We start from the raw sequence: 71,424 nt of genomic DNA on the forward strand, positions 1-71,424 counted from the left end.
ACCAAAGCACTGGCCACAATTAAAACCGTCAACTGGCTCTACCATGTAGCTTATCCAGCATCTGCTCTGAATTGCCATTCTATCTAATAAGCCGATAGCTTACTAACTAAATATTTACAAATGTGCTATCAAAAAATGCCTCCAATAGCTACACTTTTACTTGCCAAAGTGCAGGCAATAGCTTTGGGAATTGCCATTAGAGAAAAGTTAAACCATTACAGACATGTGCTGTTTACAAAACCTGTAAACTTTACTTCCTCATTCCCTTATTGAGCTATTTCTAAACCTATGGCTTATTTTGAATATATTTTCTTATTACATATCTGGGGGGAGGGGGGACGAGGGAGTGGGGAGTTGAACCTGAGTCTTCTAGGTTCAACATATATGCAGCTACCACTAGGCTATGCCCACCACTGCTTATTTTAAATATTTGTTAATGAAGCTGAGTTTGCACGATAAGAGTGATAAATGAGATGGAGAGTTGAAATTTAAGTCATCTTGAGAAGAAGAAGCAGCAGATATGGAAATTTAATGAAAGCATATCTTGTCAAAATATGCTATATGCTAAAGGAAAAGGCAGAAATAGCCAAAATCAGGTAGTTAAAAGTATGATTAAAGCTTTGTTGCTTATTTAAGTTATTTACAGAAACTCCAAAATTCTCAAGAAAGGGCACAGTATAAGCATCATTTGAACAAATGTATGGGCCATTGTCTACTGCAATGGTAAAATATTTGAATTAATTGAAGGGCTATACTACTGCAATGTAGCAATCGTAAAAGACTTGAATTTCTAGTTAAAAAAAAAATTGCAGATTCATGCTTTAAGAGCTGCAACTTCGTGCTAAAATGTGCAAAGGAAAGGGTCTGTTTCTAGAGTTCCATTTCCAATACTCTACTTCATTAAAATAACAACCAGATATAGAGCTCTGTTCTTTGGACGAAATTCAACATGCCACAAAGAAACATGACCGGAGCACATTCAAACAGCTGACATACAAAATTCTATATTAAATTTGAGAAAATTGCAAATCTAAACTAGTTCTTGGTGAAATAAAAGATTGAAGAAAAATTGTCCATAGTCTGCAGAGGTTAAATTGCAATCCAGTGCTTATTAATACATACAAGTATTAATTTCAATCACATTATCTCACAGTTATAAAATGATTTCTATCTGCTTTAGGAGGAGTCGACTGTCATGCTCGCCAGAATTTTTCCATATCATTAATATATTTTGCTAAATTGTCACTTCTAGCAGATAATAATGTGTTGCACAGAAGAAAAATGAATGCATAAGAAAATGAAGCCGTTTACTTGACCTAGCCCTATTATTTTCTGAGTAGTGAAAAAAGGACTCAAAATCATTGATACAATTGATACAACCCGGACAGTTGCAAGGACATCTAAAATAACAAACAATATCCACGTATGTTAAAAACCCATATACTTGACAGTTACAAGGCTAAAGAAAAAAGGGAAAGAAACTTCTCCAAAAACACACTAACCTTAAAGATGCCCATGAAAATCTTGAAGAAGGAAAGAGATCCAAAATCCCTCCAAGGCATTGGTATCAGCCAATGCAAACCACACAAAAATGTAAAGGGGAGACTCAGTTTTTAGTGGCATTTTTTTTCTAGTGGCACTCAATCATATCGCAGAAAGTGTCAAAAAAATGGCACAGGAAGCTTCCTATGAGTACGGTTCAAACAATGCAAATACAAACAAAGCCTTATCCATACCCAGAGGGAAAAGAATAGAATGAAAAGTAGTAATTTTTTCCAGAGAAAAAGCCAAAAAGAAAAATATACAAAGTAATTAAGATGTAGATGGAAAAAAGAGTTTATTACCTGGGACAGTGTGGATTTGACGATGAAGAAGAATGGCGTGCTTAGGAGTCCATACAGTATTAGAGGATTAGCTTCTGCCTTTCTGGCATTCGTATACTGTTTAGCGTAGTCTTCATTGAGTGTAAAAGCGCCGACACCTGGTTTCGACCCGCAAAACTCGGATAAATTTTGCCCGCAGTTTCATTTATTTGGTTGAATTCTATGGTAATTTTGGAATCTATGAATTCATTTGAAACTAATTTTATTATTTAGTATAATATACATGGAGAATTTCATTAAATTTTATATAATTATTATTTATTATAATTTTAAAATTAAATTTTATTTGTATTCATTTTTTTAAACTATTCTCAAAAGTAAAATTAAAAAATTATAATTTTCTATAAAAATAAAAAAAATTCTCATACGTAGTAAATTTATAATAATAATTAAATAATATACAAATTAACTAATAATATAATAACAAATATAAAATGAATTCACATATCTCAAGAGATTTATACAATAACATAAATATTATCATTATTAAATGAATAATAAGTTTAAGTATTAAAATTTTATGACAAATATAAAATATTTTATATAGTTATCCACACGTATTAATAATAAATATATAAAAAGTTAATTTATTATTTTTATTTTTTTAATATTTTTCTTAATTCAACTTAAGCTTATCTTATATTAATTATAATACACCGTCTGAAATAAACATGGCATGTATTTTGCATCTTTGTGTGACATATATAGGCATATTAATTAATATTAAATATAATTAATATATGGCCAAACAAAAAATGAATTACTGGGAGAAATTTTTTTAATAAGTGTATTTTAATTCATAAAATATTATTATTTAAAATTTATGAAATCCATTTTAAATTTTATCAAATTTGATAGAAATTAGTTTTAGTTATAACTAATTACTAAAATTAAATTTCATTTTTTTAAATTAAACACATAAAATAAAAAGTTTAATTGAATGCCACAAAATTTAGTATTTTAAAATTAAACAAAACAGTATATGTTAATTATTACTAAAATTTATTTCAATAAAATCACTTATTAATTTAATCAATTAAATCATAAATTAATAAAATTTTTGATAAAGCTGTTACGTGACATATTTTACTTGACTTTAAACTTTTTTTTTTTTTACTAATAGTTACTTAAATTATAATACAATAAAATTTCTAATAAAATTGACATGTAACATATCATATACGGCTTTAAATTATAAATAAAAAAATCATATCTTTTTTATTTATTTTTTTATTTTTTAAATTAAAAATAAGGATCAGTAAATATTACAAGTAGTATGAATATAAAATTTATTTTTTTAGTTTTTTTTCTAATTTGGTAAGAGATAAATTTTTAATGATTTAAAGCTATACATGACAAATTATATAAAAATTTCATCATAAATTTTATTGGATTTTAATTTAAGTAATTATTAATAAAAAAGTAATTTATTAAAATAAATTAAAATATAATACTGAATATTATAAGTATTATATAATTAGTCTTAAAAAAATTATATTAATTAAATTTATGATAAATTTTATTTAAAATTATATAAATCTTATATATATATATTTATTGAAATTTTTATTAAGTCAATATATAAACCCTTCAACATAAATAAAAAATTCTCAATCTTGTACTCCCACAACTTTTTTTTTTTTTCCCTTTAACTTCAAAACCTCATCACTGAGGACAAAAGTTTAAGTTTTATATTTAGATTTGTTGTAACTTTGGTTGAACCTCTGAATTTTTTAAATGTCTATTTAATTTGATTGGATGAATTTGGATTATTAAATAGTGTCATTCTTTTTATTAAGAAGGAAATTATGTCATTCTTAAAAGTTAGGAGTAAAGTCAAAACTTATTAAGTTTGACTTTGAGTTCAACTTGACCAATCCCTTAAAACTTATTAAGTTAATATTTAACATAAATTTACTTTCATCCTAAAAAAAAAATAGTTTAATCAATATTTAAATATATATTTTATAATTTAGCATTGCTTTTAGGGAATAGCTTAGGGTAAATATATTAAACTTTTTAATATTTTATATTATAAGATATATATGACTTTTAGTTTAATAATATTGAAATTATTTTTAAAATTGAAAATTTTTAAATAAATTATAAAATAATTTAATATTTATTAATAAATATGAAATTTAAATTATATTAAAATTAATTATATAAAAAAATAATTAATTATCACAAGTGAGAGGGATAAGGAATAATTGATTTGCCTAAAACAACTCTTTTGGTGGGCCAAAATATATTAATTGGAAAATAAAACTCCTAAAATAAAAAAAAAAATAAAGAAAAAGAAACAAGGGAAAGACGACAGGGCGAATTGTGTAGTAATGTAATGCATATCCTAAAGATGACGCCTCCTGTTGCGTAAATGGTTCTTTTTCGCGGCTTGGGAGTTAATTTTCTGTCTAATAAAATATTTCCGCTTGCTTTGTCTACCTTTACATTTAGCAACACCGCCACCACCCCTGTCTCTCCGCCACCGTCGCTCAGATGGACCCGCCACCACCCTCCACAACTAAACTCCGCCTGATGTGCAGCTATGGAGGGCACATCGTCACACGCCTCCACACCAAGTCTCTCTACTATGCTGGCGGCGATACCCGCATCATAACCATTCCCACCACCGCTGCCAATCTCACTCTTTCCTCTCTCACCACCCACTTAGCTACTGTTCTTCACATCAGCAACCCTTTTACTCTAAAGTACCAGCTTCCCAATCACGACCTTGACTCGCTTATCTCCCTTTCCACAGACGAGGACCTCCTTATTATGCTTGATGAGCACCACCGCCTCTCCCCAACTCCCTCTCGCATCCGGGTTTTCCTCTTCCCTGTGAAACCCATTTCAACTCAGCCTGAATTGACTCAGTTGAATCCCGGTTCTAATATGGGTGAGTTGTCTGGGAACGAACTGAGGCACCCCAAGACGGAGAGTTGGTTTGCTGATGTGTTGAAGAGCGCCAAGATTATGCAGAAGGGAGGGGTGGGGTTTGGAGGGGAGGGGCAGTGTGAGGGTAGTAATGGTGCTTGTAGTGTTGGAGAGGTGAGTGTTGGTCTTTGTGGGCCGGAGTCGATGGTTTTGGAGACGAATTCATCATTCGGTTCGACTTCTTCTTCAGTTTCTCTGTCGAATTTGCCCGCTAAGGGTCAGGTTGAGGATCATGGAGCGGGTTCTCTGGATAACAAGGTCAAGTTGTCCACTTCAGAATCATTTGCAAGGTATGCTTTAGAAATTTTTTCTACTGATTGTTCCAATTCCTTGCAATTTTTTTTCTTCAGTAGCATTTCTTTAGTTAATGAAAAGATGTAGGAATGATGGAGAGAGAAGCAATTCAAACTCACGAACACTTACTTAAAAACGAGCCTATTTTTCTAGTTAAACTCATTTCTGGGGAGGATTTGAAATATTGTGTTCTTGGTTTGGTTGATTAACATTTTGTATTTATGTTTTTGGATTGGTTTTTGTTTTTAAACATTGTGACATTAAAACGAAGTTCTTTTGAGCAGTGGTGAGTATAACAGGTTTGTCTAATTTGTTGTTACAGTGGCAATAGTGTAGCTACTGCTGTTTCTCATCCACAGACTTTGACTTATCAAGACCCAGTTGCTTCAGTTCCTGCAACGGAGAATACAAATTCTTTCACCCCATTAGAATCTGTGAGTAAAATCCTTGATCCTTCCACTGGGGTTGAGACGCAAAAAGTGGTTCATGTTTCTGGGTTTCCATTGTCTCTCCAATTTGACAAGCCACAAGTACAATTTGTCCATACACCTGCTCCACATTACTTACCGCAGAACCCACCTGGAATGATGCCAATATCTTCTTACTATTTGATGAGTTCTCCAGTCCCTCAGCAGCAGATGTATTATCAGACCAATCAACCACACCCAATATATGTTGTGCCTGTTGGCTATCCTTACAGTTTTCCTATGCAAAGTGGTTTGATTAACCCTGCAACTGTTTGTTCTGATCATCCCCCAACACATCCTTATCCTTCTCTCAACCCTACTCAAGTGGCTTACAAGGTCGCAGCTGCTTCACCTGCACCTGAGTTAGCCTCACAAGTTTACAGAATGGTCCCAACATCAAGTTCACTTGTTAATGTACCCCATAATGAAAATCATAAACAAGCTGAGGGTCTTCCTCAAATCAATCTCCAAGCTCAGTCCATGGGTACTGCTTCCATAGAAACTACTAATTATTCTAATGAACTTGATGATGACCCTGCCCGCTCACAGATATATAAATCTCAGCCTCCACCTCCTACATTGCCTTCCCGCCACCAAACAATGACCAAAGCCACAAGAGTCTTGTAATAAGAAGCTTTGGCACAGTTGCATACAGAAAACATTAAGCAACAACTGTGAGCCTCACATCACAATTAGCATAACTGAACAATTTTGGATCGAGTGCTTTTGGTAATTTTGAACTTCCCTTGGATTTTCAGTTTTGCTAGTATTATGTGTTGTTCAATTTGTAATAGAAGTAATAATCTGGTTTTCTTACCCTTTTGTTTCATCTATCTTCGTATGAGTTTCGTTGCTATTATTGTTACTTGATATGGATGTTTCAGGTAATATAGTAAAAGAGTGTCAAATGTTTGTAAAAGTGATTGTATAACTTTAATTTATTCTAAGTGCAGTTCTTCAATTGCAAAATGTTTCAGGCTCCTGAAGTATCATTGTGCATGGTATGCCAATATCCATCTGCTGATATCTGTTATTCTGGTTTAAGTTTGTATTTTATGAAATGCAATGGTAATTGATCTTGTTAAATATTCTTGAAAGTAATTCAAATATTCATGTTAAATGTATGTGGGTGTGCAGAGATAATTTATTTATTTTGGTGGTTTTTTTTTTTTTTTTTTTTTTGGGGGGGGGGGGGGGGGTGGGGGTGAAGGGGAGCTGCATTCATGGATATGGTCAACTTTTATTGGTGTTTGGTTAATTGCAAGCAAAATTGTGAGCATGTGTATGTGTAGTAGGACCAATCCTGCAATTTACCAACTTTTGTTTTATGATGGTAAGCCTATGACTGATTTCTGTCTATGCTTTTAACAGTTAATCTATAACTTATATTAAATATAACTTTACGTATACAATGAGCATACTCTAGGTTTTGTGAAACTGAATAATGTCATTGTGACTTAATGGGCGCTGCACAAGGAAAATTTATTTTTATTTCTATTTTGACTGTGATTGGGCATGTGTTGTAATGCTTGTATGACTGTTTTTAAGACAAATTATTTTCCTCTTCTTTCTCTATTATGATTCTTGGTTTTACACTTTTACTGCCTCTATGCAAGTTAGCTTGATTTGCATTCTGTGTCTTAAGTTTTAAGGATGGTCTCTCTTTTTCCTTCTTTTTTTTTTTTGGTGATTTGAAAATTAAAAATTCAGTTTAATTTCTATGGGATAGTCAAAAGCATCCTTGTTTGAAATTTATTCTCTTTTTATGGTTTCTCAGTAAATAAGTTCAATGAGCTGTTCATAGAGAAGGCAATATGCTTTAAATCATGACCATTTCCTAATTTTGCTTCAGCCTTGTATCAATTGGAATATTTGTAATACATTTTATTGGACAGTGACTTTATGCAAAATTTTTAAAAGCTATTTTGCATTTTTCTTAATATTCAATCCATGTTCCGGCATTGTTCTATCCTTTGCATTTGTTTTCCTTTTCAGGGTCTTGATTGAATCTGGATTCTCATGTAAGGTTATTCTAGCATTGCAATAGATGGTAAATACAGGAGACTAGCTTATTCTTACTTAGTGGTTCATTTTGTCTTGTTCACGCTAGTTAAGTCATGCCATCATTAGGTGGATATTCCAAGGAGCAGGGTAAGGGCCTTTGATGTGTACTATGTGCTCTTGTGCTTCATTTCAGGGTCATGGTTAACATGAGGCAGTTGCATTGTTATAGTGTCTTCATCATCTGCATTAATGCTATTTCTCAGAAGTCTTCTGCTTCAACCTTCAAACTTTTCTTGTTCGAGTGTTTCTTTTCCTTCTTTAACGTTATTATGCTGTTAGTAGTGATTAATTACCTTCTACTCTAAAATAAAGTTTTAATCCATTAGATTATGGTATATTTATTTACATATTTGCATTCCCCCCCTTGTCCTTTAGTATGAGAAAGACATGTAGTGCGTCTGGATGTGATTTTTCTTCTAGACTCGATTTACACTTCGCACATCTTTTGTTTGCATGTACTTCACTATAATTATCTATAATTATTTGGAATTGGTACTCTGATAATATTTAGCAATGCTAAACCATTTGGATTTGGAGAATGGTATGTTTATTTATTTACTAAATTGAAATTGACTGCATATTGTCACATTTCCTTGGAAACTTAACGCAATTCCTTGAAATGTTGGTGACATGCAAAATATACTTTATAATGCACTTGATAGCTTTTAAACGAATATCCACCTGTAATAGTTTAAACCATTAGATAATTGTATGTTAGTTTATGTAGTCTATAAATAGCAAATCACATTGGTTGGAAAAAGAAATAAGATTTCAAGTTTTTTACAAGGAATTGGCTTGAGTATTCAGTATTTTTTTAAGGAAATTTCAGTAGAATTTCTCAGATTATTAAGCTTGGTTTCATCATGTGTATATTCTGTGTCCTTGTGAAACTGTTTAAACCTAATCAACTTAACTCAACTCAACTCAACTAAGCCTTTATCCCAAAAATTTGGGGTCGGCTATATGGATTCACTTTCTCCACTCTAAATTATTTTGGGTTAAATTCTTAGAAATTTGTAATGCTTCTAGTTCATGTTGTACTATTCTCCTCCAAGTCAATTTAGGTCTATCCCTTTTTTTGTTTCTATCCTCTAACCTAATGTGCTCTACTTGTCTAATTGGAGCCTCCGTATGTCTACGCTTCACATAACCAAACAACCTCAATCTCCCTTCTCTCAACTTATCCTCAATTGGCACTACTCCTACCTTTTCTCTAATACTCTCATTATGGACTTTATCTAGTCTAGTATGACCACTTATCCACCTTAACATTCTCACCTCTGCAACTCTTATTTTAGATGCATATGACTTCTTCAATGCCCAACACTCACTACTATATAACATAGCCGGTCGTATGGCTGTACGGTAAAATTTTCCTTTCAACTTATTGGGAATTTTGCGATCACATAAAACTCCCGTGGCACGTCTCCACTTTAACCATCCGGCTTTAATCCTATGACTAACATCCTCCTCACATTCCTCATCTACTTGAAGGACTGAGCCGAGATATTTAAAGTGATTACTTTGGGACAGTACCACTCCATCCAAACTAACTCCTTCCCTATCACCAGTTTGGCCTTCACTGAACTTGCAATGCGTGTATTCTGTCTTTGTTCTACTTAACTTAAAGCCTTTTTGACTCTAGAGTACTTCTCCAAAGCTCTAGCTTTCTATTGACTCCTTCTCGCGTCTCATCTATCAGAACAATATCATCCGTAAACATCATGCAATAAGGAATATTCTTTTGTATATGTTTTGTCAATTCATCTAAGACTAATGTAAAAAGGTAAGGGCTTATAGCTGATCCTTGGTGTAATCAAATTGAGATTGGAAAATCTCTTGTGTCCCCTCCCACTGTGCGCATAATAGTAGTTGCTCCTTCATACATATCTTTCAACACTTATATGTACCTAATAGATACCCTCTTTTATTCTAACACACTTCATAAGACATCTCTTGGAACACTATCATAAGCCTTCTCCAAATCAATAAAAATCATGTGTAGATTTTTCTTCACATCTCTATATTTCTCCATCAAACTTCTAATGAGAAAGATCGCTTCCATAGTTGAATGACCGGACATGAAGCCAAATTGATTGAGAGAGATAGAAGTATCATGAAGTAGTCGATGCTCTACAACTCTCTCCCACAACTTCATAGTATGGCTCATGAGTTTAATTCCCCTATAGTTTGAGTAATTCTGTATGTCTTCCTTATTTTTACAAATAGGTACTAAAATACTCCTCCTCCATTCATCAGGCATTTTCTTTGAGTTTAGAATCTTATTAAATAATTTAGTTAACCATGCCACTCCCATATCTCCCAAACACTTTCACATTTCAATTGGTATTCTATCGGATCCACAGGCTTTACCCACTTTCATTCTCTTAAGTGCTTCCTTTACTTTTAAAGATCTAATCCATCTAATATAATTCACATTCTTTTTTATCGTTCTATAGTCTATATTCACGCTATTACCATTTTGATTATTATTAAAGAGATCATTAAAATATTTTCTCCATTTTTCTTTAATGTTCTTATCTTTCACTAACACTTTTCCTTCTTTATCCTTAATGCACCTAACTTGATTGAGATCTTGACATTTCCTTTCTCTCCTCCTTACTAATCTATAAATATCTTTCTCCCATTCTTTAGTTCCAAGTTTGTCATATAACTTTTCAAAGGCCTGTGCTCTTGCTTGACTAATTGCCTTTTTTGCCTCTTTCTTTGTTATCTTGTATTGTTCATATGCCTTATTATTATTATATTTAGGTAATTTCTTATACCATTTCGTTTTTCTCTTCACTGCTTTTTGAACTTACTCATTCCACCACCATTTCTCTTTTGAGGGTGGTCCATGTCCTTTAGACTCTCCAAGTACTTTTCTAGCTGCTTATCTAATCTTTGATGTCATCTGTATCCACATATCATTGGCCTCCATATTCAGCTTCCATGCTTCGGATTCGAGAAGCTCATTTTTGAACTTCACTTGCTTTACTCCTTTGAACTCCTACCACTTTGTTCAAGCTACACTATTTCTTCTTACCTTACTTGAATTGTTCTTAAACTTGACATCCAAGACCACTAACCGATGTTGATTTGTTAAAACCTCTCTTGGAATGACCTTGCAATCCTTTTATAGAGCTCTATTTGTCTTCCTGGTTAAGAGGAAGTCGATTTGGCTTCTATGTTGCCCACTTTTGAAAGTCACTAAATGTGACTCTTTTTTTATAAAGTATGTATTTGCTAGTATTAGGTCGTATGTCATAGCAAAATTCAGGATACTTTTTGCCTCTTCATTTTGATTGTCAAAACCAAAGCCTCCATGAACATTCTCATAGCCTTACCTATCACTTTCTACATGTCCATTCAAATCTCCACCAATGAAAATATTCTCTTCATTCGGTATGCTTTGTATTAAATCATCCATATCTTTCCAAAACTTTTGTTTACTCTCACTATCTAGTCCTATTTGTGGGCACAAGCACTAACTATGTTTATTGTTTTTCCTTCTAATACTAGCTTTACTAGTATAATTCTATCTCCTACTCTTGTCATAGCTATTACAGCGTCTTTCAATGTCCTGTCTATGATTATACCCACTCCATTCTTGTTTCTCTCCTTTTCGGTAAACCGACAGTTTGTACCCTGAGTTACCCACTTCTTTCCTTTTCTCTCCTACCCATTTAGTCTCCTAAATGCAAGCAATATTCACCATTCTCCTTTCCAATATATCCACAAGCTCTATTAATTTTCCTGTAAGTGATCTAACATTCCAAGTACCAACCCTAATCCTCCTCCTATCCTATTCCTTCCTAATTGGTCTCCTTTTATGATATTGTTTAACCCTAGTAAATTAAATGAAATTGCTTGACTAATAATTGAATGCCTCTCATTTTTGCAGGAACAGATAACTAAAAAGAGAAAATGATTTTGCTTGATATTCCATGGTATAAGCACCAAAATATGTACCAGTTCTTTTGAAAGTAATAACAAAACTGTTTATTATTGATTTAGAATAATAGAAACTGTAGCTAGGAGTCATACTCATATATACATGGCATGTAGTGGCAAAATGCCTTAACCCAAAACCATCCTACAGGACAAACATACACAGAAAATTGGTAGTGGACACTGGACAGATGGGAAGAATGCACCCATTGCAGAGGAAAACTAGGAACCCCGAATCTGTTTCTTCAAAGAATGCGATGATTTGCTCAAGTGAAAGAGGCCAATCTTTCCAGAGTATCACTCACAATCCTCATTAAAGGTCTCTTATCAGGGCTGATGTGAACGCAGGCTAGAGCGATGTCAAGTACTGCAATCATCTCATCTCTCTTCTCCAAATCATGAACCAAGAAAGGATCTAACACATGACAGAGTGGCTTGATTTCTGTGCTAAGCTGAATCCATTGAACAAGACCCATTTCTGATGAACCTGTCTGCGTAACTGGTGACTTCCCAGAAATCATCTCCAGTAAAATTACCCCGTATGAATAAACATCCCACTTCTGTGATGGCTTGGAGGATTTTGAGGCCTCAGGAGCTTCATAGTAAGACATAATTGGGCTTGAATTTGTTGCTGTGAGCGCATATGGAGACCCTTGTTGTGGTGTGCCCCTTGCCATATGTTCTAAATTAACTACTAGTGATTCTTCAGCTGTGTAAGCTAGACGATTAAGTCCAAAATCAGTGATTCTTGGTTCCATCTTCTCTCCAAGCAAAATATTGCTAGGCTTTAGATTTCCATGGACATACTTTTTGGGGCTGAATTCATGTAGAAAAGCCAATCCCTTTGCCACTCCTTTCATGATTCTAAGACGAGTAGACCAAGAAAGAGGTTTGAAGTATATCAATCCTGTTCTTCCTGGTCAGATTTTAGGAACAAGAACCGTTAGTTAACGAACAATTGTGAATCTCTGATCATATGGAAACATGTAAAAGGTATCCTTAGCGCATTGTTTACAGCCTTCTCCTGCTTTTCTGACGAGGCTATTTTAATGTATCAAGCATGTAAAAGATTTAAAAACGTAGAAAAAGGATATAAAAGAGAAAACTTTCTTTGTTTTAGGAAACTAACCATGAATTGCTGTGGCAAGTTCACCATTGGGCATGTAATCATAGATTAGCAGCTTCTCATTGATACACCAGCAATAAGCCAGAAGACTGACTATGTTTGGATGCCTAATCTTTCCAATTGATTCCACTTCAGCTTGAAAGTCCCTGTACCTTTGAGAACCTCCATCTTCCAGTCTTCTAACTGCTACAGTCGTTCCCTTTTCAAGAACAACTTTATAGACAATTCCTATTCTGCTCTTTCCCAGAAGAAAAGCAGAAGCTTTCAGAAGTTGTTCGAGATCAAATTTAACCTGTGAGTCTAAGGGTATGAAAATGCATTGCTCCATATTTTCTGATAGAGACTCCAAGTCATCTGTTCTGAAGCAGAACATTTCCTTTCTAACTATCGATTTCTCTTCAAAATTACTTTCCTTGACACGTTTGCCCCCTTTACAAACATAGAATTTCCTATACCAATAGGAGAACAGCACACTGATGAAACAAATTCCCAACACTGTACAGGCAACAATTGTAATCACAAAACATCGGCCCCGGCCAGAGCTGCCTCTTGGAAAAATTTGAGTAGGTTCATATAGTAAGGGTTCTGGTTTTGCAGGGCACACAATTTTCAATGGGATCCCACAGAGGAGAGGGTTGCCCATAAAAGCTGTTGGTCCTACATTCAGTAGAACATCATTTAGTGGTATGGCACCGCTGAGATTGTTGTAAGAAAGATTGATATAAACTGATATAGGAAGATTTCCTAGACTTGCTGGGATTGAACCATTGAAAAGATTGTGAGATAGGTCAAGCACTCCTTGCAAGCTCGACAAATTGCCTAGGTCGCTGGGGATCAAACCACTAAAGATATTGAATGAAAGATCAAGTTTCTGAAGCATTACCAAACTGGTTCCGAACCCATCTGGTAGAGAACCGGTGAAGCTATTTTGAGTGAGGAAAAGCTGCTTCAATTTCTTACATTGAAGAAGAGATGAAGGTACTGAATCATTGAAAGAATTCTGTGAAAGATCAAGGATCCGCAGGTCCTTGAGGTTCCCTATCTCGACAGGAACTGGCCCGAAAAATGAATTTCCTGAGAGGACCAAGCTTGTTAACCCTGTTGCACTAAAGAGGTCAACCGGCAAGCTTCCATAAAAGTAATTATTCTTGAGATTAAGATAGCGAAGAGAAGCGAGCCTCCCGGTGTCGAGATATAGGAATCCATAAAGTCTTTTATCTGGAATATTGAGAAAAATGACTCGTCCTTCTTTGCATCGAACTCCATACCACGAACACGGGTTGGTGTCTGACGAGTTCCAGTTATCCAGACAACCGGCAGTGGAGTTCCCTAAGGATTGTTTGAAGAATAGAAGAGCAAGGCCTTCATCATTTAAAGAACTAGCAAGTGCAATACAATGGGATATGAAGAAAACTAGCAAAGGCAACATATTTTGCACAAGAAATTGCAGAGAAGATTGAAAGCTGTGAGAGAATCTCTGTAAGACTCTGGCTTTTCTGGTACCTTACATATGAATTGTGAACTTGTAAAAAAGCTGTCAGTTGCTGGCTAAAAGTACTGACAGGGAGAAAATAGGTCAAAGCAAAGTGCAAAGCCACCTAAAGTGGCAATCAGATTCAGGGCCCCAGTTGAATTTACTTCCAAGTATTTGAGATGGATCCCTATCAGCTTACAGTAATGATACCGTTTCTTGAGTATTTTGAGCAATGGAGTTAAAAGCCAAAGCATGGCATGCTGTATTTTTTCAGAATCGTGTAAATGATTCTAATAATTCATCATAGTTAATTAAATTTTAAAAAAATTATTATTCTTAATGTCTATTTTATAATGCATAATTACTTGTTATTTTATACAAAAATTTCTGATTAATGACTAATCATTAGGTGTCAATAAATAGAGTTGTTTTAGGTGTTTTCAGATTTCAAGCTGGAGAACTTTAGCAATTGAACGCGGTCTAAATTTCAGAGAAAAGCAATCAGGTTGTTGACACCTTTGGACAGTGGTCTTCATATCCAGTTATAGCGTGATTGGTGGCGTTATTTGTTGCATAAAAATACAGCATAATTTGCTAGGATTGTTTGACTATGTATATGGTAGCGGAAATTTGGAATAAAGCTCCACTTATTCCTAAGCTTTTAGAGGATTTGCAATTAAGTTTTAAATAACTTAATTTTTGGATTCAATAAATTGATAACTTTTAATTTAAATTTAATTAGATTTGATTTTGACTAAAAAAAAGTGAAACTTTTAATTATTAGTTTCTTAATAAATAGGAAAAGGGATTTGCTCATAAAAGACAAGAAAAAGTTATCTCCATCGCAAAAGTCATTGGTCCTGAAATCAAATCACATTCCTCCCTTTACGCGGGATTTGAAAAATTCATCTTGTTCAAGCTTTCCATCCTAATGCAAACAAATCTACCTCTCAACAGAAGAGTGAACCCATAGAAATATTTAAAAAGTGATTTGAAGGTATTCTTGCTTCTATATATGGTTTTTAAAAGCAACATCATAAGGGCTAAGATAAATTTTAACAACTATTCTTGAACTTATATAGCTGTAATATTACAGTTCTTTAATTTTAAAATGTAATATAAAACCTCATAAATTTTCAAATCTTACACAATAAAATTTCCATAACTTTCATTTATTGATTTTTCAGTTAGAAACTGATGTGAATAGCTCTAAATGGTATTTAATCAACATTTCTCTCACATCTCTTATATAAAGTGTAAAATTATTCTCTTTATGTATGAAAAATTATTCTGTCTATAGAGAAAAGAATGATTCAATTTACATATGACTTTAGAGAGAAAAGAGAAATACTTACTAAACTCCATAATAGAACTGTCCGTCTAACTAAAAAACAGGTAATTAAATGTTAAAGAGATTTTATTGTGTAAAATTTGAAAGTTGATTGAGTTTTATATTATATTTTTAAGTAGAGAGACTGTAATTTTACAACTAAATTAGTTCAGGGACAATTATTAAAATTTACCTCAAGATCTAGAGAATTTCTTTTTATTAGAAAATCACTTCAACTAGTTCTCACGTTTATAAATAAACCCTAATTTGATTTAGGTTTCTAATTAGAAAAACCTGCCCCATCCCTAATAATTACAAGCAAAATTTTGCAGCTTCTTGTCATAACTAGACTGTATTTTTCGTGCTTTTAAAGGGACAGAAAAGGAAATTAATATACTTTGAAGGTCAAATCATTTCATCCTGGCAATTCAATTATAAACAGGGATTGGGCATCCTAATTTGAATATTGCCCAATAGTTTGTTTATAAAAAGACGTTTCTCTCCTTGATTTCTATCATTTCTTCATTCTTGCTTTGATCTTTATAATTTTTTTTTCATTGTGCTCTCGAATTAATCTCAGGATTCTTCACGGCTTATCTCTAGATCTATTTCTTGTTTTTATATTTTTCCCTCGGATTTTCCCACTAATGCTCTTATGTTAGTTTAGTAGAGCGTAATATGATACAATATAATCAATTATGTAATGCAATTAAATTTATAATATAATATAATATAATTATCATTATATTTTTATTTTTAATTATAAAATAAAAATATTAGTATAATATAATAATAATTTTAATATTAATATTTAATTTATTTATAGTATTACTAATAAATGATAGTAATTATAGGTATTGATAATTGAGTGGCAATGATGGCTAAGTATTGGTGGTGGCAGCGGCGGTAGCAATAGCAATTATTAGATGGTGGTGGTGGTGGTGGCGGCAAAGTGAAGTAATAGTCTAGCGATGATAGTAATAGGGTGATGGTTATAGTGGTATTAATAGTGGTGGTGATAATAGCAGTAACAAATAATGGTGGTGATAATATTGACAATAAATAAAAAAATTAAAATAAGTAAATTTTATTTATTTTTATATATAATGATAATTATATTACATAATTGATTATATTTCTTATATTACTAAATAACGTAATCTAAATTATAATGTAATCAAGATTATATGCCAGAAGATATATTTTTTTTGGCAGAAACATTTGCAATGCAAGGAATTCAATATGACCTACTATTATTTGATGATAATAAATCACAAACTGCTTATTTTAATGTAATTAGAAGATTCTTAAAAAAAAAAAAACAAATGAAGAAGCAGAAGTAATAGCAAAAACTGAGCTCGCCAATAATAGAAGAGAAAACATAGAAATTTCAGTCTACAATAATTACAGAGGGCTTTACTATATAATATGATCATTGATCCATATTTCAGGGATATGAACTATCTTTGGCAAGTCCTCTCCTCTCTCTCTTTTGACACTGCCTCTCCAGATGTGGACAATCATCAATTCTCAAATCTCTTAGCTTCTTGAGATACTGTATCCCTTCTGGCAAACACATTAAATTGCGGCATCGGCCAATCTTCAATTGATGAAATACTGAGAGATATCGTATCTGATTTGGCAGAGAAGACAATCCATTGCAGTCATAGATCTCCAGTCTTCGAAGACCAATCAGATGTCCGATACTCTCTGGCAGCAAATGCAGCTCCGAACATCCACTGATAATCAAATACGCAAGCGCAGTCAGTATCCCATTCCCTCAGATAAAGACCTCAATCTATGGCATGACTGAATATATAACGACCAAGTGAAGTTAACCCACATAATCCATCGACTGGTAAGGTTACAAGGCCACACTTGCTTATAAGTAGCGTCTCCAAAGAGCTGAGGTTTTAAAGACCTTGTGGCAAGCTTTCAAGTTCATAGCAACTAGAAAGTGTGAAGAATTTAAGAGTAAATAGGTTATCTAACTGATTTGTCAGCAGGACCAGACCACACAGTATGGAAATTGTTGTAGCAGTGGGTGTAGAATAGGCTTTGAGGCGTGATGAATCATTATGTTTAAGGTATTAATTGCTCCAACTAGATTGCTGCAATGTTATGGCAATATACCTTCAGGATACAACAAAGCCTAAAATCTGCAGATAGCAACTCCTGGAGATTTCCCTTAAGAACTCTTTATACGAACCAAATTTAGAGAAACTATAAGAAAAGAATAAGAAGTAGAAGTAGTATTTTTCTAGATTGAAAAACTCATCCATATTTATAAAGAATGAAAAGCTATGGCGGGTTTTCTAGATAGACACATCTATCTATCTCCAATAGATACAACTGTTTGTGTAAAAGATATATCTGTTTATTAACAGATATATATAAATAATTATGACTATTTATATAGAATTGACATGTCTATTTATTAATAGATATATCTACTTGTTAATAAACATATCTATTCATAATTTATTTACGGAAATTAAAATAAGATAATTATTTTATTTCACACATATACGTGCCAAGTGCCATAATAGAATAATATATATATATATATATAATTCTATACATATTTCACTCTTGTCATTTCTTCACTATCTTATATTTTAACAATATAGAAATTTTCTCTCTATATTATCTAATATACAATCTATTTATAACAATCCCCCACTTAGCTTGTATTGTTAGATCCCATTGTTTCATACATAATGAAAAGTATCTTTCGATTTAAACTTTTTCTTAGTGTAAGTATTTCAAAGTTCTAAAGAAATCATTATGGCCTTATGTGACACCCCTTACCCGTCTACAGTGTAGCAGAGTAAGATATGTCACAAAGTGTACCGGAACACCATATTTTATCTTAATCATTTTTATCCTTCCTTAAAATTACAAATATTTGTATTAATACTAAAATATATTACATGAGTTTCAATTTATACATGAGAAAATAAAATTTTAATTACAAAATACAAACAGTACAAAATACCAAAATGGGACCTAGTGTCCTACTAATGCACTGTAGTCTATGAGGTGACATGGATACTATGTAAATCTATATACAAGTCTCACCCAGTTTGTGGTCTGCAGGGCTCTTTGGCCAAATCTTCAGTACCTACGCATTACAAAAGTGACGCGCTAAGCATAAAGCTTAGTGGTGCCAGTAATAAAAGAAAATATAATATACAAATAAAAATAAAAATTTCCTAATTATTATGCCTATAAGAAATAAATAATTACTAACTTACTGTTTAGTTAAAGACTAATTACATTTTATGATATTAACTCCCGGGTTTAGGGCTTCTAGTTGCGAAGACCGTAACTTCCCACTGGGTTACCCATTGTTAGGGCACCGGCTCATTTAACTTTGTTGTATTTTATTTCTAAAATTTTTCCTAAATTTTTCTTATTAATATTTGAGTTATTTATGATTCCTCACTCTAGTCTAAATAATTTTCCAAACGTTCTAACTGTCCAGACCGACACCGGTCACCGGAACAGTAGAATGTACGGAATTGCTACAGTGAGGGTGTTACACCTTAGCTTAAACCTAGATTCTTAATAAATAGAACTGGAAATATTACACACACGAATCAATTAGTTCGACTTAAAAAGTTCATCAAAATTTTAGCATGAATATGGCCTTGTGCTATCTCCTATTTTCATGAACATTTACAAAAGTTATTCTCACTTTTGTTGAAGCGGCACCACTTTCTATGTTCGTATAGGTGAAGTTTCTTTTGTATTAATATTAAACTTCATTAAGAGTATAAATACTCATCCTCATTCCATTAACTTCGTACACTAATTACTTAATTATAACATTTACTAATGACTTATTGTTACCCTTTAAACTTTATTTAGTAGTAATACTATAAAGTAGGGTTCCCATCAGTAGTAAATTTATTCTAAATCCTAATCAGCACATGTACTTATGATCATAACTCTCGAGAGCCCTTTTATTAAAGGATTTGCTAGATTATTATAGGATTTAACATAAACATGGTAATAACACCATTAGAGACTAATTGTCTTACATTTTCATGTCTTAAGCTTATATGTATATACTTTCAATTGTATATTTAACTATAAGCTTTAGCTATCATGATTTGACTATCACAATATAAAAAAATAGATGGCACAGGTTGTGGCCATAACTTAATATCCAATAGTAAGTTTCTCAGCCATTCTGCTTCTTTACCAACATTCACCAAAGTTATAAATTCGGATTCTACCATAGAATGAGTTATATAAGTTTATTTCTTTGATGCCCAAGAAACACAATCTCGAACTAAAGTGGACACTCAACCAAAGGTTGACTTATTATTCTTAGTACTACTTATCCAATTGGCATTTGTATAACCCTAGAATCTCCACCATATTTGTTTCACTAGTCAACCATATAATCATATGTTTATAACATGAACTACATAAATAATTCACAGTCTAAATATGTACCTTATTTACAGAAATAAATTACTCCATAACTTATTTAAAATGAGAGCATCCAAAAATAAAGAATCAAGCTAAACTTGCACACACACACATACACAAATGCATACTCATTTGTCCTTTTATCACTTCTTACAAATGACTTGTAAGGCTCTTATTTTTACTACTAAAAAAGTATCAATCTTTTTGCCAATAAATTCATCTTTTCATGCATGTAACTATTAAGAAGAATAATATCTTTTAATTTTGTTACATCTTTTAGCCAAGAAACACAACTCTTTGCATGAATACAACTCTTTATATGGTTTTAACAAAATTAAAAATTTATCGCAGAATAATCTAAAGTTTATAATTCCTTTTTTAAATATCCAAAAACCCTTGAAATTTCTTTCCAATAGTCCACACTAGGATTATTAGTATATATTGACAATTTACATATTGCAAAAGCAATATCAGGAGTAGTGTAATGCATAACATATATTAAGCTACCAATAGCACTAGTACACTCAATTTGAGTAATTATTCTACCAAAATTTTCAGTCAATTTGCAATAAATATCATATAAAGTATTTGCTTTCTTTAATATAATGAAATTGACAAAGAGTAAAATCCCCACTATGTTACAGCTTTGTAGTTTAGGCGGATCTCTCAAGGATAATAACTAAAATATAAATCTAGACAGCAATTTTAAAATTCTCCCATGAATAAATTAAAGAATAATAATGTTGATTGTAGGTAAAAATGAAGAGAATAGACAAAAAAGAAAAGTTAATAGATTCTTTTTCCAAACTGCTATTTATAAAGCATTTGCATCTCTTCAAACATATACAACAGTTCACTTTGTATCTATTAGAATAATTACATCTGTTCACTTACACTTTTTAGATAGATACAATAGTTCACTTTGTATCTATTAGAATAATTACATCTGTTCACTTACACTTTTTAGAATAGATACAATAGTTCACTTCGTATCCCTTATAACAATTACATCTATTCTCTTATACCTTTTACAACAGATACAACCGTTCACTTTATATCTCTTAGAACAATTATATCTGTTCACTTATAGATTTTACAACAGATACAGCTGTTCACTTTGTATCTCTTAGAATAATTACATATGTTCCTCTTAGAACATATACAACTGTTCACTTATACCTCTTAGAATAGATACAACCATTCACTTATACCTCTTAGAACATATACAACCGTTCACTTATACCTCGTAGAAAAGATACAACCATTAACTTATTCCTCTTAGAATAGATACAACCATTCACTTTGTATCTCTTAGAACAATTTTATTTGTTCATTTACACATTTTAAAACAGATATAACTATCGGTAATAAATAGTTCATTTTGATGCCTTTTAATGAATAGACATAATTTTTTCAAAATGAGACAAATTTTCTTATCACTAATATTTTTAACAATATCCCCACCTAGTTAGTGATAGACACAATCAATATGAATTAGGATTTATGCATATAAAAAGTATTTTCCGACTTATGCACATAAATCTTATTATATTCTTTAACACATTCACCATGAGCTTTAGTATCATAATATAACCTTATATTTCTTCTAATTATAAGCATGTCATCAACATAAAGACAAATTATCACATAAAAAACTTTTAATGTGTAAGTGTTTTTGAATCTGTTTAAGAGAAAAGTCGTATGTAGCATACAGTAATTTATTCCTATAATCATTCAAACTAGAAGTATAATGTGCTATTATTCCTCCTAATTGCAGTAATTTAGGAACTACCACTTTCAAATCCTTAAACTTTGAAACAAAGATATGCAACTCATGGACTTATCCATAACAAGCATATTATCAAGTATTTAGAATTCAAAATATTTCATAATGAGAAATTTATCTATACATTTTTTTTTATTGTATTCGAATTCTAACGAATTTCAGATTTTCTTTGGAGACTTGACAAAGGTCAACAAATCTTATAGCCTATCTGATGAGTTGTTAAGAATATGACCTCTGCATGGCAATTCATCTTCTTTTTTGAATCTGCTTTCACCTTCTTAGTGAACATAATTTGTTCCTTAAAACGATCAAGTTTTACGAACTCTTGATTCATCACGAAAACAGCCTTAGACTCCATTGCGATTAATACCTTAAAATTGTTGTAGCAGTGGGTGTAGAATAGGCTTTGATGCGTGATAAATCACTATCTTTAAGGTATTAATTACCCCCACTAAATTGCTGCAAGGTTATATCAATATACCTCCAGGATACAACAAAGCCTAAAATCTGCAGACAGCAACTCCTGAAGATTTCCTTTAAGAACTCTTTATACGAACCGAATTTAGAGAGACAAGAAGAAAAGAATAAGAAGTAGAAGTAGTATTTTTCTTGATTAAAAAACTCATTCATATTTATAAAGAATGAAAAGTTATGACGCCTTTTCTAGATAGACATATCTATCTATCTCAAATAGATACAACTGTTTATGTAAAAGACATATCTGTTTATTAACAGACACTTATAAATAGTTGTGACTGTTTATATAGAATTGACATGTCTGTTTATTAATAAACATATGTACTTGTTAATAAATACATCTATTTATAATTTATTTACGGAAATTAAAATAAGATAATTATTTTATTTCACACATACACATGCTAAGAGCCATAATAGAATAATATATATTTATTTATATATATATAATTCTATACACATTTCACTCTTGTCATTTCTTCACTATCTTATATTTTAACAATATAGAAATTCTCTCTCTATACTATCTAACATACAAGCTATTTATAACAGAAATTCCCAAGCTCTGGAGGAGCATGTGGTTTTGTAGCACTCCAGTGGGAAGATGTGTCACCTTGGGAAAGTTATATATCCAAAGGAGGTAATGGAAGTAAAATTCCGAATTGATCCAAGTAACGTTTCACTTCCACCAATTTCTAATGTTTTGACGGATGGTATACTTGGTGCTTCCACCAGCCTAGGGCAATTAGCCAGAGTTAATTTAACAAGGTAAGGGAAAATATCTCTTTCAGCCACCATTGCCCATTCCTCTAAGCTAACCATACCATTGAGACTCAAGCTTTTCAACAATGGGAATGAGCTTTCCTCATCTCCATATACCTCACTATTAATTTACTTCACAGCATGCATTCCAGATAATTTGGCTGAGAAACTTCAGCTTCAAAAAAGGTGGAAGATGTTGACATCTGCTACAATCTCCTAATGAGATTTCCACTAGATTTGGTTTTAGCAAGTCTATCATCCAATTGGGAAACTTTGAACCTACTTATCCAACTATGCTCAACTTCTTTAAATCTGAATTGGGTTGCAGGCCACAGAGAGTCTCTTCATTTTTGTCTGTTGAGTTGTTGCTCCCATTGCCTCCTTTCCATATTAACTCTAGAGATACAAGATTTTTCTTTCGCATCAAATTAGAACTTCTGGCGTCTTTTAAATTTTTCACATTGTCAAGATCTTCGATGCTCAACTTGTCCTCAAGATTCAATTCTTTCAGCTGCCCTATCTGATGACCAGTATCCTTGTCCATAATGTACATGCTAAGCTTTCGCAGAAAAGTCAGCTGCCCTATTCCAACAGGCATATAAACAAGTGAATCACAGCCTGTGACGTCGAGATATATAAGATTTTTCATGTGCTTCATACCATTTGGCAACTTACGAAGACGTAAACAAAAACGGAGATTTAGTGTTTGAAGCTTTTGGAGCGAGGTGACTGAATCAGGCAGAGTTTCGATCTCAGACGAATAAATATCTAGATATTTCAAGTGTTTCAACTTACCAATTGACATAGGCTATTTCTTAAAAAATATAGCCATCCAACTGCAAGGCTCTTAGATGCTTCTGTCCAGAGTGGGGAAGAATATCATCGCGCGTGGTCTGGCGAAGCACAAGGAAATGAGCTCAGTGATTGAACTTTTGAAGGTCCTCAATCCCAACAATAGGTAGCAAATATTTTCTATTATGAATAGTAAAATGACGAACACCTTTGGGAACTTCCAATGCCTTGCTGGTTTCAATCAAACAGCACTGGTGTTTCGCAACTGATTGTGCAAGATCATGGACAAGATCATGCATTTTACACGTTTTGTCACAATGGGAATTCTCCCTGACGCCTTCAAAAAATGACCGCAAAACTAGTTCACTGAATGTCTCATGACCCATATGCAAATCCATCTGTCCTCTACAAGAAACAAAGCCATTTGCTATCCACAACTCAATCAATTGACCCTTTTTCGTGACATAATCTTTTGGAAATATAGAGCAAAAGGACAAACATTGCCTCTGTTAGAAGAAAGAATACAAGTAATGAAGAAAAGGATTGTGTATTTGTCTGTGTCTCATTTACAGAGATATTACATCTATTTATACATGAGAATATGAACTAATTTGGACAAGAATAATAATTGCTATAATTATGCTACACAAATCTCCTATAATCATCTCGATTCTCGTAATTATGTTACACAAATCTCCTATAATCATGCCGATTCTTTGTAATTATGCTAACACCCCCTCAAACTCAAGGTGGTAGCACAAAGCCAACTTGAGTTTGCTTAAGAGATCCCGAAAGCGAGCGGGAGGATGCGTTTTGGTGAATATATCGGTTTGACAGAGGAGATAGGAATCAAACATATGGTGCCATGAGCAACATGATGACGCATAAAATGACAATCAATTTCGATGTGTTTGGTACGCTCATGAAATACATCATTATGAGAAATCAGTATGGCACTTCTATTATCGCAATGAAGTATTGTGGCGTAAGAATGAGTGACACCCAAATCGCTTAATAACCACCGTAACCAAAGTAATTCGGATGTAGCATCGGAAGAGCACGATATTCAGATTACGTGCTAGAACGTGCAACAACAGCTTTGCTTTTGCTACGCCAAGAGATAAGAGAATTACCCAAGAAGAAACAATAACGATTGTAGAGCGACGATCCGCCGATCACCACCAATCAAGATCGAGTAGCCAGATAATACTAGGGAGGAGGTAGCGGAAAAGTGCAAACCATGAAAAAGAGTGCCTTTGATATAACGAAGGATTCGAAGTACTGCAGAGAAATGAGTTGAGCGAGGAGCAGACATAAACCGGTGACGGATGAACAAAGATATGAAATATCAGGTCGAGTAACTGTGAGATAAACAAGACTCCCGACAAGCTGTCGATATAAAGTAGGATCATCAAGAGGAGTGCCATCAAGAGGTGTAAGTTTGCAATTGAGCTCCAATGGGGTTGATACTGTTTTGCTATCGATGATGCTCGCCGAGAAAGTAAGTCGGATGCATACTTGGCTTGAGATAGATAATAGCCATCAGAATTTTGAGAAACTTCAAGGCCCAAAAAATAGCTGAGAGAACCCAGGTCTTTCATTTCAAAATGTTGATTGAGATAATGTTGTAACTCTAAAATACCAGATGAATCATCTCCTGTTATTATCATATCATCAACATAAAGCAGCAGAAGAACAATACCACTGTCAGTTCGACGAGTGAATAATGCAGAATCATGTGGACTAGAGAGAAAACCAAGTTGAGCAAGAGTGGAACTAAATTTGGCAAACCAGGCCCTGGGAGCTTGTTTTAATCCATATAAGGCTCGCCGAAGTTTGCAAACCTTATGAGGAGAATGATAACCAGGAGGAGGATGCATATAAACCTCTTCTGTTAAATCACCATGAAGAAAAGCATTTTTAACATCCATCTCGAAAAGTTTCAATTTACGAAAAGCAGCAATAGCTAAGAGATCGCGAATAGATGTTAATCGCCACTGGAGCAAAAGTTTCCTCATAGTCGATACCATACTCTTGAGTGTACCTTTGGCTACTAAGCGAGCTTTGTAGCGTTCAATAGTTCCATCGAGCGGGTCTTGATTTTGTAAATCCATTTGCAACCAATAGAGTCTTGTTTGGTGGAAGTTCAACTAAATCCCAAGTATGAGTTTTCTCTAAAGCCCAAGTTCATCGGTCATAGCTTGCGCCAAAGAGGGTCGATGCCTCACGATAAGAATGAGGCTCATGAAGGGTTGCAATAGTAGAGTAACAATGAAAATCGGAAAGATAATGAGGAGTTTCTCTTACACGGGTAGAACGACGAAGAGTAGTGCTAGGAGGAGATGCAGCGCAGTCTGGATCAACAATCAGCCTTGATTCAACGAGGCAGTGTAGTTGGGCTAATATTGAGCACATCACAATCACTGGATCAGGACTTGGAAACAACTCTTTGGAGAGTCGGTGAAAAATAGAGAGTCGATTGTGAGTGATGAAATTTGGAAAGAGAAGAGAACATAGTATTTTCCCAAAAATAACATGACGAGAGATGCGTAACTTATTAGAAACAGGATCCCAACAACGATACCCTTTGTGTTCAATGCCATAACCAAGAAAACAACATAGACGAGCACGGGGTTCTAATTTGGTATGTTCATGAGGTTGTAAAAGAACAAAAGAAACACATCCAAAAGGTTTAAGGATGGAATAGTCAGGAGGTTGTCCAAACAACTTTTCAAAAGGAGATAAATTATGAAGAACCAAGGTAGGAAGACGATTAATAACATAAAGATAATGAATAGCTGCTTCTCCCCAAAATTTTTCTGGACATGAGGCAGAAAGAAGAAGAGTACGTACAGAATCAAGAATATGGCGATGCTTGCGTTCGGCTCGCCCATTCTGTTGAGAGGTGTGAGGACAAGAACGTTGAACAACGGTGCCTTGTTGACTAAGAAACTGAAGCAAAGAAGAATCCCGATATTCCATGGCATTGTCTATTTGGAGAATTTTAATGTCACAAGAGAATTGAGTTTTAATCATTTTTGCAAATGTGATGTAAATTTGTGATAACTCAGATCGATGTTTCAAAAAATATATCCAAGTAAACCGAGAATAATCATCAATAAATATTACAAAATAACGAAAACCATTTATTGAAGAAATAGGAGAAGGACCCCAAATGTCAGAATGAATTAAACCAAAAGGAGTGTCTGAAGTAGTATTATTATGGGAAAAGATAATGCAGGTTGTTTTGCAAGTGACAATTTAAACAATTAAATGACTCAAACTTAGTAGATCCTAATAATCCACGAGAAATTAAAGGTTGAATTTTATTGGTAGAAGCATGACCAAGACGAAGATGCCATTGGTGAATGGAGGAATTAGGGATTGTAGCTGCAGACACAAATCTCTGAGGAAGATGTAAAGATGTAAGCGCAAATAATCGACCCACTCTGCGACCTTCCCCAAGAATCTATCCCGTTTGTGGATCCTGTGCACTGACACCATGGTGAGAAAAATAACATTTAGTCCTTTTTCACACAACCGACCAAAGAAATAAGATTGAGTGCCAAATTAGGGATATAATAGGTGTCGTGAGATGAAGATTTGAGGTAGACACATGACCGGTATGTGTGATGTTCATTTTAGTACCATTTGCGGTATGGATTGGTGGTAAGGAAGATACAGGTTTAGAAGACAAGAATTTAAGATTAGTGGTCATATGATTACAACATGCAGAGTCAAAAAGCCAATAAGAATTACCCTGAGTGGCATACATGGCAGCAGGAGAAATAGAAGAGATAACATGTTTGAATAGTACCTCAAGATCACTCATGGTGATGGCAGAGAGCCCTCGATGAGCAGCAAGAATGAGGAAGATCCAGCTTTGAGACATTCTTGAATTTAGAATGCCCTCCTTTTGATCTTGGAGGCGTGTGGGACAATGTTCAAGAATATGACCGTAACCATGACAATATCCGCATTTTATGGTAGGACAATATGCAAAAGCATGACCAATTTGATTACAATTCTTACGAGTTGATTGCCGATTACGATGTGAGGATCGAGTAGTTGCAAGAGCGACTTCAAATTGAGGAGTTTTATCCAAACCGAGACGAGTCTCTTCAAAAATAATCTCTTGAATAGCGGTTTCCAATGATGGGAGTGGATTTCGATGTAGCAGGACGCTCGAACGGCCTCATATTCGATCGAAGAGCCATTAGAACTTGAATGAGATGAAGATGATCTTCACCGATTTTGGCACGAGATATTTGATTCCAAATAGGTTGGACACGGGCAAGAAAATCATTCCGCATTGACTCGCTTCTTGTTTCAGATTATGAAGAGTAGTCCACAATCGATAATAGTGGGCAAGTCCGATATCGATTAGCCAAAAATCCTGATTTCTTTTGCGAGTCATAATTAGCAAACCGGATGTGGATGGACGAGAGAGGTATTGCGAAACCAGTGATGATCGATGATTTTTACTATCCCAATCCTCAAGACGGTCAAGAAATTTTGCATCGCTTTCATCGTTTCTCTTGTCGGCGAGTGATATCTCCAGAATAATACGCCAAAGCTTATGACCTATCAAAAACTTTTCATTCCTTGAACCCAAAGATTATAGTTGGAACCAATCTGCAATAGGTTTTGAAATATCAGATTTCTCCATTGATAACAAGATGAGGAGAAAAAAAAAAAAGTTATAATAATAGGTATGAAAGAATGAACAAGAAAAGGTTGTAGAGAGAGCAGAGAGACACAAAAAAACTATAAATAAAAGTTTTATTTCTCTGATACCTTGTTAGAAGAAAGAATACAAGTAATGAAGAAAAGGATTGTGTATTTGTCTGTGTCTCATTTACAGAGATATTACATCTATTTATACATGAGAATATGAACTAATTTGGACAAGAATAATAATTGCTATAATTATGCTACACAAATCTCCTATAATCATGCTGATTGCTGTAATTATGTTACACAAATCTCCTATAATCATGCTGATTGCTGTAATTATGCTAACAGCCTCAAATGCGGTGGTAGATGATCGTAACTCAAATTCAAGGAAGGAAAAATCGTTCTTCCTTCATCTGGCAGATCCCAAGTATTGCTTTCTTTGATAGATAACCACTCATTCTTTTCTTTTAAAACGCAACAAGCTTCCCAATGCCTTTACTGCTAAGGGTAACCCTCCACATTTCTTGACTATGTCTTTCCCAATGGCCTCCAAGGGGGTATACTTCTCCCTCCTCATCCCAAATGCATACTGCTCAAACAACGCCCAAGAATCATCATCTGACAATCTAACCATGTGCTGAACAGGAGCTGTGGCCATCAAAAGAGCAACTTTTTCAATTCGGGTAGTTACTATCAGAGCGCTTCCTCTAGCTCCACACCTTAATGCATTGTTTAATCCATTCCACTTATCATGATACTCCTTCCGCACATCATCCAATATGAGCAAAAATTTCCTTGCACTCAACTTTTCTCGGAGGCGTCGTTGCAAGGGATCTAATTCCTGATTGTTTCAAGGGCTACCATCAATGGACTCTATAATGGCTCTTGTCAACCTCCCTATCTCAAAGTCATCAGATACACATACCCAAATTCTTAAATCAAAATAATTTTCTGCTCTCCCATCGTTGTAGACTAATTGAGCAAGTGTAGTCTTTCCAAGTCCTCCATGCCACATATAGCGTGAACAGAAAAATCATCTGAATTGGAAAGCAACTTGTTGATTAGCTCCTCTATCTCCACGTCTCTTCCATAGATTTCTGAATTATTCACAAGCGAGCTGGTTTGTCGCCAATCAAAGTTATCCACTTCTATGTCCATCACTCTCTCCCTTAAATGGAATTGATTTTTCTCACCAGCAATGGCATCTAATTTTCCAATTTATGTGCCATCTTTACATAAAAACAAGGGGATTTTGATCGAGAGAAAAGAAGAATCTTAATCTGTTTTTTTAGATCCCTTCGTAGCCTCCGCCCTTCTGATTCTATTGCAAACTCATCGAGCGCACCATCAGCATCATAAGCCTCATCGTTTAGCTTTCTGAGCCAATTATTCGCAGCCTCACTATTCCATTGCTTCTCGTCTGCATCCTGGAGCACAGCCTGGACAGTACTAAACGTGCTTTCAAGATTCTTGAGCTCGCTTCTCAAGCCCCCAACAATTGCAGACTCGCCAAGCACTAGATTATTAAAGTTTTCCAAGATTGTACTTACAAGGGAAGAAACAAGTGGATCAGCCTTATTTTCTCCTTGAATTGCTGTTGTGAAAAACAACCAAATTGAGAGGAAATTTTATTTTCCTTTGAATGAAAATTGCAACAAAGGAAAAAGAAGAGAGTGGGTAGACTAAAATTATACTGCAGAGTTTTAATAATTTTGTTTTCCACGTCCGGCTCCACATGATTGAAGTCGATTTGTTCAACAGATGGATCTGCACGGTATTGACTGTACCCCGCCTAATAGTCAGGGTTTCCCATTTCCACGAAGCTATTGATGAACATTAGCAACCATGTGGTTAGATTATGAAATAAATCCCTAGGTGAGAAAATGAGCAAATACTTGGATTCAATCAAAATCAATTGAAACGCCACAAACCTATTCCGGTAAATCTATTTTATGCGTACTTTAATAATTTGTAAAGAGGACCACGAAGCCTCATATCAATTGGCTTCGAAGAATTGCAGAGGAAAAGCTATCACCTCGCCTTTGCGAGGGTGGTGCACCAGAGGTGAAGGCGAGGGGTGTAATTGATCAACAACAAATAAAATTTTAATTTCTCATTCTTCAAAACAATTTAGTGATTTACTTAGTGTATATTCTTACAGAAAAAGAAATTTCATAATTTTTTTTGTCAGAATTAATCTTTAATTCAAATTATATGCACATTATTATACCAAATGCAAAAGTATACAATTAATTCGATGTTTAGAATTAATGAAAAATAGATTATGATACGCTTGCTGTCGGCCTAGTCATCTAATGTCCAACAGGATGTGTTTTACCAGTTCTATTTGGTTAGATAAAGTACGCATCAAACATACAAAATTGCCATCGAAAAAAAAAAAAGAATGCATTATTCTTTTGATTAATTAAAATTTTATAAGAATTCAATTTAATTAATTTTTTAATCAATTTTTATGGTGAATTTTTTAATTTAAGAAAATTTATTTTAAAAGAAGTAAAAACTAAATATATTATGTGAGAATTCGATTAAATTTTTTTTCTTACAAATAATGATAGGATCTTATAGTAACTCATCATGTATTTGTCTGCTAAGTTTGTCATAATATGTATGGATTCTACCTTAATGGTTCAAGTGTTGAAGAAATAATCATAATTTGTGACTTATTTATCATTTGCTAAAAGCGAATGCATAAAAGTGAAACTGATGAAACTTGGAAGACAAACGCCAATTACAAAAACATACTAAAGTGAACTGTTAGCTTGCAACGCATATTGAATGCAGCAATTTTTTTGAACTGTTTCACAATGCTAGAAGCTTAAACATTACACGTGTATAAGCTCTCATGGATGCTTGCCAATTTTCTTGCCGCTAAAAAACTTGGCTAAATTTGGCATCACCTTTTTCTTCTTCCTGATAATGAAAGAAGTTGATCCAGGAGTCGTTCTAACTGCTGGAGAAGCAGAATTGCGAACCTTGCCACGTTTGGATGGAGTCCAATTATCATTACCTTTCATGGACTTTCTTGGAGTCGAATTGTTATTACTTTTCATTGATTTTCTCTGCAATGGTCGTTCCAAGTTCTCAGCTTGCGTGTTTTTCTCACGCTTGTGTCTCCAGTTTCTGATTTCCCCTTCTACTGCTCTCTTTGCAGAAAGTGATCTCTCAGTTCTATATACCTGCTGCTCTTCTTCCACCCTAGTCTCTCGGATTTCTCTACGAGCTATTTCAATTTTCATCAATATCTCCTTCTCATTGGCTTTCAATGCTTCTACCCATGCTTGAGCTGCTGCTACCTTTTTATCTGCAATTTCTTCAGCTCTGACTGCTCGTCCAGTTAAGTACTCGTACTCAAACTTTGAGATGGTAATTGAGGAACTTTGTTGACAAGCAGAAGCTCTGGCTCTCATGGTATTCTCAATAAGATTTTGGAGATTCTCAAGAGCTAAAGCTTCTGATAATTTTGCTGCCTTAAGTTCTTGCATTGTAGTCTGCAATCTTTCTTTAGTTTTGTCTATCTCAGACTCAGTTTTCTGAATTTCCGCCTTGATGTTAGCAGTTTCTGTGCTTATAAGCTCCTTTTCTTTCTTTGCCACATCTGCTTCTGTCTTTAACTGTTCAAGAGTCAGAGACAGATTGGAGACAATTGATTTAGCCTTTTCCTCAGCTGCAGACACAACTTCCAGTTTAGATTTAGCTCTGAGAAGCTTTGAATTTAGATTTTGAACAGTTAAATCTGCCTTTTCTTCTGTTTTCTTCAACATGGATGTTTCTTCCCTGACATGCTTGAGCTCATTCCTTATGATATCCATTGAGGACATGAACTGAAAACCCTCTTCTCTAATTGAAGCCAATTCTTTCTTTGCCGCCCCCAACTCTTCTGTTACTGACCTCAGCGAAGTTGAATCCCCCAATTTTTCAGTTTCTCGAAAACTACCTCCCGAATGCTTCAAACTGTCATTTTTCAGTACCTTTTTTTCTATTTCTTTAACAAGCTTTAGTTCATTCTGTAGCACGTTCACATCCGATAATGTAACAGCCAATTTAGATTCAAGCTCTTTGGAGTGATCAATCTCTTCGATAACATCCTTCATTCTATGTCTAGTTTTCTCCATTTCAAATGAGAATTCATTGGCTTCCTTCTGTCTTTGAGCTTCAATTTCTCCAAACTCTTTCAATGCCTCAATTCCGGCCAACTCAACTAGCACTTGCTCATCATTTACCTCCTCAATCTCCTTCCTGAGTGCTTCTGCAGAGCTCAGATCAGACGTTAATTTAGAACTTGAGCCTTCAATTTCCTTCTCAGCTCGCTTCTTCTCTTCCAAAACAGAAGCCATATCAAGCTTAAGTTTACTCAATTCTTGCTTCACATGTTCCAATTCTCTCATCATTTCTGCATATCGATGACTCTCGAAACTCCTATCCCTCAAGGCCTTATCTTCGCGCTTACCTGACTTCTTCAAAGTTTCCATATCTCTCATCCTTGCTTTTGCCTTGGAGGTTGATTCCTCAATTTGGAAAGCAAGATCTTTCACCGTCTTTTTAGCATTTGAGAGCTCAGATTCTGCTTGGACTTTCACTGACTGTGCAGCCATTCTATTCTCTTTATATCTAACCACGTCTCTCTTTGCCATGTGCAGCTCTCTGGCTGTTGAAGAAGACTTCTAAAACCAATTCAAAAACACAGAATTTACCAAGAGAACACCAAACTGAACTATTTTGAACATGATTAACAAAGAAAACGGGGGTCTAGCAGTTCTGTGTAGTGAGTAGTATCATACCTCAGTTAAATCCATCTGGGGTTTTTTCAGTGAAGCACTACCCTCAAGAATTCTTTCTCCGTACAGATTAATGGCTGCCTTCACCGTCCCGATTCTTCTTCTATCATCAAACGCTCTTCTGTCCATTTCTTAACTGTAATTTAAAAAAAAAAAAAGTATACTTACACAATTTCTGCCAATGTTGAAATTAAATAACAGCAAAAATCTAAACACCAGAATTTGGTATTCTTCTCTATCACTAAAACAGAGTACAGCTATCGAATGCAAGCAGCCTCGAAGAAAAAAAAAATCATTCACAGAGTATTTCAAGAAAGACTTACCTGAAAATACTGCGTATATGCTCTTCTTGAAATTTTTAGATGTCTAATCCACTTTTATAAGATAAAGGCCTGAGTGTTTAAAAAATAGAGGGCAAGAGAGGCATTTTTTAGTTGAGTAAGTTATGCCCAAGAAAATGGAATGAAGAGATAAAACGGCAGAGGAAGGGAGGAGCGAGTGAATCCTGATGAATGATGGTTGGCCAATATTGGAGGAATCGCTGCGTCCCGCTTAACTATTCGCTACCCCAACCCAATTAAATGGTATTATTATATTTCCAAAATCTTGTGACCCTGTTTTTTAATTTCCAACAAAATACTGATAAAATTGAAATTTTTTAAGAAAAATAATTGAAAAAAAAAAACTACTATTGGCATGGCACTTAGTGCAAGCTTAAGGCTTGCTTTTTTTAGCAACTATCAAATTGTGCTCTGTATATCGTTATTATTAATGTTTTGATTTTGAATAAATTATTATCAAGTTTCTATGGTTTGTTAAAATTGATTATTTAGATTTTATTTCTTTGAAATTCAATTAAAATGTCTCAATATTTTATAAATTAGTGTAAAAAATAATTAAATAAAAATATTTGTTATTAATTAATGTATAAATTAACTAAGCAATTTCTTATTAATAAGGGTAAAAATTAGTTTGTTAATTAGTGAATAAAGGCAAATCAGCTAGGAAATAATTGATTTTAAAAAAAAAAAGGGTGAAAATTAATTTATTAATTAAAGAAAGAAAATCAATTAAAAATAGTTAATTATTTCCTTCAAATATAAGTGGAAATTTTTTATTAATTATTGTGCAAAAGGTAGTAAATATGAAATTTCTTATAAGTTAATTAGTAGTTAATTTGCTATTATTTGGGCAGATCAATTTCTCCTTACAGCATGCCATTTGAAAGTATCAAGAAAAATTTGCCAACTTTACATATAGATGTATTTATTGATTAAGTAAGGAAAGAAAATCAACTAAGAATTAGACAAGGAATTTTCTATTAAAATGGATAAAAATTAATTTATTAATTAAACAAAAAAATGAATTATAAAATAGTTACATAATTTCCTATTAATATGTAATAAAAAATAATTAGTATAAAATTTTTAATATTTAATTAGTAATTTATTTATTATCATTTTAAGAGTTTAATTTTTTTATATAGGATATCACGTGTCAATACTAAAAAAAATAAATTATAAATTACTATCTATTATCGGTCATTAATGATAATGTCAAATATTAATAGTTAAAATTGAATAATTATATAAAACCCTAAAAATGGGAATAATTAATTTACAAATATTTTTTTATTCAATATTTTTATCATGTTTAACGAACATACAATTTTATTATAAAGAAAAAAAAAGCATACAAAACTAAAACAGCTATTTAATTTTTTAAGGCACATAAGATTGATCATTTATGGCTATAAAATTTGGGCTATGATTTATTAAAAAAAAAAGGGAAAAAAAATAGTGCAATGATCATTTCTATGGCAACGGAATATAGAATCTGACGAAGATTGAAATTTAATTAAAAACATTGACGCTGCGGCCAAAAAAAGGGAAATTGGGTCGGACAAAACATTGCACAGAAAACAAGAGCGTAGTTCTCACAAAGGACAACAGCGGCATATGCCAGGTTCTGAAAGCCAATCAAACACCGAAGTTTGTCACATATATCAAAGGCACTCAACTTCCCACGTATGTGTTTGCTCATCCACACCATTCACTCTAGAAAAGAAAAACCGTCTATTTTTATTTTATTTATGTGAATGAAAGGACTATTAGACACCACATGTAATATTAGTAAAGCTTGGATCATCTTGTTAATGAGATCTGATCATTTTGATAGAAAGAAATTTAATTTCCATTTTAATTTAATAATGTGTAAATTTTTTTTTTATTTAATTATTAATAACTTAAATAATTAAATTAATTGAATATATATATCACTCCCGGGTAAATTCAACGGGAGTTTTCACTTTCCGATCCGCTGGTTAAAAAAAAAAAAACAGATAACAATTCCGTTAAAAAAATAATTAAATTATCAAAGAACTCACTGTTGACTTTTGTGGCGGTGGAAACGAACTTGGATGAGTACACCACGTTACATGATAATTCAAAGGGGCTCCACCCTCCTTATCTGATAATCAAACATTGCCCGTTCGATCAGCCGAAGAAAAAACTAGAGCATTTTTAGCCCGAGTTTTGACGAACCCAGAAACTACCGCGAAGCGTCCGATTACAATTCCCTATAAAAAGAGTCATAAGCTCAAAAAATCAACTACAGATCCAAATCCAGCAGCGATAACAAGAAAGAAGCTGTTATTGAAGAAACGAAGTTAGTACAGGGAGAGATGAGCAGATTTTAATCAGAGAGTGAAAGAGACAAAATAAAAAATGGATGTGGAGAGATCCTCTTTGTGCAATTGCGTTGTGAATTTCTTGATACAAGAGAACTATCTCTTGACGGCATTTGAATTGCTTCATGAACTCCTTGACGATGGCAGAGACGACCACGCCATTCGCCTCAAGGAGTTCTTCTCTGATCCTTATCTTTTCCCTACTGATCAGATCTCTCGTTTCAATTCTCTTCGAGGTTTTACTTTTTCCCCCTTTCAATTCTCTTAGTCTTTATATTACTCGTACACTTGTATACGTATACTGCCTTGGCTTTGCTTGTTTAGCTCTGATATTTCTATATTGATCATTGTAATGGTTTTGAATGCGGATTGTGACGTTTCTATGTGATCTGGAATTCAATTGAAGCAATACTCGTGAAGTGTTAGAATGGAATAGTAAACAAAGTTGCTGCATTGCAAATTTTGCTTTGATTATAATTTTTTTAAACAGTGAAGATGCATTCTTTTTAATGATGTTTCATTATTTTCTTGTTCCAAAGAAAAGAAAAAAAATGGAACCTTGTGCTGTACTTCCTGCATATGTTCATTTTTAGATTTATAGCTAAAGATACACTCTGTGATTCACACTCACATCACTGGTTTCTCGTCTTTTATCTTATAATAATCATTAATCGATATTTCTTCTTCCTTGTCTTCTTCTTCCTCCTCTTCTTCTTCATCTTTATTTATTTATTTTTTTGTGGTCTGTTGACTTAGTTAGAAGTTGATGGTGGAAGTTTGTTACACTTTGGCATATATGCATATTAAATGCATAGATACATGCATTCAGATGGGCTTGAGTCACTACTTGATGGGTAACTGCATTTTTATGCTGTATCTTGAATACAGAATGTAAGCGATGCTCTTTTCTGCCCCTTTTATTCTTGAAAAGCAGTTGCAGACCCTCAGAATTTACTAGAAGAGAAAGAAGCAATAGAAGAAAAATTAGCACTTAGTGAATATGAGCTTCGTTTGGCAAAAGAGGACGTTTCGAAGTTCAAAACTGAATTGCAGAAGAAAAAAGATTTGCCACAGGTGGAATTGAGTGGTAATGTTTCATTTCTCTCAAAGTTATAATGAATGCTTCTTTTATTCTCCAGACTTTTGTATGATTCTTTTAAATGTTTTGTGTTCATTATCTAAAAATTATATGGTTTTTGAAAGAGAGAATTATTTATATCTCTCAAATCAACGTTACCTTTAAATGGTAAACATTCACTACCAAAATTGAATATGTGCACTCTTTCTAAGTTCATTAGATAATGTAACCAAGAAAAATTTACTCTCTCCTTTTTTGTGGTTGAGGGAATTGACACCATGCCCACATTAGTCCACAATTTAATGCAGTCACCCTGTGAGGCATTCATGTCATTATTGGTGAATGACTGCTGGTGTACATACTTAGAATCTGACATAGATTGTGCAAGGACTATGATATGTGTTTATGTTGTGTATAGATTCACAATCAAATGGTTTAGGCAAACCCATCTGTATGGGATATTTGGATTTCTGTGTTATAGCTTTGACAATGATTTCCTCTTTTCAATCCCTTCTCCATTTTGTTTCAAATTTATCATCTATGATTATTTTGAACTACAATCACTTTCTTCAATGTAATTGGCAACAAAAGTTGGACCTGACTATAGATAGTTCATTAGCTAGTCTGTATTCTTTTCCCATTTTTTATATATATTATTCTCTGTTGGATGAATTTCCAGAGTCAAAATCAGATGTTTCTGAGAACACCAGACCAGATATTCTACGGCAAAAGAAGGCCACTTCCTTCTCTGACTTGGGCCCTTTGAAGGATAGTGAGCGTAGAGATCTTAATTGTGCCGTAAAGGAATATTTACTATTAGCGGGATATCGGCTTACTGCTATGACATTCTACGAAGAAGTATGTAATAATTATGATGCACATTAATTCTCTCTCTCTCTCTCTCTCTCTCTCTATGTTATTGTTGTTCTCTTATGTTCTATTTGTATATGAAAATCTTTTGTTCTTACACAAAAAAGGGGAAGGTCCTGTCTTCTAAAATGTATACTTGCTTTTCCTATTGTATTTTCTGATATTTGTTGTTTGTTGTACAATTCTCATTTGGCTGAAGACAAACCATTTGTAGGTTCATCGTTTTTATTCAAGGTGACAAAAGGTGATATAAATATGTACCTAACTATTAGGTAATTTGGCCTTAGCATTACCTTAAATTTATTTATGGAGGGGCCAAAGGTAGTATGAAATGCTGGAAATGTGCTTCACTGACAGTTTGGATTAGGATGCTTGGCCATTGTGGTCCTACAAGTTGTTTTTTTATTAAATGAATCCTTATACTATATTTGTGTTGGAAAATTTTCAGATCTGGTTATGGACAAGTTTTTCTATGTAGATTTTAAAACAGAGGAAAGGATGCTGTTGAAAATTCATCTTGGAGAGAGTAATGGTTTTCATTTGCTTATTGCTGTCGGAGGCAGCATCAAAATTTAATTTTTAAAAATTTTTTGCTATCAACTTATTTGCAACTTTCATGAGGCATAAAACCTGCAATAAACTGGATGTCTGTTCTATCTGTGTATCTTTTGTTATCTATGTAAAAATATTTCCATTCATTTTCATAGCTTGACAATTCTTTCATCTCAGGTTACAGATCAGAATTTAGAAGTTTGGCAGGACACACCTGCATGCGTACCAGATGCCTTGCGACATTATTACTATCAATACCTTTCATCCACTACAGAGGCTGCTGAGGTATTTAGTGAAACATATGTTGGATAAGCAACTTGCTTTATACACAGCCACAATAAATTTCTTAAATGTTTATGTATATGCAGCATCATTCCTTTTGTACTTGACCTGGTGTGCTTCCTGTCCTGTCAGGCTCGCCCCATAAGTGGAGTACAAAATATCAATACTCGTTATAAATTAAGTTCAACTATTTCTGATCTTAATCAACACGACATATCATTTTTTTTTTCTTTTTATGTTACTGGTGTCTTGATGAGATCAACATCAAGCAAATGCTGTGAGCTTTAACCTTATATATTTAGAAGTTAGACTGCATCTCATGATTTACGATTTTATATTTCTGTTCAGTAGCTATGAAAATGTTTATTAATTTCCGCTCTTGCATTTTAGAAATTTATAAGCTTAAAAAAAGTGCAAAAAGGTGACTTATGGTGTTATGATCAATTGCTATTTTTTTATAGGTAATAAGGTTATTCACCTGTAGTGTGCATATCATGCAAAAGCCTTTAGACTAAGGGATTCTAATCCTTAATCATCATTGTCATCCACAAGTTGTGTTTGAAAATAATTAAGAGATATAAAATCATTGCTAGATTATTAACCCAAGTATGCTCTCTGAAGTCTGAGATCCACTGGCATCTTGAATTATATAATTGTGTCCTTGTGTTTGTTGCTCATATAACAACCTATCTACCTTTCAAATTATTCTTTGTGTTGATACAGGCTTTGAGTGTGTATGAAGAATATAGATCTAGATTTTGGACAATCAGCATGGAAAAACTGCTAAGTATTATAAGGTGAAAAAAAGTCAGTATTGTCAAAAGCGCTAGACGCCTTAAAGGCGAAAAGGTCCTCTATCACCTAGGCGCTTGGTGCTCACCCAAGCGAAGTGAGGTGCCAATTTATTCTAAAATAATAAAGAATTAGATATACAATTAAAAAGTCTAACATATTACACAATCAATAAAATGCCAAATTTCATATTCATATTTCATTATATATTATATGTTTTAAACTTTAAGATTAAAAGCATTCCTTTAATAACACAAAATGTTAAAGCAAAAATCATAAAGCACATAATATAATTTAAAATTCTAGATGCATTGTTCAATTTCATTCATTATGTTGTGCAAACTCAAAATCCTAATTCTCTAGTCATCATGTGGATGCCAAAAGGTGAAAATAAATTAGGTCAGCTTTTCTCTCTCAACTTTTTTTTTTAAATTTCTTGCCTTTTTCTTGCCTGGGGGCACCTGGTGACGCTTCTCCTGGGCGCCTAGCCAGCGCCTAGTTGAAGGTGCCTCGCCTAGAGGCTTCCCAGGCGAGGTGCCTGGATTTCACCTCGCCCCCAGGCACCTCTTGACAGCACTGAAAAAAGTTAGGAGGAAAAGACAAGTGGGAAAAGTAGAAAGTTGTTATAACAAACTTGCTGTGCTGACTGTTTGTTTTATAATTGTTAGAATATACATTTAAGGACATGAATGATAATCAAATTCAAATTCCCTCTATCAGCCTATCATTCTCTTTCTCTCTATCCCTCTTTATTTCTGTTCTCTTTCTTCTCTACTCTATTTCCTTCTGCAAACTCTTTCAGTTTGTCAATCAGTAACAGAATTAGGACTCTGAAAAACTCTTACCAGACCTAACAAAAACTTGCATCAAAGATTTATGTGGAGGAGGTGTGTGTTTTTGTGCTGAATGTGTATCAATGACACAAGTTCTTAAATTGCAGGAGAAAATTGCCATGCTTCGAGAAAATGAGTCATTAATAAAAGCAAATGAGAAGCTGAATCATGAAAAAGAGAAATTGCTGAAAAACAAAGATTTGGCTGATAATCAAATAAGTGGACTAAATAAATCCTTAGAGGCTCTTCAAAAAGATCTTAAGGAGAGGGAGAACCAGGTAATTTTCCATTACTAAAATGCTTCTTTCAGCTGTTGCATTAATTCTTATGTAAGGAGAAAAGTAGGAATATGTATATATCCATTTCCTCTTTCAATTTTTCAGGTGCAGGAATTGAAGCAGTCCTGGGAGCTCCAACTAAAGGAACTTAATGATTGTAGAGCTGAAATTACTTCACTGAAAATGCACCTCGAAGGATATCGTTCTGGAAGAAGCATTATGGCTAGTGATGTTGATTTTACTCAATCCCATTCCATGGAAAACTACAAGGAAGAAATAATATCATTGCAGATGGGAATTGAAAGGTTGAAGGGCAAAAGCCCAAAAGCTCCTAAATCTGTAGATTCCAACAACAACGAGGAGTCTCTGCAGACAGAAGAGAAAGTTGTTGAGATAGATGAGGATAAAACTGTAATCTCTCATCCATATGATGCTATTGGAGTGTTGAGCAGTGAAGATGTTCAATCACTGATAACTGACAACTCTGGTAAACCTGAGGAAGTTTCATCTGATCCATCGAGAAATCATTTAAATGAAGATATTAATATTGAAAACAATCAAAGTGACTTTAAACAAAATGATGAACCACCCTCGGAAGATGGTGGGCCATACATGGAATTGGACAATTTAAATGTTGAAGCTGCTTCAGGAAACATGGCAAGTTCTTTTTCTTTCTCCTGGAAATTAGATTCTTTTCCGATGCAACATCCCACTTCCATTTCTGTTCTCTCCCTTGGTATTAAGTGGGTTAGACTGTTGTTAAATATTGGAACCTTGCAGGCTTGCAGCCATTGATACTATTGTCAAGGGCTACCTTTTAATAGCATAATTTCTTAGTCCTTGTTTTGCCTGCCTGCCTGTCCTTTTCAAATAGCTCAGATTTTATTATATAACATCTTGGCAGTATGATTTTGCTTTTCAGGGTTTAGAAACAATTCAAATCCTTGCAGATGCCTTGCCCAAGATTGTACCCCGTGTTTTGATCAATCATCGGGAGGTTTGCCTTTGATAAACCTTTTCCTAATCTACCTTCCATGTTTTTTTCTTAAAGTCTCTTCTTATACTGCATTGATTTGTGCACAGGAGCTTCTTCCCCTAATGATGTGTGCAATAGAGCGTCATCCAGATAGTACCACACGGGATTCCTTAACCCACACATTGTTTAATTTGATCAAACGTCCGGATGAGCAACAGAGACGGATCATAATGGATGTAGGGTCATCAATTTTGATCATATAATGGATTTCCTGAAATATTAATTTTGTTTTACCATGGCTATACAATTCGAATGTGATGCTGAATCTTCTGACCTTAATTCAGGCATGTGTTAGTCTTGCAAAGAATGTGGGAGAGATGAGAACAGAAACAGAATTGCTTCCCCAGTGTTGGGAACAAGTGAGTTTCAGAAATTATTTTTTGGGGGATCTCCTGTCTGACCCATTATTTTCACTTTTTCTTGCTTTCTTTTCCCTCTTCTAAAGGTCCAAGTTCATTATCCTGATTTGTGGATTGCAGATAAACCACACATATGAGGAGCGTAGACTGCTTGTTGCTCAATCTTGTGGAGAGCTTGCAGAGTTTGTCCGGCCTGAGATCCGTGATTCTCTAATTCTGTCCATTGTGCAACAACTGGTAGAAGATGCTGCAACTGTTGTTCGAGAGGCGGCTGCACGTAATCTGGCATTGTTGCTTCCACTCTTCCCAAGTGTGGACAAATATTTCAAGGTCAGCCTCACTAAATATGCTTCGAGGCAATCATGGAGAAGAATTCTGATTTGACAGAATTGGCTACAATGTAAGCTCTAGAACAGGATGATGGAACATGGTCTAGGGAATGGAGCCTTTTCCCCTTGCCATAATATGATGACTTAGATGAAAATGGAAAGATAAGAAAAAGGAAAATTAAGTTTCTATAACACATACGAAACTTAAATTTCTCTGATACTGTTAAGTTCTTCCAACGCTTAAATCTGTTTGTGATAGGTTGAGGATGTGATGTTCCAATTGATCTGTGATCCCTCCGGAATGGTGGTCAAAACTGCACTTGAGGAGCTACTTCCTGCAGTAATAAAATGGGGGAATAAGTTGGATCATATTTCAAGAGTTCTACTTTCCCATATACAGAGCTCTGCTCAGGTATGCTTGTTTCTTATAATTGATTTCTTGCTGTGCTCTTATGTGCTTGGTTTGTAATATCATTCTTTAACTTTATCCCTTGGTTTGTAATATCATTCTTTAACTTTATCCCTTGACTATCTTCAGTGCTGTCCACCTCTTTCGGGGGTTGAAGGCTCTGTGGAGTCCCATTTACATGTCTTGGGGGAACGAGAGCGCTGGAGTATTGATGTGTTTTTGAGAATGCTGTTGGAGTTGCTTCCATTTGTGTACCAGAAGGCAGTTGAGACTTGCCCTTTTTCTTCAGTAACAGAGTCAACAAATGCGTTGTTCTCTACTTCATCACTTGAATTGTATTCAAAGTAATTTCTGGAGATCTGTTTCTTGTATTACTCTTTTAGTTTCCTGGTGAAAATAAGTTTTAGTATTGTTGTTGAAGCTGAAAGCCTGGTTATGGCCATATTTTGCTTCTGAGAGATTTTAATGTCTTCCTAGGGGACATGATGAATGGGCAGCATTTCAGTGGATGCACGTTGATTGCTTTCCTGATCTGATACAGTTGGCCTGCATGTTACCCCCAAAAGAAGACCATTTAAGAAACAAAAGCACAAAGGTGAAACCCTTTCTCATTCCTGTTTATTGAGGATAGTGCTCCAGTTGTTGCTAATTTAGAAAATGGTTTACAGTTTTTGTTGGCTGTAAGTGAGCACTTTGGGGATTCTTATCTGGTGCACATAATGATGCCTGTGTTCTTAGTAGCAGTTGGGGACAATGCAGATTTAACATATTTTCCGACTGCCATTCATTCAACAATCGAAGGTATGAATTCATAAACTTCGTGAATTTTTTGCCATTGTTATTTTTATTCAATTGTTTACTTTATTAGCAGGTTTGAGACCAAAAACTGCTGTGGCCGAGAGGCTTGCTACAATGTGTGTTCTGCCACTTCTCTTGGCAGGTGTTCTAGGTGCTCCCAGCAAGCATGAACAACTAGCAGGCTACTTGAGAAAGTTGCTAGTTTACAGCTCCCTAAAAGAAAATCAATCAACAAAATACAATGCTGAGATTATTAACGCTATCCGTTTTCTTTGGTTAGTAGTCAACTAAGTGCCTTTGTGTACCATTGCCTGTGAGTTATATATGACTAATGCATATAGGTTTCTTCCATGATGCAGCACTACTGAACAGCATCATGGTATGATATTCAATATTTTATGGGAAATGGTTGTTAGCTCCAACATAGATATGAAAATCAATGCGGTCCATCTATTGAAAGTCATAGTGAGTTGCTCATTAACTTTTTACACATCTATGAAGTCTGACACATTGTTTGAAATTTCAAACTTCATTTGACATTATTTTGAAATTTTAACTTCATTCATTTAACAGGTGCCGCATATTGATGCAAAAGTTGTTTCTACCCATGTTTTGCCTGCCCTAGTTACTCTTGGCTCTGATCCAAACTCAATTGTGAAGTATGCCAGCATAGATGCGTTTGGAGCTGTGGCAGAACATTTTAAAAACGACATGGTATAGCTGTTTTTCCCCTGAAGTGATACTGGCAATACTGAGGGATCAGTTCATATGTTTCACTTATTGTATTTGTTATGTTTCAGATAGTTGATAAAATTCGTGTTCAAATGGATGCTTTTCTTGAAGATGGATCCCATGAAGCTACTGTTGCTGTTGTCCGTGGGTTACTGGTAGCAGTACCTCACACAACAGAGAGACTCAGAGATTATATCCTGAACATTTTGGATAATTAATTTTAGGAATATTTATTCAATTAAAGAATTTTGTTTATTCTGTTTTGACCATTGTGCCAACACTCTTATTGGCTCCTAGTTTTAAATGAATATGTTAAGCCATTGTTTCCTTAACATTTTGCACATCTTCTTTCCAAGATTTTTCAATTTACAGCCACACCAGCTTCCACAAACGATGTCCTGCGTTGCCGTGAGAGAGCTAATGCATTCTGTGAATCAATCCGTGCCTTGGACGCTACAGGTCTGAAGACAATCTTGTTCTCTTCCAGATGCATTCCAACCGATTCATTAGTTTACTAGCTTTTCTACCCTCAGCCACTTGATGATGGATGAATTTCATAGAAGTATAAACATGATTTGGATCCATTGTTACATGATGGTTATATGTTGTCCATACCATAAATGTCTTTTATATTACAGTTGGCCATTTGAACTTGTGTAAAATCAAATACCTGATTGCTCTCATCTCTACTTACTGCAGATCTTTCGGCAACTAGTGTGCGGGAATTCCTCCTCCCTGCTATAACAAACCTGTTAAAAGATCCAGATGCATTAGATCCAGCACACAAAGAAGCCCTTGAGATAATAATGAAAGAAAGATCAGGCGGAACGTTTGAGACCATTAGCAAGGTGATGGGTGCTCATCTTGGGATAGCATCGTCAGTCACTAGTTTCTTTGGAGAAAGTGGGCTGTTGGGAAAGAAAGAAGCTCCAGACCATCAGCCACCAACACCTGAGTCTCCAAAGGCTGCGCAACCTTCACCAACAGAAGACACGAGGTTCAGGCGTATCATGATGGGTGGTTTTACAGACATGCTTCGGGGTAAAACATGGGGACAAGAAGAAACACAGCTGAACCAATAATGTTTTTAGTCTATCTCGAGAAATGGTGCGATGAAATTATCCTTGTTGTCTTCTCCTACATGTTTGATTTTATTCCGGATGAACGTGGTGAGTTACGACCACATCATCATCAAGAGGGGGAAAATTTTCCCATTCCTTTCATTTTTTTTTTCTTTAATTTTTTATTGCGTTGGGGGAATTAAGATTAAAGATAAATTTTTATTTTATTGCAGTGCAAACGTTTTAGTTAGTTATTTGTTAGGACATTCTATTTTCCTATTTTTGACAATACTCGGGTTGATTGCATTTCTTTTGATCCTTCTGAGGCCATGTCGTCTCGGATCCGTTAAATAGTTAAAATTTTAATTTATTTAAATAGTAATGTTATAATTATATTAAAAAAAATTTTATATATTTTTTAAATTCATATTCTCATTTTTATTTATACATAAAATATTTATAAATTATAGATAAATGTATTAACAAAAGTATAGATAAATTGTACATGAAGGGAAGGAGGAAAGTGGGAAAGAAATGAATCAAATCAATAATATAAGCTAAATGCATAAAGTGGAGCAAATATATCTTGATTTATATAAATTCAAAATATATTTCTTTTTCATCCTTCCAAATAAATACAGCTGCGGTGTTAATGAGACAACTATAACACGATAAAAGCGATGGGATTAAAATAAAAATAAAATAAACAAGAGAAGAAAATATCACGCAAGGGCAATATGGCCTGTGATACAAAGCCAACACAATGATTTGGCCTCTACCTTGATCCGAAGGGACGCTTAAAACCACACTGTGCTCTCCTCCAATAGGACCAACACAAACATAAATAATGTTCTCTTCTCCCTCCACCAAACTCAGTCAATCATTTGGGATATAAATTAGTAATCTCCTAACTGAGAAGAATTGTGCTGGCTCACTCTCCTTTCTTTCCTTTCATCAAGGGCTCCAATTGGATCTGCTTTTTGCCTAACAAGTACTCCAGTCTTCTTTTTCTCTTCCAAGGTAACAAGGATATCAAGAAATTATATGAATGCCAACCCCCACATTAGCAAGATTTGTGTCATTGACTGTTCTAGTGGGGCTAAGCTAGTGACAGAATCAACAGCTTCGTCAACTTCAGAAAGAACCAGCTTTGGTTTCAAGAACTTGACTGAGACTTTTTGGGTTAATGTACAGAGAGCAGAAGGAAGGCCACTAAATGTGCAGCTAAATTCACCATTAAGTACAGTGTCACCGAGTCTTGAAAAGGTGGAGAATGTAGCTATTAGAATTGAGCTCTGTAATGGATGTGTTGGGTGGGGAGAAGTTCCTGTGCTTCCTTCTATTACTGCTGCAAATCAGACAGTTGCTGTTACAAAGGCTAGAGAGGCATGGCAATTTCTGCGTTCCAGCTCGCCTATGGTTTTGAATTTGATGCTCAATGAGATTGGTGGGATTCTTCCAGGAACTGGATTTGCTTCTGTGAGTAAATGTGATAAGATCATTAAACTAATTTTTTTCCTTTTTTTTTTAACAACACATTAATTTTATTCATTCGTCGTTCAGAAATGGTCTTTTGTTTAGGATTTGACTGAGAAGCATTAGACTGTCTAACATTCAGTATATTTCGCCCAGTCTCACTCACTCTTACCCTTTCCTAGCTCTAAAAATTAGTAGAGATTATTGGACAAATAACAGGAGAGGATTCGAATACTTAATTCATCTAGAAAATAGAAATTGTAAAGTCAATAAATTTTTAAAATTATGCCATGCAGAAAGCATCTCTTGCTATAAACTACCGTTATAAATGACATGATCATGTCTCTTATATTTCACAAAGCAAAGCCGTTGGCGAAATTTTCACTATTTGTGTATATTTTAAAGGTGAATAGATTAATTTCCCTTTGAGAAACCCTTCTCCAGTTCTGTTCTCAGGCTTGCCACTTTGGAAGGATTTTGCGATCCTCATTAAGCTTTGTATGTTACTGAAGGTTAGGGCTGGAGTTGAAATGGCATTGATTGATGCAGTTGCTAATAGTATTGGTGTGCCCCTGTGGAGATTATTTGGTGGTGTATCAAATACCTTAACCACTGCTATCACAGTTAAGTTCCTGAGTGCTACCATGCTTTTTTTAGTAGTACTTCTTTTATGGTTATGCAACGAGTTTTTGACTTGTGTCGGTGAATTCCAATCGAGCAGCTTTCAAATGTTTTCCCCGCAGAAGCTTCTGAATTGGCTTCAAAGTACTGCCAACTAGGATTCAAGACCTTGAAGCTTAAAATAGGGAAGAATATTAAAGCAGAAATCGAAATTCTCCAATCCATACAGGCAGCTCACCCCAATTGTTCATTGATTTTAGATGCAAATGAGGAATACACTTACAGAGAAGCTGTAGAAGTTCTTCAAAAGTTACATGGTAAGTTTCTATTGTCACTCGTATACATTTGGTAACAAGTATGCTAAACCATTGTCTTATTGCAGATTCAGGGATAACACCTACGCTCTTGGAACAACCGGTTCATAGAGATGACTGGAAAGGTCTTGGAGAATTTTGTAACTTTGCAAGAGGGAAGTGTGGGATATCCGTTGCTGTAGATGAGAGTTGTCAGAGCTTAATTGATGTTCAAACAGTTATTAAGGGCAATTTTGCAGATGTCATTAACATCAAACTAGCAAAATTTGGAGTCATGGGAACCCTAGAAATCATTGAATTGGCAAGAAATTCGGGCCTAAATCTGATGATTAGTAGTATAGTAGAGACCAGACTTGCCACAGGATTTGCTGCTCATCTGGCTGCCGTGCTTGGCTTTTTCAAGTAATTACTCAATCTATTTGCAAAAACATTTCATAAAACCATTTGCTTTATAGATTCCTTGAGATAAAAGCCTAAATGTGATTGCAAATTGATCAAATGCATATTTGTTGGTCTAGATATGCCATTTCTGCTTTCAGAGGATCCTGTGATTTGTGGTTATGAAGGTATGATTGCTTTTAAGCTGATGCGCTCAAAGTTTGTGCAGTCTGTAACCTTCAAACGTCCAAATAATCTGCACCTGATAATGTTTAATCAATTCTGCATGTAGCTTGCGGTCCTGTTTACAAGTTCTTAAATGCAAGAGGTCTCAAATGGGACTTCACACCATGGTGAGCTATTCCATTCACATCGTTTAGGAATCCGTCTTACTATGAGCAAAAGAACATGATATGATTTATGTTATCTTATTTCAAATAATTACTTTATCTTGCAGATGATTTCAAAGGTATAGTTGATTACCACTCAGCGGTTCATAAATAATGAAGATCACAATAACTCTTCTTATAGGGCCTCAATAACTTTAACGATGGGGCCTAGAGAGCAGATAGTGATTGAAATGCGAAGCATAGCAAGCTGCACTCCTGACAATGTCTTCTTATTATGATGTGCTACTGGTTTTACTTAGCATTATGAAATTTCTGTGTATGACCTTTCTTTCTCCTTTCTTCTTTCTTCTTCTTTGAACTGATGTGGTGTTTTATGGTTCATCTTGCCAGATTTGATAACAACAACAATGCTATTACACCTTCTATGTTCCAAACGGCAGAATATACTTAATTTACGACTGAATTGATAGACCATAGTCTACTTAAAAATTTTCACCCAAAAAAAATTGTGATTAGTGATGTGCTTAGGCATAAATTATTATGAGATACAATACCATTAGATCATCAATCCTGCAAAACTCAAGATATAGGACCTGAAAATTGAATTATGAGTGAATGGAAGTTAGATGTAAGCACTGTTTGATAATATTAGCTGTTCTAATAATTATCGTCTGTTTTACTAGCTGTTAGATATTACTGTTAGTGGTTAGCTGTTATATAGTGATTTAAAACAGAAGTGTTCAGTAAAAATAATTATTGAATTAACTGTTAAATGTAAAAATAGTTATTGAATTAAATGTTAAATGTAAAAATAGTTTTATATCTTGTTGACCTTAGTCAAAATGCTATATCAATTTCTAAAAGTTAAGAGAATAGCTTTTCATGAACCACTCCTCATAGTTGATTTACAATTATGAGTTTGAAAATTAATATTTTCATTGCCATTAAATAGAGTTTATAAATGATACATTGGATCTCCAACATCGAATTTACATTTCAATTATATAAACTAATTAATATTTAAATTTTTTTTAAAAATTACTAATTAACTAATTTTCAAAAGTTATATTATGTGAATATATATATATATATATATATATATATATATATATATATATATATATATATATTAACCCGTCAACCTTTCAACACAGCAAAAATGATTCCATAAGTAATAGACACTGTGCAGCCATTATTGAACATAAAAATATCTATATCTAGCACTACCAGTTTTCCATAGAAGAGAAGAAGATGAATAACAAGATGTGGTGTTTTGGCCTGCGTGCTGCGGTGGTGATGCCATGTATGAAGAAATTGTAGATAGATTTTTTTTTTTTTCCAGAAAATTATAGATAGATTACAATACACAAAATTTTAAATTGCAATAAAAATCCGTTTCAACAAACAAGACTAAGCTCTCCATCTTAAAAGTCTCTCCTTCCCACAAAAGTTGATTTGATGCAATGGTAATGGACATCCACATAGAAAAAAGGTTGAGTTGCAAAATTTCCAAAAGTGCCAGAATTGCTTTTCCAATTTCCACGAATGAAGCCGAATTATCATATTTTCCTCATCTGTTCTAGTCTTCACATCGCCCACAACTGCTACTAGTGCTCCATTAACTGAAAGACGACCCGCAGGGCCATGGGCAATTTTTTCCCATCAATAAAATGCATATATGGTGATAATTCATTCTATAAAAATCAAAATATTCTTTATACATTTAAACAAATTCCTCATTCGAAATTGGTAGGTGTAGCTTCTTAATTACCCAATTGACCCGTTAACCTTTCCCAGTCACTTAATTGCCCACTTGACCCGTTAACCTTTCCAAACAACGAAAATTATGCAGCATTGAAAAGTATGCAGAATAGTAAACCTTTCTTTAACAAAGAAGAGGGGGACTTTTGTAAAATTAAAGAGTGTGTGTGTGCGTGTGTGTGTATATATATATATATATATATATATATATATATATATATATATATATACATATATATATGTGCGTGCCTCAAAAGTTAAAATGAAAAATCTTCGTTCCAATTAAGCACCATTTCTTGCATGCTGTCAGCGTTGATTAATAGTGTAATAATAATAACATGGATCGATCAGGGATGAAGAACATGCACTGTATCGTTCTATGTATGGTGGTGATGGTATCAATGGAAACGCAAGTGGCACGTGCAGTAACGTGCAGCCCTTCGGAAGTGACCATATGCCTACCAGCAATCTTGATGTCGGTACCACCATCTACTACTTGCTGCCGTAAAGTAAGGGAGCAGAGGCCCTGTCTTTGTGGTTACTTGAAAGATCCAAACCTCAAGCATTTCCTTTCCTCCGTTGGAGATAGAAAGGTTGCTCGTGCCTGTGGGGTTCCCTACCCTACTTGCTAACTTGTAAGATTGCTGCAATTAATAAATTACTCCCCTGTTTTCCACCTTTACTTACACACGAAATTCATCTGCCATTAGCGGCGGACGTAGGTAGGATCAGCTGCAAATCCATATATTTGCAAATTTATGTGTACGGGAGGGTGATTATATATGCGTACACTCAAATAAAGATAAATATATGAATATTAATAATATCATTTTATATAAAAAATTATTTATAAAAATTTAGTTTACGAATGAAGTTATTTAGTTTATAAATAAAATAAAATATAAAGCAATTAAAAAGACTTGTCCTTTTTCTTGCCCCAGTCTAAATGTAGATTCTGCGCCAAGCATAGGGTGAAATGTTAAAGGCAAGGAACCTTGTCCTTCTTCTTGTCCGACTTGTGGGTTCTCTTCCATCTTTTGTGGGTTGGTCCTTCTGCTTGTCCGACTTGTGGGTTCCTTTCCATCTTTTGTGGGTTTGTCCTTCTTCTTGTCCGACTTGTGGGTTCCTTTCCATCTTATGTGGGTTTGTAGATAGTGTTTTGATTTTTAGAGCGCAATGAGTAGAGACACAAAGATGGTTTTGATGTAGCTATTATTTGTTTGTTGTTTTACATCTTTTGTTATAAATAGCTTATATGTTAGATAATAGAGAAAGCAAGAATTCCCACATTATTAAAATACATCAAAAGGAAAAAGTGAAAAGATATATAGAATCATATATATATATATATATTATTCTATTATGGCACTTGACACTTATGTGTGTAAAATAAAATAATTATCTTATTTTAATTCTAGTAAATAAATTATGAACAGATGTATTTGTTAATAAGTAGATGTGTCTATTAATAAATGTATACGCCTATTATAAACAAACAAGCATGATCATTAAAAGATGTGTCTTTTAATAAATAAATATAATCATATCAATTAGAAGATATACTGATTTAAATAAACAGTCATGTTTGTTTAAAATAGACAGATATGTTTATCTAGAATAGGTGCCATGACTTTTCATCATCTATAAATATATATGAGTTTTCAATTCAGATATATACTGCTTCTATTTCTTCTTATTCTTCTCTTCTAGTCTCTCTAAATTTGATTCGTATAAAGAGTTCTTAAGAAAAATATTTAAGAGTTGTTGTCTGCAGATTTCAGGTTTTGTTGTATCACAGAGGTATATTGCCATAACCTTGTAGTAATCTAGTGATGGTAATTAATACTTTAAAGATAGTGATTCATCACGCCTTAAAACCTATTCTACACCCATTATTCTCAATAATTTTAAGGTATTAATTGCAATGGAGTCCAAAGCTGTTTCCTTGATGAATTAAGAGTTCGTAAGACTTGATCGTTTTGATAGGACAAACTATGTTCATTAGAAAGACAAGATGTTATTCTTACTTACTACATTGAAGATTTCTTATATACTTGATCCAAGTCTGCTTGTTATTACGCCACCAACACTAAAAGATTTTGAACAAGTGAAAGCAGATCGAGAAAAATATGAAGAAGATAAATTGTTATGCAGAGGTCATATTCTCAATAACTTGTCAAATATCCGCAAGTCCTCAAAGAGAAATCTATAAATCACTAGAGTTCAAATACAACTAAGAAAAACAAATTGTGGATAAATTTCTCATCATGAAATATTTTGAATTCCAAATGGTTGATAATATATCTGTTATGGATCAAGTCCATGAGTTACATGTCCTTGTTTCAAAGCTTAAAGATTAGAAAGTGATAGTTCCTTAATCATTGCACGTAGGAGGAATAATAGCAAAACTTCCTCCTAGTTAGAATGATTATAGGAAGAAATTACTGCACACCATAAAAGATTTTTCTCTTGAGCAGATTCAGAAATACTTGCGCATTGAAGAAGAAACAAGAAATCATGATAAGAAATTTGTATATGAATTTAGCACAAAAGTTAATTTTGTGCAAGAAAATCATAATTTTCAAAAGAAAATTTCTAAAAATAAAAGAAAGTTTTCTGAAACAGCAAGCAACAATACTAATTGTGGTAGCAAAAGCAAATAAAAAAAAAAAAAAGAAGAACGTGTTACAATTGTGGCAAGAAAAGGCATTACAAACGTGAATGCAGATTTCTAAAGAAACATAAGAAAGAAAATATTAATAATAGTGCTCAGAATTCTAATAAAGCAAATATAGTTAAACAAACTACTGAATTGATTGCAATGATATCATATTTGCATATTGGAATGGTAACAAAATTGAATATGGCTACAACAACCAAATCTAATTATTGGTGGTATGATTCTTGTGCTACTGCTCATATTTGCAATGACATGACTCAATTTAAAAATTATGAAGAAGTTGTAGATTGGTAGAAAGTTCTAATGGGAAATCATGATTCTGCTAAAGTGGTGGGAAAGGAAAATGTTGAATTAAATTTCATTTCTAGAAAGAAGCTACTATTAATAAATGTACTGTATGTGCCAGAAATAAGGAAAAATCTCATGTTTGCTAGTCTATTGTATAAAAAAAATTATAAGGCTATTCTGGAGTCTGATAAAATACTTATGCCCATAAATAGACTATTTGTGGGAAAGGGTTACTCATGTGATGGAATATTTAAACTCAGTATTAATAATAATATGAATTTTTCTGTTTATACTATTGAGTTAGCTTTATCTTTGTGACATGATCGTTTAGCACATATTTGTGATACTCCTTACCCGCCTACAAGATATCCGAGTAAAATATGTCACATTGTGTTTTGAACACTCTATTTTATCTCAACCATTTTTATTCTTCCTTAATTTATTTTTATCATAGTTTTGAATATAATTTGTGAAATATAATTTATTTAAGTCATTTATTGAAATTATAATTTATTTAAGGTTCCGAAAATTTTATAGAAAATCCGGCAAAGTACCGGCAAAGTACCGAAACTTGTGAAAAACACTTCCAAAATTTTCAACCAATCCCAAACTCCATTTCATAATCAAAATCTCAATATTTTTTAACAACATTTCCATTTCTCAATTATTCATTTCTCATGATATTCATATATAAGCAATAAATAAATACTCAATTTTCCATTCATAAACACAATTTCCATTTATTTACATTAACATCAAAATACCTTACATAAGTCTCAATTACACAAGAGAAAATAAAAGTTAGTTACAAAATACCAAAATGAGCAATAGAGATTGGTGCTGTACCCGGCAGTATATCAATAGTAAATTCAACTTCCCTTTCTAGTGGCAAACTGTGCAATTCTTCGTGGAATACATCCGGGAAGTCTTTATCGTGGGTATGTCACACAGATCCGGTTTAGCTCGCCTAGTATCCACCACATGTGCTAGGTAGGATTCACACTTTTCTCATCGGGCTTTGCAAATCGTGGTGAGATGACATTGATAAGAAATCATTCTTTCCCCATAATCGTAATCTCATTACCCTTAGGAGTTTTCAATGAGACCCTCTTCAACTTACAATCAACCATTGCCTGATGACGTGACAACCAGTCCATTCCCAAAATCACGTCAAACTCATGGAAAGGCAACTCAATCAAGTCCGCCAAGAATTCATACCCTCAATCCTTAACGCAACCCTTATACATTTTGTTCACCACTAAATCGTGGCCCAATGGATTAGCGACCGTAATGTCTTGGTTACTCTCCCTTACTAGTATCCCCCTTTCTACGGGTAGGTTGATACAGATGTATGAATGAGTGGATCCTAGATCCACCAATGCATGCACAGATGTATTGTAGAGGGAGAACGCACTCGATGACGCCCGGCATCTTGCTCCTCTTGAGCTATCATGGCATAGGCTCGCAGTGGTTTGCCCTCGTGCCTCTCGCCGCTCGATGCAGCCTCGTGATGGTCCCACTACCTCGATTTGCCGATTTCCTACCCTTTATGGTGCAGAGCGTGTCCGTCGCTTGTGTTGAGCACCAGAGTAGTTCTGTGGTGGACAGCCTCAACCGATGCCTGCTGACCCACACCTGCAGCACCGCCACTCTCCAACACTCCTTATGCCACTTCGTGCAATGTGGACATGTAGAAGATGCCGGGCTGGTCCTCAACCCCATCCCCGGAGAGCTACCCACCGATGGTGTGGACCGACCTCTCCTAGGTGTAAATCGTGGCTGGGCCCCGAGACCGACTCGACCTTGTGATTGACCAACTCGTGTGTGGACCTTTGAACTTCTTCCCAGTGTGGAGATGAACTAGACCGACCCGGCTCCTCTTCTCTCAGATTCTCTCCGGTCCGCTTCACTTATTCTTACTTTTTCAACTTTTATTGCCTTCCACTAACTTGGTGAAGTCCGTGATTCCCAAGGCGTTGATCATGATCTTTATATTGTCATTAAATCCTTCTTTAAATCTTTTACACCTTTCACCTTCATTAGGACTATCTCCTTCCGTAGCGCTCAATCTGACAAATTCTTTTTCATACTTACCATTGTCAACTGCCTCTCGACTCAAAGTTAATGAATTCCTTCTTCTCTCTTTTAGGTATACACTACCCACATATTTCTTCTTGAATTCGAGAGGAAGAAGTCCTAAGTTATTACTTTTGGTCAGATTTCACTCGACAATCGTGATCCCACCATTCATATGCATCATCTTGCAACAGATACAAAGAGCCTTCTAGATTTTGCTCGAGTGCAAAGTGGAGTTGTTTTAAAACCTTTCCTGCCTGCTCATCCAATTTTCACCGCAATAGAATCATCTTCTCTCATGCTAAAGAAATCCATCGCTTCTAAATTTTCTTAGTCTTTCCGTATGATTTCTGTGGAGGTGGTGGTGGTGGTGGCATTACCTCACCATTTGTTTGAAGAATTCGCCATTTGTCGAACACTGGCCTGGAGGTTGAGTAGGCTCGCTTGAGTCGGGCAGAGCAGGTTCTCCCTACCCCTAGTCTCAATTGGTGCAGGTGGAGCATGACTCTCCACTTCCTCCTCAACTGCCCTCTGAGATGTGGAGTCCATATCCTAATTAAAATAACAAAGACAAACAGATTTGCATTAGTGTCACCTTGACTCTTACAAATGCAATGCATGGTATGGACTCAATCTAGGCCTGTAAACGCCTAAACTGCGTGCTCGATACCACTAAATGTGATACCCTTACCCGCCTACAAAGATATCCGAGTAAAATATGTCACACAAAGCAAATTTTAACACTCTATTTTATCTCAACCATTTTTATTCTTCCTTAATTTATTTTTATCATAGTTTTGAATATAATTTGTGAAATATAATTCATTTAAGTCATTTATTAAAATTATAATTTATTTGAGGTTTCGAAAATTTTATAGAAAATTCGGCTGAGTATCGGCTAAAAATGGAGAAAACAGTTCTTCGGAACCTGTTAAAAACACTTCCAAAATTTTCAACCAATCCCAAACTCCATTTCATCATCAAAATCTCAATATTTTTCAACAACATTTCCATTTCTCAATCATTCATTTCTCATGATATTCATATATAAGTAATAAATAAATACTCAATTTTTCATTCATAAACACAATTTCCATTTATTTACATTAACATCAAAATACATTACATAAGTCTCAATTACACAAGAGAAAATAAAAGTTAGTTACAAAATACCAAAATGAAACCTAGTGTCCTACCAATGCATCAAGATGGTGAGGTGACACTGACACTATGCAGAGTCACAGGAGGTCTCACCCACCGTGGTCTACTGGCTCTCCAAGATCTCTAACCTACGCGTGGCAAAAGCAACGCGCTAAGCAATAATGCTTAGTGGTGTCAATAATAAAATAAAAAGAAATAACAAAAAGTAAATATGCAGTGAATGTATTGATGTCTCATTGCAAATAAATTTTCGTTGAGTATTTGTAGACTTACTTATTTTGTACTTGTTATATTCATTATTTCATTAAATTTATTCACTTTCATTTTTGGTTGCCCAAGTAACCTATACCGACGATCGGATCGATAAATGGGTAACCGCATCGTATCAAGTACCTCGCCAATACACCATCGCCACATATGTATCTCCTACAGGCAATGTAACCTAATAAGTCAGATTACATTAGGCACAAGGCCAAGTCTCAACACAATGTCGAATGGCTAAAAGCCATGAAATCGTAATGACATAATGCCATGTACAGTACTGCTAACTAAACCCTATTGTTGTTAATTGTCCACATTTTCCATGTTCATACATGCCTAAACTTTGTATTTCACTTACACAATTTGGTTCAATTAATCATTTAATACCAATGGCAGCCTATGAACCACTTTAATTCAAGCAAACTCATCAACCCTAATCAACCCTAAGCTGCCAAAATTCTAGGAAATAAATACACATAATTTTTATTTTATTTTTCTTACATTTTCTACTTATCTCATGGCAATAAGCATGAATTAAGGAAAAGTAATAAGAGTTTGACACTAACCTTGTGAGTAGAATTTTTCCACTCAAAATTTTTTCACTTTCTTTGGCTTTCTTAGCAGCCAAACACTTGCTTAAGATGTAGAGACAAATTTTATTGAAGTGGACTTAGGATTTTAAGTGAGATTTAGGTGGGTTATAAAGCTTTGGTAAGCTTTCAATGGTGGAATGGGTATGGAGTTTGAGGGATACGGCTGAATTTTTGTAAAGGTGATGGCTGCTGGGTTTTATGAGTTTTGGCTGTATTCTTATCCACATTTTATTGGTTAATTTAAGTGTTGATTAAATATGATTGGTGGGTAAGTGTTTAATGACATCATATAATGTCATAATTGGTATTTTCTTCCATTTTTTTTTCTTCTCTTCTCTACTCATTTTCAATTTAATTTTTAGCATTATTTATTATCATTTTATATTATAATAAATAATTACTTAACTTGACAAGACAACCAAAAATCACCTCTGAATGCGAAATGACCAAAATGCCCTCTGCTTGGCTCAACGGCCAAAATTGTCTCAGACGATTGAAAATTTTTCTTAGTATTTTCTTGGCATTCTAATGCCATAGAAACCTCAATGACTCTTCTCTGGAGTCCCAAAAATTATTTTATGAATTTTTCCCTAGGTCTAGGTCTCCTAGTTGCGAGAACCACAACTTCCCACTAGGTTACCTATCGCTAGGGTACCGGCTCATTCAACTTAGTTGTATTTTATTTCTAAAATTTTTTAAAATTTTTCTTATTAATATTTGAGTTAATTATGGTTCCTCACTTTAGTTTAAATATTTTTCGACGCTCTAACTGTCTGATCGACATCGTCACCGAATAAAGAGAATGTACGGAGTTGCTGCTGGGAGGGTGTTACAATATTAGTTTTAGATTTTTAAAATTTATGGCTAAACATGGTTTAATTTCATATATGGATGATAATAAAAAATCTTGTAAAATCTATATACAAGCAAAAATGATTAAGAAATCTTTTCCAAAAGTTGAAAGATCTTCTAAGTTACTAGAACTTGTGCACTCTAATATTTGTGAATTAAATGGAATATTGATTAAAGGAGGAAATATGTATTTTATAACTTTCATAGATGATTTCTCTAAATATGCTTATGTTTATTTAATGAAAAATAAAAATCAAGCATTCCAAATGTTTCAGATTTATAAATCTGAAATTGAAAATCAAAAAGAGAAAAAGATAAAAATTTTGAGAAGTGATAGAGGTGATGAGTATTTTCCCATTGAATTTTCTTCATTTTGTGAAGAAAATAGAATTATATATCAAACCAATGCACCATATACACCACAACAAAATGGGTTGGCAAAAAAAAAAAATAGAACCTTAGTGGATATGCTTAATTCTATACTTGTAAATTCTAATTTGCCAACAAATTTGTGGGGAGAAGCTTTACTTACTGCTTGTCACTTATATGATAGAATTTCTTCTAGAAAATTTAAGGTTTCTCCATATGAATTATGGAAAAATAGAAAACCCAACTTGAACCATCTAAGAGTATGAGGTTGTTTAGCATATTATAAAGCTTCAAATCCTAAAAGGACTAAATTAGGTCCTAGAGCTTTGAAAAGAGTTTTTATTGGGTATGCTGAAAACTCCAAAGCTTATAAAATTTTGAATTTAGACTCTAATATAATTATAGAATCTAGAGATGCTGAATTTATTGAAAATAAATTTCATAATGATTCTATACATGAGTCCATAAATGGTTCAAGTCAATGCAATGATTCTAGTATTGATGTTAATTTTGAATCGGCTTCTAGCAACAAAAGAATGTTAGATTCTTCTAATGAAATTAGAAGAGGTCAATGTGCTAGAAAAGAAAAAAAATTTATATCCAAATTTTATATCTTCTCAAGCTATTGTCTTTCTAGTAGAAGGCAATAGGTCAGTTGTACTCAACAAAATACCAATTTTGTTAAAAGTAGAAAATGATCCTAAAACATTTCAAGAGGCAATGGCTTCAAAGGATGTGGCTTTTTGGAAAGAGGCAATCAATGATGAAATGGATTCATTATTATTTAATAATACATGGGTTTTAGTTGATTTACCACCTAGTTTCAAATCAATAGGATGTAATTAGGTTTTCACAAGAAAATATAACACAGATAGATCGATTCAAACTTTTAAAACTAGATTAGTTGCAAAGGGTTTTAAATAAAAAGAGAGAATTGACTATTTTGATACATATACACCAGTGGCTAGAATAACATCAATTAGAGTACTTTTATCTTTAGCATCAATATATAATTTATATGTACATCAAATGGATGTTAAGACAGTCTTTCTAAATTGTGACATAGAAAAAGAAGTATATATAGAGCAACCTGAAAGTTTTATTCTACCAAGGAATGAAAGAAAAAGCTTGTAAATTAATTAAATCTTTGTATGGTTTAAAATAAGCACCTAAGCAATGGCATGAAAATTTTGATTCTGCAATTTTGGAATATGGCTTTAACATAATAGTACTGATAAATGTATTTATTCCAAGTTTACAGATGGTTTTGATGTGATAATTTATTTTTATGTTGATAACATGCTTATACTTGGAACAAATATGGAAGGTGTGAATGGTACAAAGAAGTATCTAACCTCAAAATTTAAAATGAAAGATTTAAAGAAGGTAGATACAATCTTAGCTATCAAAGTAAAGAAATATAGTGGGGGTTTTACTCTTTGTCAATCTCATTATATTAAGAAAATATTAAATAAATTTAATCATTTAAAAGTCAAAGAAGTAAAAACTCCATATGATATTTCTTCCAAATTAACTAAAAATTTTGGTAGGGCAATTGCTCAAATTGAGTATGCTAGTACTATTAGTAGCTTAATATATGCTAAGCATTGCACTAAACCTAATATTGCTTTTGCAGTATGTAAATTATAAAGATACACGAGTAAGCCTAGTATTGAACATTGGAAAGCAATTTCAAAAGTTCTTAGTTATTTAAAAAGAGCTATAAACTTTAGTTTATTTTATAATAAATTTCCAATTGTATTAAAAGATTATACAGATACTAGCTGGATAACTAGTATTAATGATAATCAATCAACTTTCGATTGAGTTCTTACCTTAAGAGGATGTGCTCTTTCTTGAGCAACAAAGAAACAAACTTATATAAGCCATTCTACAATGAAATCATAATTTACAGCTATAGCAACAGCTAGTAAGGAGGCAGAATGGCTGAGAATTTTTTTTACTAACTATCAAGTTGTGGCCATAATCGATGCCTGTTATTTTCTTACATTGTGATAGTCAAGCAACAATGTCTAGAGCTTATAATAAAATTATAATGAAAAGTCTAAACATATTAGCTTAAAACATAAGTATGTGAGACAATTAATCTCTGATGAAATTATTACTATTGCTTATGTTAAGTCTTGTAATAATCTGGCAGATCCATTTATAAAGGAACTCTCAAGAGATATGATAAAAAAATATATGTGCTGGATTAGAATTAAAAATATTTCATTAAATTTACTAGCGATGAGAACCCTACTTTATAGTATTAGTACTAAATAAAGTTTAAAGGGTAACAACAAGTCATTAGTAAATATTATAATTAAGTGCTTAGTATACTAAATTAATGGAATGAGGATGAGTATTTATACTCTTAATAAAGTTAAATATTATTATAAAGAAAACTTCACTTATATGAACATAGAAAGTGGTGCCGCTTCAACAAAAAGTGAAAATGACTTTTGTAAATATTCATAAAAATAGAAGGTAGTACAATACCATATTCGTGCTAAAATTTTGATGAACTTTTTAATTTGAACTAATTAGTTCATGTGTGTAGTATTTCCGATTCTATTTAATAGGAATATAGGTTTAAGCTAAGGCCACTATGATTTCTTTAGAATTTTGAAATACTTAGACTAAGGAAAAAGTTTAAATTGAAAGATATTTTTCATTATGCATGAAACAATGGGATCTAACAATACAAGTTAAGTAGAGGATTATTATAAATAGTTTATATGTTAGATAATAGAGAGAGAAAAAATTCTCACATTGTTGAAATACATGAAAAGGAAAAGTTAAAAGATATATATATATATATATATATATATATATATATATATATATATATATATATATATATATATATATATATATTATTCTATTGTGACACTTGGCACGTATGTGTGTGAAATAAAATAATTATTTTATTTTAATTCTCGTAAATAAATTACAAATAGATATGTTTGTTAACAAGTAGATGTGTCTATTAATAAACATAAATGTCTATTACACACAAATAGTTATGACTGTTAGAAGATGTGTATTTTAATAAATGAATATAATCACATATATTAGAAAATATACTGATTTAAATAAACAGTTATATCTATTGAAAATAGACAGATATATTTGTCTAGAATATGTGCCATGACTTTTCATCATCTATAAATATGGATGATTTTTCAATTCAGATATATAATACTTCTATTTCTTTTTCTTCTTCTCTTCTAGTCTCTCTAAATTCGGTTTGTATAAAGAGTTTTTAAGGGAAATCCTCAGAAGTTATTGTCTGCAGATTTCAGGCTTTGTTATATCTTTAAGGTATATTACCATAACCTTACACCAATCTAGTGAGGGCAATTAATACCTTAAATATTGTAATTCATCACGCCTCAAAGCCTATTCTACACCTACTATTCTCAACATCTTTTGCATGCAAAGATATTTCAAAGGAATGAATTGTTGTCTCACGTTGATTTTGGATAAAGTGTTTGTGATATATATATATATATATATATATATATATATATATATATATATATATATATATATATATAAGACTTAGACAAACTTTTTTCTTTAAATTAGTTTTTGGAATAAAGTTAAGTCTGGTTTATTTTATGTATATAATATTAAAGTTTACCATTTTTCAATGTTGGGCCAATAAATGAATTTGTCTGCATTCACACTTCAGTTGGTTTGTTTGCAGCTATTTCATAGTGTGGGCTATTTTTGTTAGGAAAAGATTAATTTTTTTAAAATATTAGGAAATAAAAATTATAATACAAATTTATATTTAGAACTCTGTGCATTAATTATTTATTTGAAAGAATAAATTCTCTGTGTGTTACAATTGTAATACCCCAATATTAAGCAATCTATAACATTCTATTGTTCCGGTGACTAATATTTATCCGGACAGTTAGGATATTTAAAACCATATTTATGTCATTCAGAAAAGCCTTAAATAAAAATTAATAGAAATTATATAAAAGAGAAATACAAATAAGAAAAGCAAAGCATAAAAAGTTAAATGAGCCAAAGTCACAACGATGGGTGACCGTATCAAGAAGTGATTGCGAGCTCAGTTGCTACCTAAATTTCGTGTGGGACACTGTGACACCCCAGGCCTAGGGATAATTGCGAAGCTAGAGAAAATGTGAAAACCACAGAAAAGAATTGAGAACAAGCTCAAATAATTGAATCAGAGTTCCGAAAGCAATTTAGCACTGTTGGAAAAACGGATCAGACCGATAAGGGGCAATTTGGTCAATTCACCTTTAGAGGTGACTTTTAACCTAAATGTTCATTTAAATGTAGGAAATTAAATTTGTGAAAAAGAATTAAAAACATGAAGAGGTGAAAAAGGGGGGGGGGGGGGGAAGAAAAGAAATTGAAATGAATGAATTATGACATCATTAAGGTGATGTAAGCATGACATCATAAAAAAATTTAATTATTATTTAATTAATCATTTTTATTGGATCATTATATAAAAGAAATAATAGAAATTAGAAAGAAAAAAAATTTGGTCTTCCTTATAATCTTCTTGCCGTCCAACCCTCTCCCTTCCTCTCACCCTCACTTCCACCATTAAAGCTCATTTTGAGCTTAAATACCCCCAAAATTAGCTATTTATTTCCTAGTTCCTCAAATTAAACATAGCTTTTGAGTCTTGAAGAGAAGATTGGAGCAAGAAATTGAAGGAAAAATTGAAGAATTAGAGAGTTTGGAAGAGCACTACAAGAGGTAAGTCTCTCTCTCTACCTAATTTAGTTTATAAGTGTAGAATTGAGGTTGAACAAGTGAAAATACATGAAAAATTAAGGAAATTATGTATAAATATCCAAGAGGTAAATTCGGCCAGCCATGGTACTTTAGGGTTTTGATGTGTTCAATTTAAATTAGACATTAATTTGAACTTAAATAAGGTTGAAAATGTGATTAGTGTAGTGAATTGGGTATGAATTAATCAATTTGGAAATTAGGGTTTTGGTTGAAAATTTTAGGGATTTGGTGAATTGATGCCCAATTGACATAATTGGTGCTTAAATTGGTCAATTGGTGTGTTGAGAAGTATGATTGAATGATTTAAATTGGAATTGAGTTGTGGATGGTAATGTCCAATTCTGGACAGCCTAACCATGGTCCACTCAAATGGCCATAACTGAAATTTTCTTACTCCAATTGGTGTAAGGCTAATTGGAGATGAAAATTAAGACCCAAAGCAACAATTTTCATGTAGAAACCTTGTCCTAAAACTAACCATAAGTTAGTGTAAATTTTGGTTAAATCCTGACTTGGTACCCTGCCATTAGGTAAAACTGACCATGAACAATACATGTTCAAATGGTCATAACTTGACGTAGACAGGTCCAAATGACTTGATTTTTATACCATTGGAAAGCCATGACATAGTAGAACAACTTTCCTGAAGGACACAATTCTAAATTCTGACCATAACCAAATCAAATTACTAACCAAAGTTGGCTCACCAAATCTGCCAAAACCTAAAATTTGCCCAGAATTCTGGAATTGACCAATCCGGCTAGTTATGGTTAAATGGCTATAACTTAAGCTACAAAACTTCAAATGGAGTAATTCAAAAATGGAATTAATGCTAAAACATAAAGGAACAACTTTGATGAAGAAAAGTTAGCCAAATTTCCACTGTAGAAGGTCCAATGGAACAGTAGAACTAAGATACCCAAAACTGAAATTTTGGAATTTCACTTAGGTAATTTGAAATTTCAATTGGCAATCAATACCCATATAATTGTAAACCAAAATGTGGTATGTGGGAGTAATTAAAACTAATATACTTATTAAGTATGAAAAAGTCAATATTTTAACCAATTAGTCAAGTGAATAGTAACCACAAATACACCTAATGCAAAGGATTCAAATGTATAAATCGAATTGGGTAGATTAAGGCTATAAAAATTTTAATCGTTGAATTACTTATTAAAAGTAATTTAAATGAGTATTGAAACACTTTAAATTGTGTGTTTCAGTAGAATGAGACACTGAAAAGGATAAAGAAAAGTGAATCAAAGCCAAGAGGCGACTCATTTGAGGTTTATGCACAACAATTAACTTCTATTTGATTTTCGATTTGAATTTTTAATTGAATAATTTATAAAATTTATTTATGACTTCATGGATATCGAATAATTTGGTTGACAAAAACATTTTATGCTATTAGCCCAAATTTTGCGAAATTAAATTATATGTGAATTGATAGATATTTTGAGGTTTGGATAATTATTGAAATGGTTTAAAACTACAGTTTTTATAACTATATGTTAGAATTCCTCACTAGCTTGCCTAGTGGGATGAATTTGTTTTGTATTCCTTCTCTGGCTGAAGTGTTGAGGTGTGTACCAGTTGAGAACGAATTGAATGAGTACTCATATATTTATGCTAGCTAGCCTTGATATTCCTCATTAGCCTTTGGCTAGTGGGATGAATTGGATATTGGAGTTATAATTAAGTTGTGTAATTTTTCAAAATTTATTTTGTGATTATGGAATGAAATTTGGTTTATTTAAGAAACTTTCTAGCTTTAGAAATAAAGCATGATTCTATATGTGTTAATATTCAAATTGATTTACCCTATAAAAATTGTGATTAATTGTTGTATAAATTATTATTTTCTTTAAGTTGTGTACCACTGAGTCTTTGGCTCAGCGATAGCTTCTTATTGCTGTCGTAGGTAAAGAGGTAAATAAGGTAGCAGAGTAGGCTGCTTGGGACTAAAGTGACCAGCATTTTGAATTTTTACCGGGTATATAGATTATACCCCTGTAAATTTTTATTGTAATGTATATGTAACTGAATATGTATGTAAATTTGATTTCAGCAGCTGTATAATAAATTTTAGAATTTATCTTTGATCTGTGTAAATCTTTGTAATATAAAAATGTTATTTTTATTTAATGAAATATTTAAGTTTCTTTTTATATTTGTCAAGTAATGAATTGTTGAGATTGTGATTGTCAAAAATTGAGTTGTGTTGATAATATTGGAGTTTAGGATTGAAATATATATATTATGAGTGTTTTCACAAGTTTTTGAGGAACTTATTTTTCAAATTATAGATGGCACTTTGCTGAATTTTCTGTAAAAATTGCAGAGATTTTTAAATTAATTAAAATTTTAATTATGACTTAACTTCAATTAAATATTTTTAATATCTGTTCAAAATTGCTCATCACTTAAAAAAGGAATGGAAATTGGTTTAAAATCTTTTGTAGTATATTTAATGGGTTATCTTTAAGTGAAGTTCAGTAATTTATTAAGTATATTATGGGATCATATTATGCCTTACACAGTGATAAGGTGTGACAACAATGTCATTTTTTTAAGTAATTTGACATTATTGATTTTTTTATCACACACGCATTTCAATATTTTAATGTATTCTAATGAGATTATGCATAATTAAAAAAAAATCACTTGAAATAATATTTTCTTAAGCAATTTGACACACTTCAAAAATGTCTTTGAAAATATTTTTCAATTGGTATATTCTTTGTTACATGTTTATCTTTGAAATTTCTTTTTCAATTAGTGTTTTGTCAAACAAATATTAATTTTATAAATAGTTTAAAAATCACATTAAAATTATAAATAGTTTTTAAAAATATATTATTTTAATAATTAATCCAAAAATTAAATCGTTTAATACTTATTATAATTGATAAAAAATTTTATGTTATATCCATATTAAATAATATACTAACATCATGATAAAATAATTTCAAATATATATTATATTATTATAATTTGTTATTACTTAATCATAATATAAAATCTAGTTCCAATTGTACAGTCCCAGGAACTGTGATTTTACAATTGATTTTAAGAGACTTCAATTACAAATTCGTTTATTGCTCCACATTTTTGCCTTTTCAAGAATAAATACCATCTTTTTCTTTTATGTTGCCGTTTGACAATTTTATCCATACCTTTTTTAACCTTCTTGCCAATGCCCTTACCAAAACGACATCGTCCAAAAGTCCTTTTTTCTGTAGCTTTGCTTTTCCTACAAGCCTGTTCTCGTATTTTCATTCATGTTCTCACCCTAATCTTCTGAAAGATGTCCATGGATACCATTAGAAATGGGTAGATCTCCTTGATACGCAAGATCTTCATGAACATGAGAGGGAGATCTCGAGTAATAAATATTGCCGCCTTTTCATTTCAAATCCGGAAGCAAGCCAATTCCAGCCATACAACTTGCTCACTGTAGTAGGCTTTGGGCCTTGGGCATCCCTCAAAAGGTGAAGGTGTTTTTATGGAAAATGATTTCGGCCCTACCCTCTAATTGTGACATAGGATAAGATCGAGATGGATGGTCCCATTCTTAAATTTTTTTTTTTAGGGCCAGAAAGCTGCATATAATTTATGAGCCTATGAGAATTTGTGGTTGGAAGAGAACTGGTGGTTACCAGTCATTATATATAATTTTCAAATGATAAATTTATAAAATTCGCTAAAATATTGAAAAATAATATTCCTTGAGAAAAAAAAATGTATTTTAAAGATATTAAATTATTTATTTTTTCTAAATGCAATGAGATTTTTTCCTGAGTGAAAACAGTGGATTTTCAAACCAATGAGAAAAATTATATTTTTTTAGTAGATCATTTGATTTAAATTAAATCTATTTACACGTAATCATCATGCTTATTTAATTTGACATTATTGTTAGTTGTTAGTTTGTTACTTTTAATTACTAAAGAGACGTCCAGTTTGACTTATGAATCAATTTAATATACTTATAAATATAAAATTGTGGCAATGCCTACATTGATGTTTTTAAATTTGGTTCAATTTTTGAATCGATAAATATAGAGATTAAAAATTTAACATTTAAGATTTAATTAATATATTATTAGATAACTATTATAAAATTAAAAATAATACTTTATTGTAATATTTAATTATTTATAATACTGAAATATATACTTAAGATTAAGGTTTTTATAATAATAAATTTATTTGTGCTAGTAAAAAATAAATGTTCATATATTAAAATTACATAATAAAATAAATAGAGAAAATTTTATGTATGTATAAAAGATAATAAGATAAAAAAATAATTTAAATTAACGTACTAATAAAATAAATTATTTGTATCATTAATTATTATTTATATTGTAAGTGAGTGAAATTAAAATTTTTTTTTACTTTTCTTTGCAATAACAGATACTCTCAATTTAGTAGATTAGTATTAATTTTGTTCGTACTGAATCTATCCATTAAGAGATAAAACTCTTTTAATATTATCTCTATTTATGATAACTGAATGTTCAATTTCATGCAAGAGATAAGAATGCTAAATTATTCATATTAAATAATTATTGTTATAATATAATTTAAGTTAATAAAAGAAAAATTTTTATATATTTATTTTGTTGTAATATATAAATAAATATAGTATATCTTATTGTAAGGAAGTGGTGCAACTACGTTGCGGATCACATGGTTGTTGGTGTAAAAATCTCTTTCACTGTACAAGGTTTAAGCCGTATTCGGATCGCTCGTTCCAGAACTGACTGGGTAACTGGGGAATTACCATTGGAAGGAATTTTTGGATGATTAAGACTAGATTTTTAATTATTATGATATTAAAATTTAATGATAACTCTTAACATGAAAAGTAAAAATATAAAAACCATGATATGATTTCTGGTTTAGTCCGATCTACATGACCCAGTTACTGCAAATAAATCATTGATTCTGTACTCTTTATATTCATCCACTGCCGTGGGTCCCAAGCCTACTTCCATTGTTTTGAGAGGTTACTGTAAAAAGATAAGTCTTAAGAGAGATTTAAAAGGATACACCACATAAGCTAATGAAAAGTATAAAAAACTGTGATATGCCATTTTTTTTTTATATTTATTCTTAGTGTAAAACATCTTACATGGATGGCAAATCAATATAGAGTAAATATATATACATAAGTGAGTCTTATGAAAGTGTAACTATTAAATAATCATCAAATAGTTTTTTTTTTAAATTTAATAATTAAATTACTCACGTTGTTAACTTCTATTGGTTTACTATGTCATATAATATGCTTACATAGAATCACAATTTTATTCTTCATAAGAATATGCCACATATGCTAATAAAAAAGTATAAAAGCTGTCATGTAGTTTATATTTTTTTTATCTTTATTTTTAAAGTTCAACTAAATTTAAATTTTATCTCAACCACTAAAGTTTAAAATTATTTTTAATGTAATTTTTTTAAAATTTTAAATTCTTTTAAATTTATAAATTTAAAATTATAAAATTATACTCATCATATGACTAAAATCATTATATGGAAAAAAAATATACGCCAAGCGTGGGACGCACTCGGTTCTGCAGATTCTCATGGGTCGTTGGAACTTGAGAGTGTATTGGACACTGTGCGACGTGTACTGCTCTTTCAACCATTAAATCTTATCTTTAACTAAGTCGTTTTCAGAGTGGGTGGGTGGGCCACTAAACGAAAAAGATAGCCAAGACCCTCGCCTACATCTCTAGACACCAATGCTATTGTTAGCCACCATGACCCGATTATATATTCACTAAAAAATTATTTATAAAATTTAAATATATAATTTTAAAAATATTTTTCTATTTAAAATATAAAAATTTTAATAATAATATTTAAAAATCACTAAGTCATATATGTATTTTTTATATTTTATTTTTTTATATGTTGAATAATATAGAAAATAATGTATTAACTAATTTATTTATTAGATTTAAAATAAAGTTATAATTAATTAAAATTTTGCTATTATTAAAATTTATAATATAATTATGAAAATATAAAATATATATTAAATTATGTTTTCAAAATTAAACGGTGACATATAATAAAGTATAAAATTAATAAAAAGCCACCCAATAAAATGACTAGTTAAAATTTATAATTAATAAACTGAGTTCGTCAATTTTAAGCCGGAGACGTATAACTCACGTCTCAGGTAACCTGATTTAAATGATAGGACCCAGCACCTTCAATTTTGTAGGACCAATTGGTTTGCTAATTTGACACGTCAGCGTTATCGACACAACATTCCTTGTTCACCGTCTTTATATTCCTAGGCTCACTTTTGGCCTAACGCACCATTTTCTTCTCACACACTTCCACTTCCACATATATAGTGAATTCCTGAAGATGAAGAAGGTTTCTGGTTCATCCCTATGGATGGTTGTGGCGGTGGCGGCGCTGATGCTTTTAACAGAGGTGCGCTTGTCAAATGCAGTGACTTGCAATCCAGTGCAGCTGAGCTCATGCCTGCCGGCGATCTCGTCTTCGACGGCGCCATCAAGCACTTGCTGCAGCAAGTTGAGAGAGCAGAAGCCTTGCCTTTGTGGGTACCTGAAGAACCCAAACCTGAAACAGTATGTGAACTCACCTGGTGCCAGAAAGGTTGCTAATGCCTGTGGGGTTCCCCTCCCAAATTGCTAGTAAAGTAATTATAATGAATGAATCTCCCTTCAATAAATTAGACTTCTCTGTCAGTAGCAGAGTCCTATATTATATGTATTTGTATGAAAAATGAAGAACTGGGAGTTTAAATGTTTCTACGAAATAAATTGTGGAAGGGAAATTACGCATGGATGTGTAATCATCTAGCTAATGTGAATTGATTATTTACGTAGTAATGCTTTTCTTTTCTCTTTAATATTCTCTTTCGTTTTTATTGTTTAGATCCAAAATAGAAAATATATGATGAATTTATTTATAAATATATGAATTTTATTTATTTATATTTTAAATTTATAATAAATTTAAATAAAAATAAAAAACCTGTAAAGTTCAAGCAAGCCAAGCTCCATTTAAATTAAAAGTGCTTCTTGACTTCACTTATAGCAACAAATTATCTGGAAAATTCATAAATCGATAAAGTGGAAGAATTTTTTTTTTTTTCATTTAAAACAATTGTAATCCGTTTCTGTACTTGGTTATTATGTTAAAATATTAATTTAATAAAAAAAATACAAATTAATCTCAATATTTTAATATTAAATGGTAAATAAATCATGGAAAGTAATTTTTGCTGGCATTTTGTAGTCAAATCATGCTGATGACTTTAATTAAAACAAATAGAAGCAGAGTCTTCTTGCTGGCCCAACAATTTTGACATAAATAGTTAACTATTTGCAAGACTTGTCTTTATTGTATGTGAAAATTCATGCTTATGAAGAAAAGCTATGAAAAAAAAAGCTACTTGCAAGACTTGTCTTTATCGTTTGTGAAATTTCCTCTAATTTTGCCTGATCGATAGGACAAGATTGCCCCACTACTTTTAAGTGGCTGCCCCAACTCCTTGCATTCAACATTTTTCCTGTTTTTTCTTTTTTTTTTTTTTTTTAATCTTAATCATTGCATTCAAAATTGATGATTACAAATTAATGCATTTTTATGATGAGAAAATTTCTCATTTCATTTTGTTTTAAAATTTTATTTATTTTATTTATTTTTTTATAAAATTAAAAAAGTATTTGCTTAGTTTTGCTTTTGGTTATTATTATTTTAATATATTTATCTCTTTTGTATTATATTTTTTTTATCTTAATTAAATATAATAACATTTTAATAAATTATTAATATTAAAAATAAAATTATTTAATTATTTTTTTAATTTTTATGCAAAAAACTTTATAAAATACTTGAAACGATACAAGTGTAGTAATTACGGAAGGTAATATTTAATCTCTAATTTGCATAGTCTAATTTCACTAATTAATTCTTAAATCTCATCAATTAAACCGTTATTATTACGTTAAAATTAAAAATATATATATATATATATATATATATGTTATTTTATTTTATATTGACATTGATCTTCTCAAAGCAATAAA

The 71,424-nt window shown here is 32.9% G+C and overlaps 7 protein-coding genes and 1 pseudogene across 25 annotated transcripts in view; 4 read left to right on the plus strand and 4 right to left on the minus strand.

Moving 5' to 3' along the window:
• Positions 1-1,888, minus strand: part of LOC110666821 (putative lipid phosphate phosphatase 3, chloroplastic) — a 7,119-nt gene extending 5,231 nt beyond the window's left edge. For 4 of the 13 annotated variants that reach the window (XR_009144685.1, XR_009144680.1, XR_009144682.1 and 1 more), the window contains exon 1: positions 1,503-1,773. Coding sequence is in view for 5 of the 13 variants with exons in the window: in XM_058137467.1 (XP_057993450.1) it covers positions 1,503-1,562 (60 nt within the window). In the remaining 8 variants the exon portion in view is untranslated. Of the gene's footprint in view, positions 1-1,502; positions 1,779-1,844 lie in introns of those variants that run through there. The other 9 variants (XR_009144683.1, XR_009144684.1, XM_058137468.1 and 6 more) reach the window with 7 other exon arrangements.
• A 2,357-nt stretch (positions 1,889-4,245) lies between these two features.
• LOC110666820 (protein PAL OF QUIRKY) lies at positions 4,246-6,542 on the plus strand. The gene is made up of 2 exons (XM_021827448.2): positions 4,246-5,110; positions 5,437-6,542. The coding sequence occupies exons 1-2, from the start codon at positions 4,383-4,385 to the stop codon at positions 6,206-6,208; spliced, it is 1,500 nt and encodes a 499-aa protein (XP_021683140.2). The 5' UTR covers positions 4,246-4,382; the 3' UTR covers positions 6,209-6,542.
• A 5,090-nt stretch (positions 6,543-11,632) lies between these two features.
• On the minus strand, positions 11,633-14,453 carry LOC110666824 (receptor protein kinase-like protein ZAR1). The gene is made up of 2 exons (XM_058138278.1): positions 12,726-14,453; positions 11,633-12,512 (listed from the first exon to the last, which is right to left on the minus strand). Exons 1-2 carry the CDS (start codon positions 14,149-14,151, stop codon positions 11,863-11,865), a joined length of 2,076 nt encoding a protein of 691 aa, XP_057994261.1. The 5' UTR covers positions 14,152-14,453; the 3' UTR covers positions 11,633-11,862.
• Positions 14,454-22,716: 8,263 nt separating this feature from the next.
• On the minus strand, positions 22,717-29,669 carry LOC110666826 (putative disease resistance protein RGA3; annotated as a pseudogene).
• Positions 29,670-31,173: 1,504 nt separating this feature from the next.
• On the minus strand, positions 31,174-33,803 carry LOC110666819 (protein PLASTID MOVEMENT IMPAIRED 2). 2 transcript variants are annotated; one of them, XM_021827447.2, is made up of 3 exons: positions 33,583-33,803; positions 33,263-33,395; positions 31,174-33,142 (listed from the first exon to the last, which is right to left on the minus strand). In XM_021827447.2, the coding sequence occupies exons 2-3, from the start codon at positions 33,386-33,388 to the stop codon at positions 31,325-31,327; spliced, it is 1,944 nt and encodes a 647-aa protein (XP_021683139.2). In that variant the 5' UTR covers positions 33,389-33,395; positions 33,583-33,803; the 3' UTR covers positions 31,174-31,324. The 2 variants fall into 2 exon arrangements, with proteins under 2 accessions (XP_021683139.2, XP_021683138.2); XM_021827446.2 differs by having other exon boundaries at positions 31,174-33,145.
• A 1,883-nt stretch (positions 33,804-35,686) lies between these two features.
• LOC110666818 (uncharacterized) lies at positions 35,687-45,607 on the plus strand. Of its 6 annotated transcripts, none has more exons than XM_058137501.1 (20): positions 35,687-36,184; positions 36,883-37,035; positions 37,706-37,884; positions 38,626-38,733; positions 40,463-40,633; positions 40,739-41,290; positions 41,538-41,630; positions 41,717-41,845; positions 41,954-42,028; positions 42,149-42,358; positions 42,617-42,769; positions 42,896-43,110; positions 43,244-43,361; positions 43,435-43,567; positions 43,635-43,839; positions 43,924-44,029; positions 44,138-44,278; positions 44,365-44,488; positions 44,639-44,755; positions 44,996-45,607. In XM_058137501.1, exons 1-20 carry the CDS (start codon positions 35,986-35,988, stop codon positions 45,376-45,378), a joined length of 3,564 nt encoding a protein of 1,187 aa, XP_057993484.1. In that variant the 5' UTR covers positions 35,687-35,985; the 3' UTR covers positions 45,379-45,607. The 6 variants fall into 6 exon arrangements, with proteins under 6 accessions (XP_057993484.1, XP_057993488.1, XP_057993486.1 ...); XM_058137505.1 differs by having other exon boundaries at positions 35,688-36,184; positions 43,707-43,839; XM_058137503.1 differs by having other exon boundaries at positions 35,689-36,184; positions 41,556-41,630.
• A 503-nt stretch (positions 45,608-46,110) lies between these two features.
• Positions 46,111-48,189, plus strand: LOC131174405 (L-Ala-D/L-amino acid epimerase-like). Its single transcript, XM_058137507.1, has 4 exons — positions 46,111-46,836; positions 47,346-47,456; positions 47,555-47,771; positions 47,837-48,189. Exons 1-4 carry the CDS (start codon positions 46,402-46,404, stop codon positions 48,172-48,174), a joined length of 1,101 nt encoding a protein of 366 aa, XP_057993490.1. The 5' UTR covers positions 46,111-46,401; the 3' UTR covers positions 48,175-48,189.
• A 21,470-nt stretch (positions 48,190-69,659) lies between these two features.
• On the plus strand, positions 69,660-70,241 carry LOC110652271 (non-specific lipid-transfer protein 2). The gene has a single exon (XM_021807834.2). The coding sequence runs from the start codon at positions 69,731-69,733 to the stop codon at positions 70,022-70,024; it is 294 nt and encodes a 97-aa protein (XP_021663526.1). The 5' UTR covers positions 69,660-69,730; the 3' UTR covers positions 70,025-70,241.
• Positions 70,242-71,424: the final 1,183 nt, after the last annotated feature.

This window comes from Hevea brasiliensis, chromosome 16, assembly GCF_030052815.1.
Source record: "Hevea brasiliensis isolate MT/VB/25A 57/8 chromosome 16, ASM3005281v1, whole genome shotgun sequence".
NCBI lineage: Eukaryota > Viridiplantae > Streptophyta > Magnoliopsida > Malpighiales > Euphorbiaceae > Hevea > Hevea brasiliensis.

What these genes read in the sequence shown, in the direction of transcription:
- LOC110666819 (XM_021827446.2), bottom strand. Translation starts at nt 33,388, where the DNA reads ATGGACAGAAGAGCGTTTGATGATAGAAGAAGAATCGGGACGGTGAAG. An exon ending in CCCAGATGGATTTAACTGAG is followed by an intron (nt 33,146 to 33,262) that starts GTATGATACTAC and finishes AATTGGTTTTAG; the next exon opens with AAGTCTTCTTCAACAGCCAG.
- LOC110652271 (XM_021807834.2), top strand. Translation starts at nt 69,731, where the DNA reads ATGAAGAAGGTTTCTGGTTCATCCCTATGGATGGTTGTGGCGGTGGCG.
- LOC110666820 (XM_021827448.2), top strand. Translation starts at nt 4,383, where the DNA reads ATGGACCCGCCACCACCCTCCACAACTAAACTCCGCCTGATGTGCAGC. An exon ending in ACTTCAGAATCATTTGCAAG is followed by an intron (nt 5,111 to 5,436) that starts GTATGCTTTAGA and finishes TTGTTGTTACAG; the next exon opens with TGGCAATAGTGTAGCTACTG.
- LOC131174405 (XM_058137507.1), top strand. Translation starts at nt 46,402, where the DNA reads ATGAATGCCAACCCCCACATTAGCAAGATTTGTGTCATTGACTGTTCT. An exon ending in CAGGAACTGGATTTGCTTCT is followed by an intron (nt 46,837 to 47,345) that starts GTGAGTAAATGT and finishes ATGTTACTGAAG; the next exon opens with GTTAGGGCTGGAGTTGAAAT. An exon ending in AGTTCTTCAAAAGTTACATG is followed by an intron (nt 47,772 to 47,836) that starts GTAAGTTTCTAT and finishes GTCTTATTGCAG; the next exon opens with ATTCAGGGATAACACCTACG.
- LOC110666818 (XM_058137501.1), top strand. Translation starts at nt 35,986, where the DNA reads ATGGATGTGGAGAGATCCTCTTTGTGCAATTGCGTTGTGAATTTCTTG. An exon ending in GTGTGGACAAATATTTCAAG is followed by an intron (nt 42,359 to 42,616) that starts GTCAGCCTCACT and finishes TGTTTGTGATAG; the next exon opens with GTTGAGGATGTGATGTTCCA. An exon ending in AACATTTTAAAAACGACATG is followed by an intron (nt 44,279 to 44,364) that starts GTATAGCTGTTT and finishes GTTATGTTTCAG; the next exon opens with ATAGTTGATAAAATTCGTGT.
- LOC110666824 (XM_058138278.1), bottom strand. Translation starts at nt 14,151, where the DNA reads ATGTTGCCTTTGCTAGTTTTCTTCATATCCCATTGTATTGCACTTGCT. An exon ending in ACTTGCCACAGCAATTCATG is followed by an intron (nt 12,513 to 12,725) that starts GTTAGTTTCCTA and finishes AAATCTGACCAG; the next exon opens with GAAGAACAGGATTGATATAC.